Raw genomic sequence first — 54,231 nt, 5'->3', positions numbered from 1 at the left:
CGTTCTGGGAGGCGCACAGTGGGCCTGAGCGCTGCGAAAATGTTAGCCTAGAACTGTCACGCTGCCGCTTGGCGCTACTCCGCACCCCTCCCCGGCATCAACAACACGTGATGAAAGCATAAAAGCAAATACTTTTACACTGTACATTTAGTTTGCGTGTGTTGAGAAACGATATTTCGGTGTCCATACCCTTGCAGTGGGTATGATGGGACAAATGGATGTCGCAGGGAATTACAACAAGAATATTTGTTCCAGCTCTAGAAAGCAGGAAGAGTAGAATGAACCAAAACTATGGAGATTGCGAGAAAGACGGCGTTTGTAGCGCTTGTCTTCTTGTTTTTGTGCCATGCCCCCTGGAACATTGAAAATTTGTCACTCACTGTGAACCACTTGTTCTTGTTAGTCGTAAATATCAACGATCCTGGAATGAATTATAAGTTGTTTAATTAATTACGATCGATTAGAGAATATCAATCAGTCCGTACCTCCTTCATAGCATCACATATTTCCAATGTTTGCAGATAACAAAAGAATGAAGGTAAACTTTGACGTCATTATGTTGCTGTGCAGAGTAGTCGACTGCGACAGGGACAAATGTGGAGATCAACAGATCACTCACTCAAAACAAAAACCCAACGAAAATAAGAATGAAAGAAAAGGCAACACAAAACTGTTTCGAAGAGACATTTTCTTTAATACAAACATAAGTGCCTACCCTCTATGCGTGTGTGTGTGTGTGTGTGTTTGTATAATCATGTGATACCAAAATAAAGAAAAATGTGAAAATCAAATAACAGCGACAGCAGCGGCCAAGCCAAGGCACTAAACAGTCACACAAGAAAAAAAAGTGGAGCAATAAAGCAAACAAAGTCGACGAAAAAAAGTATATTTGTTGCCATGTACTCGCCAACCCATCCCCCAGTGCCGCTGCAACCCTGCCACTGCTGCACTACACCTCTCTGCAACACAAATATCTAACCATCCAACCATCCATATATCCGTCCTATGATGGCACTGTGGAGGGAAAACCAAAAATAAACAGCATGTAAATTCATCGTGACAATTAACGGACCATTGTCCGTATCTGAACATTATCCGATCAGAATTAAAATTGATCCCATATAAATCGACCTAACGCATCGATATTATTGCTTGATCGCGTCTGTTGTATTATATTTCAATGAACACACGCACAAATATCCCACTGATGCTGAGAGGAGAATAAATACAAATACGAAGAAGAAAAATTCTAAAAACATTAACAAAAACATTTTTAGCAGCTATCCGCATAGAACGTGAGAGGAGAGTGGGCTGTTTGGGATTGAGATGGAGAGACTGGCCCCAAAAAGTTGTTGACGTTGAGAGCACGAAATGGCACCGATAGTGCACAGTGGTAATAGGTGCTCAAACTTTGGGCCAACTAGCAATGACTTTCATTTGCAAATGCAAATTTTCGATTCCATCCCACTGTAAGGAGTGGACTGCATGGCGACGTCAGCATCATCCTCTGCTGCTGCTTTTGCCTTATTGTCTAGGTGAGGTCGTCGTCGCAGATGCCTGTGACGGTGGCAGTGGGGGGGAAGGTGTATCAGTGGCCGGTTGGGCAACGGGGATTGGGGCGACGACGTATTTAGCGGTTTGGCCATGTTTAATTTTGTTTGCATTGGTCGTGGAATGGCAAGCGATGTTGTGGGTTGTTGGGAGGGGAAATGTACGGCTTACTTTGCCTCCCTCTCTCTCTCTCTCTCTCATTATGTCTCTCTGTTTGTGCGAGAGTGTGTAAAAATAGGCGGAAAATTGCATAGATTTAAAAAGTTTTCGATTTCATGCACGCGTTCCCACTTTTTCTCTTCTTTCTCTCTGTCTTCCCTTCTCTTTTTCCTTTACGCTTCATTTCGTTTCTTATTTTGTGTTTGTTTGATTGTTTTTACTGGTGATAAATGTCAAACAAAGTGAATGTTGTATAAGGTGAGGCCGCAAAAAAGGCTGCTCGCAGATATGTAGCATACATACATATACACATACATATTTTGCCCTGAGCATTTAAATGAGTAACTTGAGTAGCGAATTCTCGCTCGCATGCCGGAATGCGACCTTACCTTAAATAAATACACCTTGACAGTCTCTCTTTCTCTTGCTTGCTTGCGCTCTCACTGCTTGGGGCCCCTCCCTCCACTATAGCGCCGTCAGCGTCGCAAAATGATCTCGTTTACATTGTCTTTTGATTTTGCGTCGTCTTCGTCTGCCTCTGTTACGGCTTTTGTCTCACCTTCTCCTTCTGCTTCTTATTTTCTAACCCCTTCCATTGAATGATTCGCTGCTGTTTTTATTGTTGTAATTTTTGGACGAAATGCGCAGTTAACGAAAAAAATGCTTGTAAGCACTTGCTCTTGTTCTGCTTGCTATTGCCATTTCACTCACTCAAACACACACCTCGTAAAGCACAAGGTAACGAAAAATTCGCTCACACACACTTAAGGTTAGTGGCATACCCTTGCAAGGGGACGGGGTATGATGGTATTGCTTAATGTACATACGTCAAGCGGGGCTTATACAAATTCCTGGAAAGTCCTGCTGAATCTGTTAGGACTCAATCGAAATCGGAGCTCGTTGCATTAGCCAGGGTGTTTACGGTTGCCCCTCCCACTACGTTGTCTCTCACTCATTTTCTTCTTATTTTAATATTGTTTAAGGCGAAGTCGTGCTGCACCAATTAGCGTAGGTATTTCTCATGCGTAATACAACAAAATCTCAACCACATATTAGCTGGAAATTTTTCTCATAAATATGTATTAGCAAATACGTCGTTATCCCCTGATAAAACGCTGCGTTTATGAATTTCAATGAGTTGAGGAAAACATGAGGGTACAAAAATGCGAATGTAAATAGCGGGGTATCACAATTGGGTGAGCACATGATGCTCATCCCAAGGCCAATTGATATGGCTTATGAACGCCTAAGACAAGACTAATGCAAGACTGGGCTTCCTTTTCTGCGATTAGTTGTTAATTTGTTTGAGCCACAAACTTCACATATTTCACATTTTCCGTTGATCAAATTTGAATTAACGCGCCGATGGCATGCCGATGACATGTGGTGGCAACGCTTAGGAAGTGCTAGCAAAAAGGTGGCAGCACTAGGCTTAACAATTGGCGCCACTGTGCAGTGTAACGGTCATTTTGTTAATTTTCCTAGCACAACAGATGGCGGCAGTGGTTTCAGTTTGGAGAACAAATTGTTAAGATATTTTCCCTGAATTCAATTTGCAGTCAGTTAGATTATTTATTAAACAGTTATTACTTGGAAAATGAACGCCGCTAATTCTTTGCTATAAAAGTTGGTTTTTTTTGGATAATTCGAATTATGGATTAGTATTTCCTATGAAATAAATTATTGGGAATATTATTTAGAACACATACGAAACTGTCAAATTATAAAATGTTTTCCGAATGCAATTTTAAAATCGAAATGCAAAATTTATTTTATAATTTTCCCCCGTTAGAGCACTCAAAACTCTTTTCCCTGGTCCCATTTCTGGGCTGTTATCTTCTTGGACAAACAAATCTATCAATTAAGAAAAAAGCTTTAAGCTGTCAACACGCCCAAGTACTTTGTCGGCGGAAAACCCAAACCCTCCTGGGGATAAGCTGCACTCATTGTTTGTCCAGCACTCAACCCAAACCCAACCCAACCGAACCCAACCCCCAGACATCAGCAGGGGTTTTCTTGTGCTGTGGGTTTTGCCTTTCCCTTGTTCTGCTACGTCTCTTGTCATTGGCAAAATGTTGTGCTTGCCACAAGTAGAGCTTATTGCCATTGTAATGCCATCTCGGCACCCAAACCAAAGCAAACCAAACCAAACACCCCACCATCCCAGGGGCAGGGATATCGTCTTGACGGGGAACCGCTGCCAATTGTCGACTGTTGCATGAATTATGAGCGTCTGCAAAGATTTATGAATTCGAGAGGATAACAAAAGTGCGCAAAGTATTCATGACAGCGCCTCCCTCCCCCCCAGCACCAGCCAGAGCAAAAAAAGGGAAAAATCTGTCAGCTGTTAAGTTGAGTTATAAATTTCCTGCAATTAGGTTGGATTTCAATTTGGCTCTCCTTCGCTCGTTCGTTCCTCTTTCTACTTACTTTGATTACACAACGATGATGATGATGATGATGATGATGATGATGATTCTTCTTCATCTCCGTTTTCTCCACCCCCCCACCCATCGGCGGTTCATGCAAATTTTTATCGACAAATGTTGTACAGACTGTACTTGTGTGTTTTCCTTCTCGCTTGGCACTCGGTTATTTTTTTCTGTCCCTGTGATTGGCTTCCATTGCAGTTTTTCTGCCTCAGTGCATTGATCGGGTGTGCAGAAATTTGCAAACTCATGGGAAATCCATACGTTTGATAACAATACAGCAGCAGCAACTGCAGCAGCCTACAACAACAACAACAACAACAAAAGAAGAGTGCAAAAAATGCAAAAAAAAACAAGAAATAAACGGAACACACACGCGAAACAGCAATGACAACGACGGAAACGGAAACGAGACCGACAAAAGCGCGCACAAGTCGGCACACGCCTCCACCCGAGGACTGAGACTGACTCCCGCCCGCACCCTCCCCTTGGAGAGCGCCAATTGCAAGCGTTCATTAAGCGGCGGGTAGCAAACAAAATCAATGAATGGTGTAAAAATTAATATCCTGTGGGAGCAAAAATCCAAAATTAAACAAAATAAAATAAAAAGACACACACACACACACACAGCGGGCAGGCAAAATGTGAGCAAAAGAAGTGCTGAAAAATGTATAAGAAGGCTTTCAGAGAGTGTATGCCGACTAGAGGGATACCCTATCTTCAGCAGATTTTGTACCTAGATATTTTATGTATAAATACATACGTACATGTATACATATTTACATATGTTATTAAATGGAAATACGCCAGCATTTTTTTAGTTTTAATTTAAAAATCATGTAAAAAATCAAATAATAATAATTTTATTTCAGTTTTGAGCATAATCATTATTGATAATAATTATTTAAAGTAATTATTATTAAAAATTATAAAAAATAAATCTGTATGAGTAAAAATATATATAACCAAAAAAATAATGATTACATTTTGAGCTATTTTTTCTTTCTTAAGAAGTTTGTTTTACATTATTTTAATATTTTTTTAGCTCAAATGATTAATATTAATTTAAAATAATCAAAAATGCATTCTTGTTTATATTTCTTTGTGTTCCAAATGCAAAAGTTGTAGCTACTCAGAGCCGAAACAAATGCCACACGCGCATACCCTCCTGCATCATCTAGGGTATAAATTGTATGCAAAAGAATTGTGAAGCAGCGAAGTGTAGGCGGGGGCGTACTGATGGATATTATGGTGGGCGTGGAGTCTTCTTGTTGTCGTCGTCAACCAGCCGCCGCGCCGCGACGCGCCGGCAGCAGTTTTAATTTACACAAAGCGTAGTCAGCCGTGTAATGCGCTGCGCTGCGGAGGATGATGCCGGATGGGATGGCATGGCATGGCATGGCATGGCAGGGAATGGGAGCAGGCAAATGACGATGGTGAAATAGACATGGAGGAGTGAGTGAGTGAGAGATGGAGAGCGCAGCAATTCGCGCGAGGACGACATTTAAAAAATGCCTTGAGGCAAGAGCGGGCGACGTTGACAATGGCGTGAAATGATTTATGAAATTACTTTTACCGTTGCATATTCTTCAGCGCAAAGAGAGAGACGAAAGAGAGAGAGAGAGAGAGAGAGAGAGACTGAAAGATGGCAGCGAGCTTGGCATAGCTTTGGGTCCCAAGTTCCCAGTTTTTGAACACACAATAATTACTTCTACTCGTATTAAATATATTTTTTATTCATTCACAACAGCTGTACGACCACACCCGACTCCATCCCTAATCGATCTGCGTGATGGATGCCTCATCGTTGCTGGAACAGCGACTGCTCTCACCGTCCGTGCGGTACTTGATCGAGTCGATGATCTCCACATCGATGTCACAGTTGCCCTGCATGTTGCCCGAGTCGAGGCCGGCGGTGGTGTCGCTCGAGCCACGTCCCAGCGAATCCTCGTCGCAGAGATCGGGCGCGGACACTGAGGCCGTGACCGAGGCCGACTCTGACCGCGTGTCCATGTCCTGGGCCTGCGCCTGATGCGCCGCAAACTGGCTGTAGAGACGGGGCAGGTGCTGCAGCATGTAGCTGGCACCGGACTTGGACAGATTCGCCGCAGCAGCAGCGGCGGCAGCGGCCGCTGACAGATTGGCCGCTGTGCTCGAGGCCGCCGGCTGGTTCTCCTTGCTCTCCCCCAGATCATAGTACTTGGCGTAGTGCTCGAACTTGCCCAGGCCTGCTCCAGTTCCGCCTGCTGCAGCTCCCGCGCCAGCGCCAGCGCCTGCCATGCCGCCGCCGCCGGAGCCGTTGGAGCACAGATTGATGGCATCGTTCTGGGCCGACTTGGGTATGGGCACGGTGAAGGCGGAGCCATGCCGCTGCTTGCTCAACAGATTGCTGGCCAGGCCGGAGCTGGAACCAGTCACCGTGCCTGTGCCCGAATTGGACCCTGGGGAGGAGTCCTCGCCGCTGGCTGTCAGCGCATTGTTGCTGCTGGACAAGGGGGAGACATTCTCCTTCTTGCGATCGTAGATGTGCCCGGAGACGCGCAGATCGATGAAGAAGTGCAGCGGATCAATGCCGTAGGGGGCATACAGCGGTGGATACCACACGGGCGGTGGCGGTGGCAGCACCAAGTCCTGTGGCGGCAACGACGCCGCCGGCGGTGTGTTGTCCTGCAACGAGCTGTCCACCGCTCCGCCGAGGCTGTTCTTGGCAGCACTGGGCGGTGCTGGTGGAGCGGAGGCTGAGGCCACCGTGGGCGACTTGCCCTCCAGCTTGGCATAGCCATAGGGCGTCATGGAGTTGGTCTTGTTGGTCAGCTCCAGCGGCTTCTCCGCCACCGTCTGGTGTGGCTGCTGCGACTGATGTTGCTGCTGCTGCTGCAACTGTTGCTGTTGTTGCTGTTGCTGCTGCTGTTGCTGCTGCTGTTGCTTCTCCTCTGCATCGCGGCGTTCCCTCAGCTGCTCGTAGTAGGGCCGATGCGACCAGGAACGCTTTCTGGGCCGCCGTACCAGTGCCGCCTGCTGTTGCTGCTGCTGCTGCTGCTGTTGCTGCTGCTGCTGCTGCTGTTGCTGCTGTTGTTGCAGCTGCAACACGCGTGCCGTCTCGTTGTTGCGTGCCTGCACCAGGGTGCGCAGCATATCGCTGAAGAAGAAATTGTTGGGCCCCACCGGCGCCGAGTACAGATACGGCGGCGTGGCGGCCATCAGGCGACTCACATAGTCCTGGTTCCGCAACTCGTGAATGTTGCTCTTGCCGCGCGGCTGTGGCGGCGTCTGCTGTGACGTGGCTGCTGCTTGGGCCGCTGCCTGTGCTGCTTGGGCTGCTGCTGCGGCCGCTGTCTCCGCCGCTGCATGTCCGGCTGTGGGTGTGCTGGGCGTACTGGGCGTGCCACCGCTGTTCGATGTTGCCGCTGCCGCTTGTGGCATGCCTGCTGTGCTGCTCGACGAGATGTTGCTGCCGCTGCTGCTGCTGTCCTTCATGGCTGCAAGCAGAGGGTGAGAGAGAGAGAGGGCGGAACACACAAAAGACGTTAGAGCTGTGTCTGTGGCAGAAGTTGCTTAAGATTTATAATACGAGAGAAACATGCACGATATTTGCATTGTCTTGGCACGCCCACGCCCCCAGGGAATCCCACAATTAAATCAGAATTTACAGTTTGCCTTTCTTGGCAGTTGGGAGTCTGAGGAATGACAGGAGGAGCGCCAGAAAACACACAAAAAATATGCCAGAAAGTGTAGAACATAATCCTAGGAAGTGTAGAAGATTTCTACATAGAAGATTTCCAACAAATTTTAAAACCACAAAGAAAAATCTATCGAAATAAAATCGAGTTAGTTCGATTAATCGATTAAACACTTAATCGAATTTGGGCAGCAAAACCCACCATAACCATAAAGATTTACCATAAATGTAGCCATAAACTAAAGTCAATTGTGGCCTAGAAACTGCACCAAAATTAAGGCATAAATATTCAAATAAAAATCCCATCAGCTAATCGAAAAGATTTCTCTAGTCTGACAAAACAAATCGATGGTTGGATGCACCCACAAAATTCCTTTGTGCCCATCCATGGTTGGTTGTGCCGGAACACCTTTTGTTATAACTTTATTAAGCCAGCAGCTGTGGCACACGGGGGAACATTTGAAAATTTGCATAGAAAAACAGCAGCGATAAAAGTGCCCTTGCCTCATGCTCGTCCTCAACCGGCAGCCCCAGCTCCAAGCTACCGAAACCCCATTGCAGCAGCGTTTTCAAGCTGTTAATAAGCTTACACACATTGCGCCAAATTCCAGTAAATTAAATGTTTCCACCCTCAGCCACACCCCACACCTGAAAGCCTCTCGACTAATTTCCCCTGCCCCGCTGAAAGCAGCGCTCTGGCTCTCTGTCTCTGCCCCCCCACGATGCCATGTCAGGGAAGGACAAACTGAATTGTTGTGTTGCCAAACTGTTGAGGCACTTGTGACGCTGCCATCGCCATCGCCATCGCCGTGTGGCTGGCGGCGGCTTGTATCCTGTGGCTGTCAATTCAGCAACCAGGAACAGGCACCGAACCCAACCCCCTGACACTCGCAACCATCCATGGCACTTGCCTTGTTGCTCTTTCATTTTCGCATTTAAAAAGTTTTTAACAAGCCACAGCCGACGCCTGTTACCCGCTCACTGGATGGATGGATACCCTGTAGCAACAAAAAAATACAGCGGGGCATGTGCAACTCAAGCTTCAGGAAAGAGAAAAGAATTCTTTGGTTGAGAAGAGTTGGGGCCATAATTTCCAATTAAATTTTGATATGAATTGTATTTATTTTGTTGGAATTCTTCAGCGGAATATTACTGGCTAAAAGTGTGTTTAATTTGTTGCTTTTCGGAGCTCATTTTGATACATTTTTGTGTATGAATTAAGCTAAAAGCAAAGCATTCGAAAATGTCTATCCATTATTACAGAAATTTCCCCTTGACACCTTCCTGATTCATTACGTATAAAAGTGCTTAAGGCAATGATTTGAAGAGTGTCATTAAAGCTAAAATAAATATGCAAAATATATCCTCAATTTATGCAGCATTTAAAGCTACCAATAGCTCTTTGAGTTCCGTAACTTTATTAATATTCAGTCCAGGGTATTGCCAGCCTAATATTTATACAAGAAAATTCCCACTTCATTTGTTGTGCTGCTACTTTCATTTCATTTCGTTTCGTCTCGCTTCCATCTTTTCATTTGCTGTTTTCCCTGCGTGTGGATTTGTGGGAGTTTCATTTTTATTGTTTTTTCATTTCGTTGTAAAAATATAGAAAGTTTTGAAAACTTTTGTCGCATCCAAAGGAATATATGAGTGGTGGAATTGGCAGGGGGGAAGGGATGGCTCCATGCAGATGGGACGGACGGGAGCCTTGATTTGCATTTTTTGGCAGCCGCGCGGGTGGAAATTTTTGCGACAAACTTGAAATTAGATTATGCTAATTAAGGCGTTCTGCTGGGGGGTTGGGGCGTGGCTGGGCAAAAATTTGTTGATTCGCCGGAGCCCTGATTGATGCCAGAGCAGAGCTTTAATTGCCATTTTTTATGGATAGCCCAAAGGGCGGGCAGGAGCTGCAGTTGTGGCAGCATTTTAATATTCAATCAGCAGCTGTCTCTTTTATGGCCAAGACCCAAGTTTGGAGCAACTTTTGCAGCTGGGAAAAGCCAAGGACCAAGACTGAGATTGAGGATGGAAGTGGCTACAGCGGAGGATTGGCAGTGGGACTGAAGCGGAGGATTATCGCTGGATCGGAGGGACTGAGACTGAGAACTGGGCTGTGCGCTTTCGAGGATTAATGCGCAAAGTGCATCCCGACTTTGCAGCCAGTTTTGTTTGTCTTTCTGCGCAAAACTTTCTTTGTGTACTTTTTCCATAATAATTCCTTGGAGCGAAGTTTTGTTGTATTTTGCTCTTCGCTCGGCAATTAAAAGCAAAGAGGAATCACAGGTCCTGGGACACACAGTCACCCACTCAAGGTTGCGCAACCGATTGATGTGGCATCAGTGGAATTGTCGCACCCACCCCCGAGGAGCGGGCAGTTGCAACCCTTGCACACACACGCACACGCACACGCACGCACACACTTAACTGGCACTTGGGCTGTGGGCAACCTTATAACATAATTACAGCATAGCCAACAACAGCCACAAGTCGCGTCAGAGTTTAGGGGCTGGAGTGGGAATGAGAGCCAGCAGCAACCCTCGCGACACACAGCCTGAGCCCTGAGTAAAAGCTCACCTGGCTCACCCAATGCAACCCCGATCGAAGGTTGAGGTTTGCCTGGGACGACGGCAGCAGGCGCCCAATTCGGGGCAATCTAATTGAAAGCTGGTTGAAAGTTTCCATAATCGAAAGGAGACAAACGCACAGGGATCGAGGAATTCATCAGCAGAGATCAAGCCAAATATTTTGTTTGTGTTTTTTAAGGATGGAAATTCCATCAAATATTTGTCATTCGCTGTTGAAAGTTTCCATAAACGAAATGACACAGATATGGGAATTATCTCTCCAAATCCAGACACTGAACAGCGGTAAGCTGTAGCTTTTGTAGCTCTATCAAAAAGTATCTTAAATCTTCTAAAAATACCCCAACTGAAAGCAGAAAAATCTATTCCGATCGATGCACCAAAATCGACTGCTAAAAGTTTGCCTTTTGGGTTGTATCCTTGCTCAATTAGTTAGCCATTTACAGTTCCCCCTTTTCATTGCTGTTCCTGTCCTGTGCTTGCCCCCTGTCACTGCCACACACACACACAAGTGGACACACACATGGACATGGACATCCAGACACCCATGAACTCGCAGTGACATGTCGTTGTGGTGTTAACGTTACATCGTTTGACTGCGAATTAAAATAATGTGCCACTTGTGGCTCCGTGCAGGATGTGTGTGCACGAAACTCCACTTCATATGCAGACAGACAGACAGACAGAGAGACAGAGAGAGAGAGAGAGGCTGGGGGGGGATTCCCCCAGGCCCTGGCCTGTGTGTCTGCTGCGTGTCCTGTGCGTTGGCTGAAAATTTGACAAAATTTCATTTGTGCAACTTTGGTCGTTGCCACACATCGTTGCCCAAATCGAATTTGATTTGAACCCTTTCGGGCAGGTTCCCTCTACTCTCTCTCCGAGAGTGATCCGTGTCCACCCCTCAGGGGCTGTCTGTGGCCTTGATGCGTGTTTGAGTTATGGCTAAATAATTTCAGCTTCATTTTGAAGTTCAACATTGGACACACGACCACCAGGGGATGTGCAAATCATAAGAGTTGTGTGTGTGTGTGTGTGTGTGTGTGGGGTTGCGATTCGACTGTTATGTGATGCGGTTTGGTTTGGTTCATTGAATTGATAATGGATATGGAAGTGGTGCTGTAAGTGGGACTGGAAGTGGCACTGGGAGTCGACAAGAACATGGGGATTACGTTCTTAAAAATGTTCCAATTCTTGCATTGATTAATTGAAACTTTTCTATGCCATATGGAATGGGATTAAAACCAAAACCAACTCATTTGGGGATCTATCCGTCTCGAAAACCCCAAAGATAACTCTACAAAATATATTCTTAGCTTTAGATACTTGGGAATATAGTGAATAAAGTCCATCCAAAGTTGATTTCTGCTCACATATAGAGCAAGGATTGGCAAGGATTTTGATTAGCAAACAATTTCAAGTAATTCTTGTTTAATTAGCTCGGACTTAAGCAAAAGAATCACTAACAACTCGTAACAAATCAGCGTAAATAAAGGATATACCTAGTGGCTTTCAAGGTGTTTAGGAACTGAATTCTGAAGCTATGAAATCGGTATTCAAACACACACAAATTTATGAGAAAACTTAGTAGGAAGTCTATGGATAAGAGAGAACCTTTAAAGAAGCTTCTAAACACATTAGAACAATTTTCTATAATTATAATCACTATTATTCAGTAAATAGTTAATTGGAGTTTCTTTTGGCATCGCAAAAGTTCTTGACAATTCCATGAAAATCTTCAGGAAGCGATTCTGCTTGGGTTTACGCTCGTTTGGAGTTGGTTTTTGAATCCCTGAGAAAGTCAAAACTTAGTGGAAATTCATAGAAAGTCGATGGTTGAGAATTGTACAAAAAGATGAATGGAATCACTTCTGGTATTATAAACTCCCCCAAAAAGAATAAACTTTGATTCGCAAAACATGAAAGATGATTCAGAAAAGAAAATTTTGGAAAATCTTATCCGTAGATTGCATAAAACAAATGGCAAACCAATGAGTTTTATTTTGTTAAAAAGATTCGCAAATTCCCCACTTCAGATCCGTTTTTGGGATTGTGTTGCACTCCTCACTCCAACTAAAGCACAAAACAAACAAAGAGCACACTCGTTGCACGCGATCTCACCTTGGATTTTGGATCTTTAATTATATATTTTTTTTGTCTCACATTCACTGGCAAAAAAAGGAGAAGACCACAAGCCGAAAGGACGCTGGTCGAGCTTCGGTCGAGAGAGATGCTGCTGAACTGCCGTCGATGACAGTTAAAAATCAAATGAAATGAATGCCACTGCCAGTGTGGCAGCAACAGCAGCAGCAGCAGCAGCCACAGCCACAGCCACAGCCAACGAGTCCTGAGACCGAGACAGCGACAGCGACAGAGGCTGAGGCAGTGGCAGCGACCGAGACCAGTGCGAGGACGAGCAGAAGGACGAGGATGAGGATGAGGCGTGTGCGTTTTGGTACGATTTTAAAATTATGAATTGTTGGAAATGAAACGGAGCAGAAGCAGCAGCAGCAGCAGCAGCGGGTAGCAGCAGCAGCAACAGCGAAGCGTTAGCTAGGTGGGAGTGCGCTTCAGTGCCTGTTGGCATTGGTGGTGCGCAGCCACAGCCACAGCCAGTGCCACTGCCACTGCCAGAGTCGCCACAGTATGAAAAGTGTGGTGTGGAAACCCACCCCGTTGTGGCAAGCCAGAAGAAAGACAACCCATGCAACAGTTTCCAACGAAAGGGTGTTGCCTGCAAGATCGTGTGGCAAATCAGCTGAAGTTGTTATTGTATACCCACCGAAATTCATGTTGATCTTTTATCGGAACCAAAGTTGAATTCTCGTTGCTAAATCTATGGCCAAACTTTAGTGATAGATTCATCTATGGCTTACTCGTAATATCCATCTGCTATTGTGGCAACTTTTTGCCTCTACTCACATGCAACGTTGCCCATTTTCCATTACTTTTACTATTCGCTTCCATTCGTGCCACTCTGCTTTCGTACCATTTGGCGAGTAGAACAAAAGACTGCAGGAACCTTGGATATGGGCAACGTGTTGCTAAAACGACAGCTCGGGGGCTGGGTGGAGCCAGCCATAAGCTTATAATTTCTATTACAATGAAGGCACGCGGAGGATGTGCAGCGGCGAGTGCGAGCATGTAGAGGCGTTGCGTGGGTTTCTTTGCTTGCATTTTTTTATGCTCTTGCCGCCAACTGTTTGCGACTTCATTAGCGACACCTCTGCACGCTCCTTCCCGTGCCGGAGATGGCCAAGCTGTTGCCAAGCAATTGCAATGTGTGTGGGTGTTGTATGCAACACGGACATTGCCACCGGCAATAAAAGCAGCAGCAGCAGCAGGAGCCGCATTGGGATGCGCATACCATGAATGTTTCCTTTCTTTTGCTCATGTTTGCTTCAGCATATTCCTTTTTGCTAAAGGGAATGTTTGATTTGTATAAAAGATTCCATTAGCGTACTATTTGTGCTCTATTTTATGACTATTTTTATTTGCAATAATTCATTTAAATATTATTTGCGCACCCTATGTCATTTAGTAGCCATTTAAACAAGGGTTATGGGTTGGAAGACATTTATTTTTGCACTTAGAATTTTATTAATTAAAGCTTGAAGAGATTTTACGATGCATTTTTGCAGAATTAATTCTATAATCAAAGATTAACTAAGAGAAACACTCTACACTTTAGTTTCCAACTCGATTTTAAGCAGATTTTGAGCACAGACTTTGATTCACTGCACGAACTTTCCCATAAGCGAATGGCCCCTCAGCTTGTTGTCTTAGTTGTATGAAAAATGAACATTCCAGTGGAATGTCCATCATTGTAGTGGGTAAAATTGTATCTGTAAAATATATTTCTGGCTCCGCAAGAGGGTATCCAAAGCGGCGAGACCCTCAACAGCCAGCAGGCCTTTCTTTTTCGTGGGGGGTTTTTTTTATACCCGGTACTCGAAGAGTAAATAGGGTATATTGTATTTGTGCACATAACGGTTGTATGTAACGCACAGAAGGAAACGTTTCCGACCCCATAAAGTATATATATTCTTGATCAGCATCAATAGCCGAGTCTCTGTCTGTCTGTCTGTCTGTCTGTCCGTCTGTCCGTCTGTCCGTCCTGATGAGCGCCTAGTACTCAGAGACTATAAGAGCTAGAGCCACAAAATTTTGCATCCAGACTTCTGTATGCTCACACTGTTACAAGTGTATTTCAAAAATGAGCCACGCCCCCTTCCGCCTCCGCAAAAGGGCGAAAACCTCCCAAATCTACAATTTTGAAGATAGCAGAAAACTAAAAACGCCATTCCGTAGGGAATGACCATATCTATCAGATCACCAAATTGGGATACGATTGGATCATTATTATAGCCACAATGAAGAAATTAATTTGCAGTAGCCAAACCCACCCCGTCCCGCAGCATTCACAATCTGCTTCGCGCTGTTTATGGCCTGGCCCCTGACACGTCACTGCCTCTGCCTCTGCCGCTGCCTCTGCCGCTTCCTCTGCCGCTGACTCTGCCGCGACTCTGCAGTGTGTGTCTATAGGGGAGGGTGGCGAGCTAAAGGAGCGTGTTGGCGTGAGTAGTGTTGTTGATGTAGATGACAGATGAAGAAAAAATGTAAAATTGGACAAATAACCGCTAAAGTGCAGATGTAGTACTGAGTGCCGGGTATAAAAGTTGTGACGCGTAAGAAGCGTCTCACACGTCCCTTCTCGTTTTGTTTGGTGTTGGGCTTGTTTGAAATAAATACCACATTTTTGGTTCGTTATTTTCTGGTTATTTTTTATGTGGGAAAGCAGAAGCAGAAGCTGGAGCTGGAGCATCTCCAATGACTGCACATCAAACGTCAGCCCGGAAGGAAGCTGTTGTTACCCATTGCCCAGACGGGAGAGGGTATGGCTGGCTGGGGTTGGGTTGGTTTGTGTGCAGCATTGTCTGTGTCTGTGTCTGTGTCCACCCACCACCCCCACAAACGGATGCGGCTGTGAATGTTTACACTTTGGATTTGGTTCTGGTCGTCGCATTTCCTTTTCTTTTTTAGCTGTTTTTTATTTGTGTGGACTCCTGCTCGTGCCACACGGCTCGAGGTTTTAAATGTAGCTCGGCGAACGGTTGTTATGGCAATCCCCTGGCCAGGGGCATGCAGCACAGCGTGTACCAGCGGCTGTTGCAATATTGGGATTCCCCTCAAGTTGCGTGTCCGCAAGCCACAATTTTCAGGAGGCACGGCACAGGGGCGAATCCTAAACGATTCCTTTTGCATTTGCTAAGCAACGTTTTTTAGGAATTAAATTCAAACAGTCGCCAGATATTTGGATAGCCCAGACAGCTTCTAATTTATACATAGATCTCTCTTTTTTTCTTTATTTTAATATTATTTTTAAATTCTTTTCTTTATATTTTCGTAGTTATTTTTTTTCTTGCTTTATTTTAACGCTCTCTCCCTCTAGGAGATATATCTCCTATATGATTATTTTTTGATCTATTCTATCTTTATTTTTCCCCAATTTTCGCTGCTTTTCTCTGCACTCGTTTGCAGATCTTTTATGAGGATCGCTTCACCATCTCTTTTCCGCTCTAGCTCTAATTCTCACTCCTCTTTCTGCCACTTTTGCATAGTTTTACGTTCGCTGACATCGCCATTGCCATCTCGTACTTCCACTCGTAGAACATGCAACAACCGCTGCTGCAACTCCCACACATGCCACACAATTTGTGCCACTTTTGTGTGCGCATCCATTTCCGCTTGGGCGGCGAGACACACCACCCACCAGCACCACAGCCCAGCACCCATCAGCCACACTCACTTCCCATATTATCCTTGCTTTTATTATTATTTTTTTCACATTTCACTCGAGCGTTGATTGAAATGTTCAACGAACGACAGAGAGAGAAAGAGAGAGACAGAAAGGCATAGACATAGAAGCAAAGGAACAGAAGTAAAAGGGAGAGAGAGAGGCAGAGGCAGAGGCAGCGGCAGCGGCAGGCAGACAGTGGAGCATCAGGCGCTGGTGGGTGGCAAGCGGGAGGATTCCACTCCGGTGGGTGGTTTTCAGCTCGGGCTTGGGCTTATTTTTGTTTGTTTGCATGTAAATTGCAATGTGCCGTAGCCGTACGGTACCGCACACCCCCACCCCAACCCTGCTCTAGATTTTGCACTTTTCACTTACATTTTTTTGCATACCCTTTCAGCGGGCTGTTGAATTATGAGCCAAAGCTTGCGACGCAGAAAGTGAAGTCCCAAAAAGGGCATGGGAATATCCAGAATTGATGAAAATATCTGTCAGTTTTTTGTACTCTGTAAAGTGATAAAAATATAAAATGCGTGCAAATATATTTAGCATTTCAAAATAAAAGTTTCAAATTTATTTTGTGTACCAAACCTTTGGAATTATTCTCTGACTGTAGACATTACAGGTTCGGTAGCCTTTTTCTAATGGTTTTATGAAAGACAAACCATTGATGAATCCATTAAAAATACATATAGAAATTATGTAAGCATAAAAAATAAAAAATAAAACATTTGGGAAAGAAAAGCAATCTTTGGGAGCAGCAGCTCCAGCTACACTTTCAGATCCAACGGATTTCAAATAAAATTTCAAAATATTTTGAGCAGAAAGCGCATCTGCACTTCGATTGAGTGCAAACATTTTTAGCTGAATTTTTAGATTTTAAACTTTGTGTCTTGTCTTTTTGTTAAATGTTTTCCGTTGTTCCCTGTCCGCCCCCGGTCCCGGGTACGTTGCTTACTCCATTGTGATTGTCATTTGCTTTTAGCCGCACCAACCTCCCCATTATGAGTGTTTGTGGTTGAACGTTTCAAGCCGCCTGCCTGCTCTGCCATCCATTCGTCCTTCCGTCCATCATCCATACATCCATCCATCCATCCATCAAGGACAATCAACGCAGACGTTCGCGGCTTTTTTTTCAGTGCTTGATTTTTTATTCCACTTCCTCGCTTCGTTCAATTTCCTAATTTTTCTCTTTTAGCTTTGGCTAATGAATTAGTTTTTTGCCAGAATGTGAAACTTTTTCTCAACGATGTTTTTTGATTAATTAAATTGGAATTGCTGCGCCGTTTCTTTGGCAGGGAAAGAGCGAGAATCGAATGCCTAAGAGGCCTCCCACGAATCTTTGAGAGATTTAGGACCAACTTTACCTTCAATAAATAATTGCAAAATATATTTAATTGATTTGAAAAGCAGCTGCCATATATTTAAAACAAATCCTGTGCCTCTGCCAGCTACACATTTGGACTTGCAGTGCATATTTTGCGAACACTTTGCTGTTGCTGGCAAGCCGCACAATGGGGACATATTTGAGCAGCTTAAGTGCCGCTGGCGTCGGCATCGGATTTGCCAAATATCCGTCAGGGACACACACAAACAACACACACACACACACACACAGAAGCAGCTGTGGAGGAGCTGGCTGTAAGCTGCAGGAGGACTCTCTCCGGACCGGCATCCATTTCCATTTCCATGCACTCACGCAGACTGTAATCGCTTTACGTGCGCTTTGTTGGCAATTGTCAAGTGGAATTGGATGGGGCCTGGGGAGAGGAGAGGAGAGCAGAGGAGAGGCAGGAACATCATTGACGCCACATGTTGCCAGCGACAGATGCGTTGGATTGCAAATTGTCCCAGGTATGGCGCGGGGAGTGTTGTCAGTTTTTCACTTTATTGAGACAGTGGTGGGTGGGTGTCCTTCTGCCAGTCAGTCAGTCAATTTGCGGCTTGCCTTGAGATTTGTTTGATTTTCGCGGGGAGGGAAGAGTTCTCGAACTCCGTAATAGATTTCTACTTGCAAATGTGCGGCGCAAGGCAAACAAACAAACAAATCACTTGCGACAAAATTCCATTCCATGCATGTCAATTACGCAAATGAGAAATTTTCTACAAAAGCAATTTTTTAGCGGCATCTGTAGCGGGCTGCCTTTCTTGCAGTTTGTTTGTGCTATTTGGATTTTGATTTGAAGTCATCTCTCATCCCCCCTTGGCCCATACCACGCCCCCAGCACTAAGGCACCGACCAATGGCAGCAAGGCGCTTAAGCGCCACTCTCGTGTTTTAGTTGCTCGTTTCCTTTCGTTAGTTTTACTCCACCCCCAGCTGAGCTATGCTAAAAAAAGGCTAAGAAAAGCAAAAGCAAAGAAAACATAAAGCAAAGAAAAGGCGTTCTTTGGCATCAGAAGTCGGTTGAGTACTTGGAAATACCCCCAGAAGGCACCAAAATTATTCCACCAAATGAGTGATTTGCAATAAATTGGTTCAAGTGCAGTTTTGTGCAATTTAAATAAATATATTCTGAGACTCTAATGAATTTAATTTTTGTCTTCTACCAGTTACAGCGAATTTGTTGGCTGGTGTTCTTGCAATAAAAATAAACTACTTTGGCCCGCGTTTCTCATTTGCGCACTTGCTGCTGTTTTTTTGTTGTAATTAATTAATTGTTCGTTATTTAAAACCGTTTCACGCTGTCAACTAATTTATTAAAAAAGCTGCATAAAATGTTTGATTTGTATATTTTTTTGTAATAAGTTGATAGAAACCCAAATAACATATTGGAACAAGCTTAGTTTTTGTTTTTAAACATAATTTTTCTATTTTATGTTCATTTTAAGATAATTTTGTTTTCCTTTTGGTAAAAAAATAACCGAAAAATCGTCAAATTGTCTTTAATAATTAGTTTCTGCATATAGGACTTTTACGCAAAGACAACGTGTTATTTTCTCTCTGTTTTAAACTGATAAAGCAAAAACAAAAGATTCAAGTTTGACGAATTATAGTACATTTGCGTGAAGCAATCAGAGAAGTCCCAAATGCATAAATTTGAATTTATATGGCGTAGTGCTGCCACCTACATTGTTGCATTTACAGCTGAATCGAACTCCATTGATGTGGACGATTAGTAAACCATTGCGATATGCCCCTGTTGATTTGGTGGCCATTTCCGATAGTACCATCCGCTTTCGGTATATTTGATTATTTTCGGTAGATTTGCGACATCGAAATTGAGGCAGAGTTACATTTGCGGTATATTTGACCGATAAATCCGCGGTCACACTAGTGAGGCCGGCTGTAAATGTTTAAAAAACTATTATTAGTTTTTATTAGTTGATTAGCCCGATTGCAGGGAGATCCAATCTGATAAAAGATACTCGCTGTCGGTAGCCAGGTCTTTGTGTTTCCATGAAGCTCCTAAAACCCGCATGGGTCCATCACGATGGTGAGTGTGGAGGCTGTGAAGAGGAGCCCCATCTGGCCGAGTCGACTCGGCTGCTGCAGCAAGTCCTTAACTCTCTTTTCTCTGTGTCTATGTGTGTGTGCGTGTTGCAGCAAAGCAAATCTTCTCGGTAGACATACATCAGGACTGTACAAAGTTCGCCACCGGCGGTCAGGGCAACGATTGCGGTCGTGTCGTTATCTGGAACCTTCAGCCGGTGCTCAGCGAGAAGGATGAGTTCGATGAGGCGATACCGAAGATGCTGTGCCAGATGGACCAGCACCTGGCGTGCGTCAACTGTGTGCGCTGGTCGCAGAACGGCGTCTACCTCGCCTCCGGCTCCGACGATAAGCTGATAATGATTTGGCGCAAAAGCACCGGATCCAGCGGTGTCTTCGGCACCGGCGGCATGCAGAAGAATCACGAATCGTGGCGCTGCTTCCACACGCTGCGCGGCCATGCGGGCGATGTGCTGGACCTCGCCTGGTCCCCCAATGACATCTATTTGGCCAGCTGCAGCATCGACAACACGGTCATCATTTGGGATGCCCAGGCGTTCCCCGCGATGGTGACCACGCTGAAGGGGCACACGGGCCTGGTGAAGGGTGTGTCCTGGGATCCGGTGGGCAGGTTTCTCGCCTCCCAGTCCGACGATCATAGCATCAAAACGTGGAACACCATCGACTGGACACTCTCCGAGACGATCACGGAGCCGTTCGAGGAGTGCGGCGGCACGACGCATATTCTGCGTCTCTCCTGGTCCCCGGACGGCCAGTATCTGGTCTCGGCGCATGCCATGAACGGCGGCGTACCCACCGCACAGATCATCGAGCGTGAGGGCTGGCGCTGTGACAAGGATTTCGTTGGTCATCGCAAGGCCGTCACCTGCGTCCGCTTCCACAACTCGGTGCTGTGCCGCCCAATGCCCGATGGCCAGAAGAAGCGGCAGTACTGCTGCCTGGCCGTTGGCTCCAGGGATCGCTCGCTGTCCGTCTGGATGACGGCGCTGCAGCGGCCGCTGGTACTCATCCACGAACTGTTCGAGGACAGCATCCTGGACCTGTCCTGGGGCCCCGACCAGTGTCTGCTGATGGCCTGCAGCGGCGACGGCACTGTGGCCTGCCTGCAGTTCACCGACGAAGAGCTCGGCGAGCGACTCTCCGCGGACAACATGGACGCGCTGTTCATGAAGCTTTACGGGGAGTTGTATGGCGCCGGCTTGGGTCTCGGCAACAAGACGTCGGTGGTGACAGCCGATCAGAGTTGTTCCTACCAGTCGGAGGCGTCGGCACTGCAAACGTCGGCTCTGCCTTTTCCGCTGCCCAATGCCGCGCTGGAGCGACGCACGGCCTCCACGGCACAGCGACCCATCAGCAAGCAGACCGAGACACGCACAAAGGATGGCAAACGAAGGATTACGCCCATGTTCATACCGCTGAATGAGGAGGAGCGTGCTCCAGCCTCCATTGCCTCCAGCAGTGGCACGCCCACAGTGCCAGCCGCGATAGAACGTTCGCATGCCACCACGCCCACGGAGTGCGCGGTGACGCCACGCATGCCCGAGCCGCTGGTGTCGTCGGCACGCAAGAATCAGCCAGCAGCGGCGCATCGGCGGCAGGATCGAACGCCCTTCGATACCAGCCAGCAGGCGGACTTTCCACGCTCGCCCAAGACCCCCGACGAGCATCAGGGCACAACAATGGGTCCCAAGCTCAATATTACGGCCACGGCGAAGAGTGAGTTCGTGAAGACGGCCCTCGACTACAGGCTGCTCGTGCAGAATGGACACCTGAAGACGAGTCATGGGATGCTGGCCAAGGTGACGGCCAGCATTGATGGTGAATTCCTGTGGGAGTTCTATGTGGGCTCGCCTGTGGTCAATGTGAATCTCTGCGCCAAATACTGCATGCTCTGCTCCCTCGATGGCAGCATGCGGCTGATATCAATGGAAACGGGCTGTCATGTCTTCCCAGCCATTGCTCTCTCCAGCTCGGCCGTGCACTGCGCCTTTGTGAGTATTCCAAAGGGTAGAAGTTGCCTTAAGATAAACCATTTTATGCCTTTCCCAACAGAGTCCCGACAACAGTTTGGTGGGCGTGCTGACTGAATGCGGTTTGCTGCGCATTTGGAATATTGCTGGTGCGACGATTAGCCTGGCCGCTGGCTGCAAGGAGCTGCTGATCAAGCACGGCGCTGTCGTGCAGTTCTCGGTGACGGATCAGGGCATGCCGCTGATTGGCTTCCCCAATGGCAACTCCTACTCGTACTCCACCAGCCTCGAGTCATGGCTGGTGCTGGCCACCAAGGATGCGATCATGTACCATGGCATCCGCGGCACTCTGCCCCGCGACGAGGATCTTGTGGCGCGTAAATTTCCGCTGCTCAGCATGCAGGCCAGTAGCCAGAATTACTTTGTGCTCGGCAGCGGCATGGAGCTGTAAGTTATCTCAACCCAACCATTGACATTCCTCCTCCTCATCTGCCTGCTCCTTTGCTCCCTCAGGCGTAAATTGGAGAGCTGGCAGCAGACGGCAAAAATTCTGTTCATCGACAATCAAATCAAGTTGTGCGAAGCGCTGCAATCGACGGATGAACTGAAGCATTGGCACACGATGCAGGCGCTTCAATTATCCGCCTATGGCTCGGAGAAACGTTTGCGCATGTTCCTCGATGAGTTGCTCTCGAACTCGGACACGGGCATATCAACGGTAAGAATGGGTTGGCTTACGCTTTGCCAGCACTTATCCACGCTCCTCCCTGTCTCGCTCTAGTTCGCGTCAAAGCACGAGCTGGCGCAGTGCGTGCTGGACACATTGAAGTCGCACGGACAGTGGCGTCGCCTGCACACGGAATACACGGAACTGCTTAAGTTCTGCCGCAATCAGCGTATTGAGGAGATCTTTGCCACGCCCGCACCGCCACAGCCGCGTTCGGCCTCACCCAGTCCGCCGCATCAGCAGCAAACGGTGTCGCCCAGTCCGCCGCGTGTGCCCCCCACTGTGTCGCCCAGTTCGCCGCGCACATCCCAAACGGTCTCGCCCAGTCCGCCACGTGTGCCGCCCAGTCCGCCGCGTACGGCCCCAGCGGTCTCTCCTAGTCCGCCCAATCCACAAGCCGGCATGCCGAGCGTGTCCCCCAATGCCTCACAGCTGCCCAGTCCTGGCACAGTGTCACCCGAAACGCCACAATCGGGCACAGAGTCATCCGGCACGCCGCCCGGTCAGTTGTTGCCGCAAACAGCCGCCACCAGTCCGCTGCAAACGCACTTTGTGTCCTCCAGTCCGTCACAGTCGGGCACACAATCGCCCCAAACGCCACAATCGGAAACGGAGTCGCCACAGCCGCCCAGTCCGGTGTATCCCTAAAGCGACTGCAACCAAACGGAAGGACTTCCAAGCTGCCACTTCCAACAACAGAGCAAAAGAATTGCCCAAGAGCCAGAGCAACCCATCTACAAATTTTTAAATTATGTAAAAACTATTGCGTCTCTTGTTGTTTTTTTTTAACCATTGTACAGTCGTCCAGCCTAGATAGGGTAGCATAAGGTATGCAAAGTATTAGTTATAAATTACATTAATGTTTATATTTACATTTTATTTTTTAATTAATTAAAAAAAGAATTCCCCCCGAATAAAAGTGCACACGATAATGGTGTTTAGATTTGTACTCTAATTTGTTGTATATATTTATTTCTATTATTTGCCTTTTGCTTAAATTAATAAATCAATCAATTTTACATAATAAAGTGGAAACAATTTGTTTTGGTCAAATGCCAAAAAACTACTCTAAATTTATACAATTATATAATTTGCCAATGGCAAAGATGGAAAAATATTAAAAACAAAGCCGGAATAAGCGTCTCTCAGAGGAGAGTTATTTTTTGTTTTTTGCTTAAATGAATTAATCAATTAATTAAGTCTCCTTTTGTTTTTGCGCAACAGTTTTACATGATAAAGTGGAAACAATTTGTTTGGTCGAATGCCAAAAAACTACTATAAATATGTATAATTAAATAATTTGCCAATTGCAAAGATTTGTATATAGAAGAATTTCATGCGATAAAAAATTATTAAAAACAAAGCCTAAATAAGCGTCTCTCAGAGGAGAGTTATTGGTTTTTTTTTCTTAAATGAATTAATCAATCAATTACGTTTCTTGTGCTTTTTGCGCAACAATTTTACATGATAAAGTGGAAACAATTTGTTATGGTCAAATGCCAAAAACTACTCTAAATATATAATAATTATATAATTTGCCAATTGCAAAGATTTGTATACAGCTAAAAAATTACTTCAAGCGCTAAAAACAAATAAAAACAAAGCCTGAATAAGCGTCTCTCAGAGGAGAGTAACGGCCCCGCACTGCAGCAGAATCCTCGTGCGGAAGCTCTAAATATATCTATGCACTACATTTATAAATTGTCATTGATTGGTTTCTATGTGTTTTTTAACTAAAATTTGTTTGATTGCTTTTCTAGTTTTTTGTTTGTTTTATGTTTCACGATTTAAGGCATCTGCTATTAGGGTTTGTGTGTGATATAATCCTGAGAAGTCTCCCCCACCAAACACGGACAGACATTGTATGACGGACATGAGCTATAAGTGTCTGTTGATTAATTGCAATGGCATAAAAAGAAGCCCAGGCTCAGTGGAAAATCAGTATAGAAAAAAATAAGAACATTCTACAGCTAATAATAAATTGCAATTCTACAAGGTGATCTCGTCGGCTGCTCGTCGGCAGCCTTGCGCCCTTGGAGTTCAGTGCATGTTTGCTTGTCAAATTATAAAACAAACATCAACTCGTTTGCCTTTCACGTTGCCTTCAAAGGGTTAATCAGTACACTCAATTGTCGTTTCACTCACACTTACTACGCAGAGCCCTTTCACTCGCACTTGTTGACAGCATTGTTAGGGGCGCCGTTCTGCCGACGAGACCTCCTTATATAGTTGCTTCATGTGTCTGGCAACCATCATCTGAACAGCTTTAGATCTATTACGTGCAAGATTGTCCATCATCCGACGACAGCCGCTGTTACCGCGACCACCGTTTCCTTTGGCTATTGGGCATTGTAGTGCGGTCCTGGCGTTGGCACCGACTTCAGTGGCGAATCAAAGTCCGCTGGCGGTGTCTCCACCACCGGGGTCTCTGGTGCACCCGCCGCAATGCGATCGGTTAGAGTTTCGTACAGCTTGTGCACATGCTCATTGTGGGCCGTTGTCGGTTGCATGGCCTTCATGAGTGTGCCCAAGCGGCAGGAGGGCAACTTGTTGTGCACATACCACAGCAGCTTCAGCATGTGCCGCGACGTTACATTCTCGCGCGTCAAGCCCGCAAAGATGAACTCATCGAAGAGGGTTGTGCAAAAGTCCTCCGTGGAGAATTCATCGCTCATCGGAATGAGCAGAGCGATCTGCAAGGAACAAAACATAATCAAACGATTGAATCATCAGGCTGATGCCTTCAGTCTGCTCACCAGGGAGTGCAGGAAGGGATCCTCGTACGCTCGATGATCCTTGCAGGCGGAGAGTATGGCCAGCACGCGCAGCACACCCACGCGATCCTTGAGGCGGGCCGTGTGCAGCGTGTAGTACATGGCCAGAATGCTGGATACCGCACTCTCCTGTATGTACGCCTCGACGGCATCGGGCGCCGGACCCGAGTGCTCAATGATGGTCAACGCAGACTCTCGCTCATCCGGCGGCAGCTTGCCGTGCAGGCTGCGACACTGATCATCCACCATGAGCGACATGAGGGCGGGCAGAAACTTGGTGACCACCTGGCAGTCCAGTTTCGGCTCCTTAAAGTCCTGCGAGTCGATCATCACCCAGGCACTGAGCCCGAGGGCCAGCATTCGCAGCAGAAGGATCAGAATTTGATTGTCTCGCGGCATGCCCTCGTTGTTGATCAAATGGTGGAGTATCTTGATGGCCGAGGTGGCCAGAAAGTTGATGGCATACGGATCGCAGAGGGTCATCGAGAGATCGCCCAGCACCTGCTCCTGGCCGCGCTTGATGTTGTCGAGAAAGCCCTGCAGCTCGCGCGATCGCTTGATGTCCACATTCTTCTCACGGATGCAGGCGTCCAGGCACCACGTGAACTTGTGACAGGGATCTATCGAGATGATCTCCTGCACCTCCAGGTCGTGCAGCGCCATCAGCAGCTCCGCTCGCAGCGTGCAATAGTGCACGTTGCGGGTGCGCAGGAAGAGCGTCCTCAGGAACTGCAGCACCATGTCGTACAGCTTCACGCTGGTGCCGATCATGTTGGCCAGCTTCTGCACCACCTCGCCTTGCCGCCGCACCTTGGGCGTCGGATGGAAGAACAAGTTGTTGAGGTTTGTGTGATCGAACAGGATGTGCTCCTTCTCCCTGATGTACTGCGAAAGCAGGGGCGACACCTCGTCGCCGAAAAGCGACTGATTGTCCCGCCAGATCTGGCGCTTCACCTCCGTGTCCGTGTCGGCGTACAGCTCCCGGTCGCGCACCAGAATCTTGAGGTACTTGTCATCGATGTGCTGTGTGTTCCTCAGGATGGCCATCACCACCGGCCTCAGTGACTTGACCCGCACGACGGGGAAGCTCTTCACCAGCAGCTCCTTCAGCTTCTTGTCACGCTCGCGGGGCTCCTTCTGGCCCAGCTCGTTGATGTGGGCAATCAGCTTGTCGCGCAGCTCCTCCATGAGTGACGTGTGGAAATCCAGACGCCGCACTCCGTGGAGGTCCAGCAGCGGCAGCATGGGCCGTAACGACGGCAACAGCACCCCATTCTCCAGCTGCAATTGAGTGGGACAGGTGCATTAGCGATTTTTCGCGCCCATTTTGCAACGTAAACAAACCTGAAAACTCTCAATGGCTTTGAGGGGGTCCGTGCAGGAGGTGAGAGCCTCGCGCAAGTACGCCTGCCCCGGTATATTAACATCCTCGAGTCCCGTGCCATTATTTTTAGCGGGTGTGCTCATTCTTTTTCAATTTAACACGTTCTATGCGGCAATTTAATATTTAATTGTTTTTTTTTCATCGGAGACAAACAATGTGGGGGTGGATTATCGGTAGCCGGCCATTACAACTGCTATCGAATAGTATCGGCTGATAAGAAAATTGATTTGAATCAGCAGTTTCATGACTAATTATATGCTGCTGGATAATAAAAATCAAAATATTTGATGAATCTTTAAAAACTGTTTAATAATAATTTACAATATTTGTACCTTCGTTGTGGCATTCGATTGGCAACAACTATCGTGAAGAGCGTGTATTGGCTCTGCGCAAGGTTCCATCCCTAACGTACTGTCGTTGTCCTAAAGTTCAATTGCCAATTAAATACGGAAGGAAATTAGAAAAGTGATTGTAAATGAGAATAATGCTGTTTGGCTTGGCATGTCTTCAAAGAATCGAATCCATTGTCATGGAGCAGCAAGACCACTGTGCTTATCTCTAGGCGATGACTGTGGAGGTAAAAATATTAGCGATAAGTAACAGGTACGCCAATGCCAGTAAAGTCCATCCCTAGGCTGCAATAGCCAGAAGAGAGGTAAAAAAGCATCAAGTACAATCAATTTGGAGTTTAGGTAATCCGCATATATTATGTGCCCCAGCATCGGCTTCCGCAGCTGGAGACATAGCTAGACGACAGGTTCATTTACTTCCGGCTACCACTACGATTACGTCGTAGCCGTGTTCCGTGTGGCAAGCGCGCACCTACGCGCCATTTGTGTGTGCATTGGTGTTGGTGTTGGTGTGTGTGTGTGTGGTGTGGTGTGTGCGACCTCGCCAATAAGCAGACGAACCAAAAACGTCTGGAGCCGCATTCCGTTTGCAAAACAATAACATTGCCTTCCAAGCCCAGAACCGATTTGCTCCAAATTGCGTGAGGAAAATTAAATGTGACCACTGGGAGCGGGAGTCCAGCACAAGCAGACAAAAACAACATGTCGTCCACATCGGAGCGGAAGCGCTATCACAAGGATAATGCGCCCACCGACGACATTCTGACGCTCATCAATCTGGTGCGCCAGAATCCAGCGCTCTACAACTACAAATTGCAGCCGAATCAAAGGCGTCGCTCGGACATCCTCACCGGATGGCAGGAGGTGGCCCAAAAGATTGGTCGTAAGTCAAAATGCACTTTTTTGATTGTTCCTGCTACAATTTCTTTTTCGTTCGTGCAGATAAGTACACTGTGCAGGAGGTGAGACGAAAGTGGAAGAACCTTCGGGATACGTACCATCAGTATCGCCTGCGCACACCCAAGTGCATAGAGGGGCGTCTGTCCAAGTGGCGGTATGCCAAGGAGTTGGATTTCCTGTCGACCGTGTACCAGCCGAAACTGAAGTCGCATCGCACACAAAATCACTATGAGGCGAGCAGTGCCACAAGCACAACGCTGCCCATCGGCTCCATGCTGCACCTGAAGGACCATGGCGACGACGATGATGATGGGGACGACGATGGTCAGTCGGATACGGCAATGTCATCGCATCATGATGCGCAGATCACGCTGGTCGGCGATGAGGCCGAAACATTCATACTGACAGCCTACGAGGAGGGTGTTTCGGACGACACAGTGTCCCAGCATCATGAGCACCATCATCACCAGCATCATCATCACCAGCAGCAGCACCATCATCATCATCACCATCACCAGTCGCAGCACGACGGCAGCATCTCGAGCATTGAGCTGTCCCAGATCGCCCACGATGACGATGTTGTCGACGATGTGGACGAGGACGATGATGTGGTCGATCACGACGGCCATGTGGTGGACATTGTCAAGCACGAGATGGACGAGGACGGTGCCACCGGCACCGAGGTGGACTACGAGGAGGTCTGCCTGTACGAGGAGGCCAGCGGGGCCCATGTCGACTGCGAGATGGGCGTCAGCAACGGCGTGGACGGCAGCAGCGACGTGACGCACAGCAAGAGCTTCCACTACATCGATGCCCATGAGTTTTGCATATCGGACATTGAGCCGCAGCCGCACCAGCAGTCCGTCTCGGTCGCTGTACGCTCCCACCATCATCATCAGTATACGGGCAGCTGTGTGAACGGCTCGACCACCAATAGCGTCCTCGGCGGCGGCACCGTTGTCTCCGACGGCAAGCTCAAGAATCTCACGCTGGTCACCACCTCAGCGGCAGCAGCAGCGGCGGCGGCGGCAGCCCAAGCTGTTGCCAGTCGGCACGAACAGAGCATTTCCGCACAGCATATCTCCTTGGTGGATGTCACAGAGGCGACGAGCACGAGCGTAACCATTTCCAGCACACCGGCTGTGTCCCTAAATGCCGCAGCAGTCACCACCTCGCCAGCAGCGTCATCGGCGCTGTGCAACACCACATCGTATACGACGCCCACGGCCACCATACTCCAACTGCCGCCGCTAACATGCGGCGGACCGGCCCTCAACAGTGGCGTCAATCCAAACGGACCCTGCCCGCCGCTGGCCATCAGTGCGGCCAGCAGCAGCACCCTGATCAAGGAGGAGGAACAGCATAGCAATGCCTATCATGTGGCCCGGGCGCTGGCCAAGCGGGACGAGCTGGATCTATTCTTTGATTTCCTTAAAAAGAAAATGCAATGCTTCACCAAGACCCAGCTGACGCACATACAAATGGAGTTCTTGAATTGTGTGGGACGCCAGGAGGCGGCCGAGCATGAATGCAAAGACTAAGCAACCTAAATAGATGACCAACCCCAAACCCTGATATGCATCCCCCCATCGAGCCCCTGCTTCCCTCTTGCTTATAGTAGTACTCTCTATCTACAGTAGTAGTTGCTTAGTTTTAATTATTGTGTATAGGCTTAGGATCGTACAGTTTACCAGTTTGCCGCGAAACTCTCACATTTTCGAGTTTTCTCTTCATTTTAGCTTTATAAATTGCCCCAAAACACACACACAAACACACATACATGTACATGATCTATGTACACCTGCCCCACATACCTTATATATGTAGATATAAGCATAACAAGAAGAGTTATATATGGAGAGAGAGAGAGTTGTAACTCCTCTACCACCAACCCCCCCAAAAAGTGTAATTTGAATGTATTTGTAAAGAATAAAAACAACCGATTTGATTCTCGATTTTGTGTTGCGCGCGCGAGAGAGAGGATTTTACTGTCCGAAGAAACAAAACTTAAACGCAAAGAACACTTAGCCTAGCAGTATTGCAGCTTGAGAAGGCTTCTGGAGAGTGTGGGCAGCAGCCAATAAGTATTTTACAAGCAGAGCGGCAAAAGTTAAAATCCAAAAAGAGTCAGATAGTCCAGTGGGGGGGAAACATCATCACGCTGCCGGCGGTGCGGGCTGTGCATCTCTTAGGCCGGCTATGTGCTCCGTGTTGAAGTAAATGACGGTAATGGTTATATCATCGCGATACAGACGCACCACATCCTTGGGCAGCGACAGGTAGTACGAGATCTTTGAGTGCTCGATCCCATAATCGGTGGCACCCAGCGCATTGCGAATCAAATGTGTGGCAGCATTCTGATCAATTGGTTTACGTGTGAGACCAGCTCTGCGGGGGGAAAATGAATGAAAAGTTTTAGCTTGAGCAGCAGCCTCCGGAATGGATGTGGGAAACTCACTTGCGTTCGGCCAGCTGATCAGAGATTTGCTGTAGCGTGGGATTACCCTCTGGCAGTCGCATCGGCTCTAGTATCTTCTTCGAGTTGATGTGCTCCCCCACGAGGCTGACGACCTCGCTGGGCGAGAGGAAATCCCACAGGCCATCGCTGGCTATGACTAGAAACTTATCGTTGATGCTCAGCTCGTGCTGTTGCACATCGGGCCGGGCGGTCAGGTACGGCGGCGTATAATAGTTGGGTGCCATCGCCTGCTCCCCGATCAGGGGCACCACCTTCTTCTGCATTATGTCCAGGGACCATTTGTAGCGATAGTCGCCAAAGGCGCGCAGCGGTGCCAATTGGCTGAGCAGTCGGCCATTGCGTATGGCCGTCTCGTGCTCCTCCTTGGGATGCTCGTCGAGTATGCGCTTCACCTCGGCCATGTTGTCCACATTGTGCTCGACGTTGAGCTTCTTTGGATGCCATTGATTCGTTTGCGGATCGAGAACACCCAGAACGGCGCCACAGTCCCCAGTGCTGGCCACATGCAGTTGCAGACCCTCCAAATGCACCAGACACGCCACGGCACCTACAAAACATCCATAGATAAAAGTGAAGCAACATTTGTAGGAGCAAGCCTCTTACCCGACAGCGCCACACCCATGGTGCGCACATCGATGGTGGCCAGCGCCTCGTGTGACAGTGCCTCGTCCAGCTGGAGAAAGGCGTGCACCAGTTCGCTGCTCACGTCCCGCTGCGGTGTCTGGGCCAGCTGCTTGATGTACTTCTGGAAGCTGTGCTCGTAGATCGGCTTGATCTCGTTGACGAAGTCAACGTTGTCGTTGTGGCACTTGAGGAAGGACTGGCTGTTGCAGTTCTGCTTCATTTGCTCCCGCAGCACCTGGCGCGGCAGTGTGGCCGCCGAGACATAGCGCAGGAGACGCTTGGACACCACCTGGCCACAGGCGGCACCGCCATGCCCATCGAATATGCCACAAATGAAGCCATTTCTGTGCAGCAAGCTGGCCTCGGTGCGTGAATCCTCGCAGGGGGAGTTGGAGCCAAGCTGATTCGTCTCGTAACTCCGCACAATCCCATCCACCGGGAAGTTGTACACAAATTCGTTCTCCCGCAGCTGAAGATTCACCTGCGAAAAATGAAAACAAAAACAAAACATACACATACAGATACAGAGTACAGTTAGATGCGGGAGAGCGACTTACATCGTACGGACTCAGCTGTGGCAGGTGCGGCAGGAGACGTAGAGCGTTGAGGCTGAACTCTCGCACATTGCTGCGCACACAGGTAGCGGCGTCGTTTAGCACAAACTTTAACATCTATGTAGGTGAGTGTAGGCACATATATATATGTATATGTACTCTGTAGGTGCGTGTGTATATATGCTTAAATATACATAAACTCTGCTCCGCTGCAGCTATAATTAACGGTAATAATATTGTTCGGTAACCTTGCGCAGCGCACACAACATACACGTTGCATGTGTGTGTGTTTAATGTGGAGACGGAGACTGAGAAGGAGACGGATACGGAGTACGTACCCCTGCCCGTAACCGGCAGCACGCTTTTTCCTTAATCGCTGGCTACCTTCTTGGCGCGCCTCCCGTATACTCTTTGCAGGCGCTTGAGTTGTTTCGTTACTACTGCTGCCGCTCCCCTGTTACTCGAATTGTACATTTGTTTTGCCGCAACTGAGAAATTTGACAGAAAAACAAACGTAAAATTAATATAAATCGAACAACTGTCAGTAAGTTCAGTGGGACCGCGGATTAATCGATCAAATATACCACACAACCCTCAAAAATATACCAAAAAACTACCGCACATCTTAAATTATATTTCTAGACTTTGCTGTTCTATTTAAAATATCTAGCTATTTAGGATTCTCAGCGCTAAAACTACAACCCATCAGTGGCGCTTAACAGCACGTGTTTCAATCAATAATTTAAGCTAGATGAATTCATTCAAAAAAACATGCAAGATATTGGGCATATGAGATAATACATTTATTGGGTTATTTGTTTGCGCTTAACAGCACATTCGTAACTGCTGTCCACGCACTGGCAACGCTTGCTTTTATCACTCACTCACGCACACAATCACAGTGTTTGTTAGAAAAAACAAAACAAAGTCACGGCAGCTGAATATTTTGTAGTATATTTATAATTGGCGTTTAACCCGAGCAGCAAACGAAACGTTAATAAGCTATAAATAAAACAAGTGTGCAGCAGCAGTCGTGCAGTAATCCAGTTCCGGTGCGAGGCATGGGCTGGCCCCACCACTGACCAAAACGAACAACAAAAGGACAAGGACGACAACATAATCTGCGTCTTAGCCGAAGATTTGAACTAGAAATCAACAAAGGGCCGCCGTTGCACACACAGTCAATATGGTCGAGCCCATTTTCGAGTATCAATTCCGCCTGATACTCATCGGCGACAGCACAGTGGGCAAGAGTTCGCTGCTCAAATTCTTTACAGATGGAAAATTTGCCGAAGTTTGTATTCCCCACCCCAACGAGTGATAGCAGAGTGAGCGTGTGTGTTTGTGTGTGCGTGCGTGCGTATGTGTGTCAAGTGCGATCGCCTAACAGATGCATTTAATGCGTTTTCTTACATAATTCAATGATTAATGCACAAAGAAAATAAAACAAAGGCCTGATTCTCAGGCTCAGATGCTGTCTCATGTGTGCGTGTGGGTGTGTGTGTCCTCGCCTGATAATGAAAGGAACAACAACAAGGCTGCACCAGAGACCAGAGCTGCCATATCATTCGCAGCAGTTTGCCCGCGCAATTTAAATGGAATGTCTCAACCTTTTACCATTTCAGCTCTCGGATCCGACGGTGGGCGTGGACTTCTTTGCCCGCCTCATTGAGATGAAGGATGGGACACAAATCAAACTACAGCTGTGGGACACGGCCGGCCAGGAGCGTTTCCGCTCCATCACAAAATCCTATTATCGCAATTCAGTCGGCGTTCTGCTCGTCTATGATATCTCAAATCATGCCAGCTTCGAGCATATACCACTGTGGATGATGGAGGCGCAGCGCCACATCGAGCCGCACCGACCCGTCTTCGCGCTGGTTGGCTGCAAGCTGGACCTCATCAATGCGGGCGGCCACCGCGAAGTGTCCACGGAGGAGGCGCAGACGTTTGCCAAACAGCATGGCCTGCATTTCGTAGAGACTTCCGCGCGCACCGGTGCCAATGTGGAGGAGGCCTTCCGCATGGTCACCCAGGAGGTGTACGCACGCATTCGATCCGGCGAGTACAAGGCGGAGGATGGCTGGGATGGCATCAAGGCCGGCTTTGCGACGCCCAACAGTCTCGACTTCAATCTCGTTGTGGCCGAGCCGGAGAAGTCCTCCTGTTGTTGATTCGTTCGTTCGCCTTGGGTTTGGGTCCCCTCCCCCCTTTTCATTGTTTTTGTTTGTCCAAACAGCGATAGAGGTTTATTTTTTGTTTGTTTCTTCCATAGTTTATTGTAAATTTTGTTTTTTGCTCTTTTTTTTTTTTTGTCGAAATCTTCTGTGTGTGGTCCACCCTAGGCACATCTTAAAGTCGTACCTAATTTAGCTGAGAAACCAAATCATTAATGCAAAAACTATTTTTAGTTTCGTTTGTAAGCAAACCACGCCCCCTGCACCGGCCCAGGGACTGGTAGAGCCCAGTAACATACATTAATATTGGATCCAAGTCATTCGGGAAAGGGTCTGTTAACCGAAAGACAAGACATGGGCTCCATATACACGAAATACGAAAAAGAAAATCTATACATAATTCTTGAACTTGAAATATAAACGTTTTTATTAATACAAATAAAGGAAAGTAATGTTTTATAACATAAGGACGAAGAAGCAAAGGACAGAAATGATTTTAAATAAAGGCGCGTATTTCTGTGCTCATATTTGACACCCAGAAATGAGTATGTATAGTGTTCAATATATCGATATTTAGTAAGGTCATAGGGTATACAACCCAATAAAATGGAGTATTTATAATAAGCCAAATTGATGCGCCAATCGGATTAAATTATTGTTTCAGTGTTAAAAGTTTTAGCAAGATAGTAATATCAAATAGAACATCAAAATTGAGGAATATGATTTAGCATTACGGTATATTTACGGTATATTTCGAAAATGTAAAGCTATATTTTGGTATATTTTCGAGGGACTGACGGTATATTTCATTGATAAGTTCGCGGTCACACTGCTCATTGACATATCGCGCGTGCTGCTTAAAAAAATTGTTAACAATTTTTGTGCACTAAGACATAAGAACAAAAAATGGGAAACGTGCTAGCGGCATCCTCTGGCAACAGCAGCAGTGTGGCTGCCGGTCTGAGTCTTCCCGAGCCGGTGGTTGCACCCACAAACACATCGCCATCGGGCGCCGCCAGTGACACTGCCGGGAATGATATTTTACTGGAGAATCCTGGCACCGTTGATGAATTGCACAAAAAATGCAAAGGTAAGTGAATCCCATTGAAGCGACCACATTATGTGCGCATTTTCATAGACCAAAGTCGAGGCGGTTGGAAAAAAAACCTCAGCTGTCTGATGACATAACCTACAACATGTGAGCGGGGGGCCGCAGTGCGTGCGAGTGTGTGTGTGCGTGTGTGTATGTGTGTGCTGTTGTCTTTGATTATGCATTATCAGGCCATTGTTCATTCAACTATCCTATTCTCTTCCCTCTCTCCTGCCCCACCGACAGATATACAGGCCGTCACCTTCGAGGGAGCCAAAATTATGCTGAACAAGGGCCTCAGCAATCACTTCCAGGTCTCGCACACCATCAACATGAGCAGCACCGTGCCGAGCGGCTACCGCTTTGGGGCCACGTACGTTGGCACCAAGCAGTTCAGCCCCACCGAGGCATTCCCAGTCCTCTTGGGCGACATTGATCCATCCGGCAATCTGAATGCCAATGTCATTCATCAGTTCTCGCCGCGCGTACGCTGCAAGTTCGCCTCGCAGGTAAGTCTTCAGCAGAGTTCAATGCGCTAGCAGCAGTGTCTAATGCTTTTGGAATCCTACAGGTCCAGGACTCGAAGATGGTGGCCTCACAGCTGACAACTGATTATCGTGGCGACGACTTCACGGGCTCGCTCACCATGGCCAATCCGAATATTTTCACCAACTCTGGCGTAATCGTTGGCCAGTACTTGCAGTCAGTTACTCCGGCCATTGCCCTGGGCGCCGAGATAGCCTATCAGTATGGGCCGAATGTGCCCGGGCGCCAGATTGCCCTTGTCTCAGGCATGGGCCGCTACACGAGCGGCAACACGACGTGGTCCGGCACTCTGGGCCTGAGTGGATTGCATCTGTGCTTCTACCAGAAGGCCAGCGAGCAGCTGCAGATTGGAGCCGAGGTCGAGACCAGCCTGCGCATGCAAGAGTCAGTCGCCACTGTGGCCTACCAAATCGATTTGCCCAAGGCTGATTTGGTCTTCCGAGGTGAGTCTTGAATCTCACAGAAGCTATTCTGGAGGCTTGAGAGTGTGAAATAATTCATTTGCTTGATGCATTTCCTTGCAGGCTCTATTGACACGAACTGGCACGTTTCGGGAGTGCTGGAGAAGCGTTTGCAGCCATTGCCATTCACGCTTTTACTCAGCGGTCGCATGAATCATGTGAAGAACAACTTCAGACTGGGCTGTGGGCTGATGATCGGTTAACCGGTAGCTGCATAACCCACAATTTTAGCCACAGACCCCGCCCCCAGACAACATTCACATTCACACATCCAATCAATTTGAGCACATCATTTGCCCACAGCACCACCGCCACCAACAGCACCACAAAACAGACAATTCTTTTGGTCCATTCGAAAATGTAAATTGCGGCAACTTGCCGTTTGCTTCGTTTTGTTGAAAAGAGTTGGTTATTAGTTTCAGTTAGCTATCTAGGAATAGTCCACATTTCCAAACAACATTTTAAAGCACGCATCCAACAAAGAATTGTCGCTGTACATTTTAAGTTGCTTCCTAGAAGATGAAGGGAAAAAAAGGAGAAGAACGTACGCATTTATTTTGATAAAAAGCAAACCAAGAACAACAACTAAACCACAAAAACAACACACAGAACACACACAACACATAAACACAGAACATCAGGAGTTTATTTTCTTCAAAAGTTAATAATAAATGCGTATTAAATGTATGTTACATTGTAAAATTGGTAACGAAACTGCTTTAAGTTTATAATTTATAAATTAACAATTAGTTATAAATAACAAAAACAAAAACTTTGTTAAACCAACATTTACCTTTGTGGCGCGCCTAAGCAGAGACAGAGACGGAGGCGCAGAGAAAGAGAAAGGGACAGAAAGAGGGACAGAGAGCAGGAAGTAGAGTGTTCGGATAGAAAGAGACGAAACGTTAGCGCCAAAGCGTTGTGAGGGAAAAGAGAAAAAACCAAACCAGAAAACCAGAAATAAAAAAAAACTCTACAAAAGAAATTGCCCATTGCTAGACTTGTTAAAGATGGGGAATGCTTCCCAGGCAAAAAAGTAAAGAGAGATGATGCCCAACAAAACAACAACAAGAGAATGAACTATCAACAACAAACCAGATGATACAAAACAAAATAGGTTTTAGTGAAAACAAAAAATAAAAAATTTAAATAAACTTTTGGTGTTTGGCTTTTAGTTGGTGTAAGAGTAAGCGCTGCCCAAAGCTCACATTAAAGTAAATCAAAGTTTGGCAATGATGGTCGGAGGTTGAAGAATATTAGTAGCAATTGACGGGAGCCTTATTTTCACAGAAACTCGCATCCTTACATCATCAACGTGCACCACGCGTAGGACAGACGCATTGGCCAGCAAGCAGTAAAGGAAGGTGCATAACTGATGCAGTGTCCGAGCAGCGGATACTCTCTTTGACTCGACTGCTGCAGCTTTTCCACGTGATGCTGCACTAAGATTGGATTGCCTTTAGATTAAAATATAAATTATATTTTTAAAAATATTTGGCTTAAGACTATTTCAAGAGGATTCACTCAATGAAGAGGTTCTTCAACCATGCGATGGATATTTTTATTTGCAGGTAAGTTGGATTTAGTTTCATTTAAAATCGGGAAGTTAAGTAACTAAATGTTTGTTTATTATTATAGTATTATTGTTTGCATGCAAAGCTAACAAAAGCTTCCCAAATAAGCAATGCATCACTCTATCTCTTGTATTTAACATCGATTTTCATCAAGGTTGATGTTGGCGTAGGCCTCATTTGGGCCCCGAAGTTGACAAACTGCATTTATGAATGCTCCTAAAACTGTAAAACTGTTCATAGTGCTTGTACAACTGCGAGTGCGTGTTGCCTCAAACTGTAGTATTTTTGTGTGTTTGTTTCAAAGATCTCAAAGTGCATCAGTAATCAAAAACTATAAAATGCTAGCAGCTGCTGCTCCAACTGTACAGTTTAAGCACAACTATTATTCCTGAATAAACCTTAATTTGGGCCATTTTGGCGTAGCCTTTAAGACTTTTCCCCACAAACTTGACCAACATTTTGGCTACATTTTGCATCCATGGAGTCATTGGCAGCACATGTTGTGCACAAAAACAGCAGCAACAACCGCAAAAAGTAAATTGTGTTGCCATATTCTCATTTGCAGGGCAAAAGTCAACTAAAGAGGAGTCAGGTGCAAGTCGGAGCGACCAGTTCATACCCAGCATAGCAGCCAACCCATTGGACCTTTTCTCTGCATGCCCTGCTGCTGCCGCTGCGTTGATCTACCCTTGGATACCCTGTAAGTAGATATGACAAAAAACTCCAACGACAAAATGTATGCAAGCAAACTTTGTTCAATCAGCCAGAGGAGCGGAGCGTGGATGTTGTTGCAGTCGCTTTGCAAGTGCAGCAGTCGCAATATTGTTTAGATAAGAAAATGTTGCCTGCCCCACACATTGAGGCTGTATGTGTGTGTGTGTGTGTGAGTGTGTGTGAGTGTGAGTGTGTGCTCTTCCTGTCTGCCCCGCTCTGTCTATCAAATGCTTTTTGCTTTTCCACATTTTCTTTTCGGTCTTTGCTTTTTTCCTCGCTCTCTCCCACTCCCCTGGCGGTGCGCTCCACCAAATGCAATTTGAACTTTGGCAAAAAGCGGCCGCTTTGCCATACACTTTGCCCTCGTCCAAGCCCTGCCCTGCCCTGCCAAACCATTTCAGCGATAAGCAGGACAGCGACTTTCATACTCGTATTTTGTGAAATTTTCAGCATTTCCTCTGCTTCTTGTTTCCCGGACTCTTACGAGTCTCTCTCTCTCTCTGTGTGTGTGTGTGTGTGTGCATTATGTAACCCGCGAAAGCTGTTTTCCAATTCAATTGGTCCAGGCAGAAGGAGCAGCTGCAGAAGGAGGCACTTCACTCATGGCCAAGACAAAGGAAATCTGTGTCAGAAGCGCAAGTATACGACGCAGCGGCAGAAAAACTCATTAACATATAAAGTAGCCGCCACAATCTCGGCGAAGTGTGCTGAAAAATCGGGTAACTAATTAAAGAAAATACAAAAAATTCTAAAACAAATGTGAACCTTTCTTCAGATACTCTTGCATAACAGTCACTGATTTGTTGTACAGCTGTACTTGGCACTCGATAGACTTTTATACCATAGACTAGATCAAAAGTGCCGCAAAACTGAATTTTAATGTAATTTCCCTCGTCATGCGGCAGCGCCCATCGGTCGGTTTGCGTTTCTACCGCGAGACTGGCTTCTGCAAACCCATTAAATGTGCCACTTGATGCTGCAAAAATATATTTATCCGCTTTTGGCGGCTATATCACGTGTGAAATCAATTAGAATAATACAGCAATAGGTTTTAGCTGCAAGAAACTCGACTGTTGATGATGATAATAACTTTAAACTAGCATCTTCCTTGCATTAACCTCCAGTTTGTGGCTAAAAGCAATGTACCCTTGTGTAAGTGCATCAACAGCAATGTGAAGTTCTGTGCTGCGTGGCCCATAAAGCAGGGCGCGTCAAGTGCTTCCAGTAGCGGGCAGCTTAAGTGCTTGCCAAACTGTACAAAGTGCAATAAGCATTCCAAATATGTTTCGCCCCACCCCACCCTCTCGCGCTGCTGAGAAAGGGCTTAGAAAGTAATTAGCAACTCATCCCTCGCCCTGGCACTAATCTTGCGAATTCGCTGCGACACTTAAGCTACAAAATTATTTCATTTTATGGTTAAAGAGGAGCTGCTTGCTGTATCCCTGTGTCCTCGATCATACATTGCAGCTTGAGGGCAAGTAATTAACTGCTAAAAGCTTTAATTTGAGCCTTAGCTACCAAAAGGAGAGACTCCACAAGGCATTTGCATATTGAAAGTGAAGCTCCAATAACTCTGAAGGTCTAAATATAAAGAAAATTAGTCAAATTAATGAGCTTAAAGTCGGTGCAGGAAACAACAAGCAAGTGCATAAGCAATTGTGTTTTGCCAGTAACTCAACGTAACTCCAATGCTGCAGCCGCTGGACGGTGGAGGGGTGCGGAGCGGTGTGTCTCTGCTGTTGTATGCTCGGCATATTTACGCCAACTTTAGTTATTTGAATTACGTGACTTCGGCAACAGTTCTACGACTGAGACAGGCACACACCAACCGTACTCGTACTCGTCCACCCACTTATGCACGGTGGCGGCACACACAGAACAGCTCGAACTTTGTGCAATTTTTTAAGCACACACAGAGCAGCAGCATGCGTATTACTTACTTTACTTCACCGACTATCCGCCAGAGTACGTTGATTACAAATGCAAGAGAAGAGAACATTTTTGGGGGGAAACTGCAGCGAGCGTTGGGCACAGGTTGGCACACACACAAAAAAAGATGCTCCATGCGAGAATGTGTGGCAAGCGGCAGGACCAAACCTCTAAATGGAGAGTGCTTCTTGCTGCAGGTAGGAATTAGAAGAAATGAACAGAAACAAGAAACAAGAAAGAAGAAAGAAGCATTGAAATCTAAACCAAAACTTGGACCTCCAGTAGGTTAATTATTTCGCACATTTTATGGCTGCATTAGGAGCAGATTTGTTTAGATATTTGCAGCACACAAAAGCAAATGCTCTAAGAAGAGTAACAAAATAATAAAAAATTTATAAATTTCATGGCTTTGAATCCTGTTTTTCGTACCTTTGCATCTGTTTAAACTTTAAAGGGTAGCTGTAGCTTCGACACTGTAATATGTGTGGCTCGCTCTCCTTTTTGTTTATGCTCTCTCTCTTGGGCTGCTGCTGTTGCTGTTGCTATTGCTATTTCTGGCTTTGAGTTTTTAGCCTTAAGCCAAATAAGTGTTTTAGCCGTCATGCAAGAGATAGAAGAAGGACACAAGCAGTGGCAGGGTCTGTGTGGGGGCGTTTTGCCGGGTAAGACATGGACTTTGGCGTCGACGTAAACGTTGTTGCAGCAGCGGCAGCGGCAGCGGGAGCAGCAGCCGGAAGTTGCCACGACAGCTGCAGGAAACTCTAACTCACTTACACAAACAGCCAAAGCGCACACCTTCACCTTGTGGGTGTGTGTGTGTGTGTGGGTGAGTGTGTGGGTCTGGCCACGTTTGTGTCTGTGAATTGTTGAAAGTTAGCAATAGATTTTTAACGGAAGTTGCACATGTGCGCACGTGTTCTTACCCCAAAAATGTACCCCACACACACACACCACACACACACACACACAATTCATTCGTCTTCTTCTGTTTCTTCTGGCCCTGCCCCCGGCCCACTCTCTTCTAGAGCAAGCTGAAATTTTCGGCTTAACTCTTGGCACGTTGTAATTAAGGCTTTCGTGTGTATGTGTGCGTGTGTGTGTGTGTGTGTGTGGGAGAGGGGGGCGTGGCACATCATCATCATTCAAGCGCAGCTAGATTAGACCAACCGATTATTGCCGGCCCTGCCCTGCCCTGCCCTGCCCTGCCCCATCATCATCTGTAGCACCTCGACTCTGGCCGCCTGCCTCTCCGTGCACCGTTTTGGCCGTTGGCACATCTTCATCTTCATGCTGGAACCCCTAATTTTGCCTCAGATCCTGCTTGGGTACGTTCTTCTTGCAGGCATTGCGTGTGCGCGTCTACTTAACGAGAATTTATGTCTCGACTGCCGCTGACATATTTACCACTTTAACACTCTCCCACACAGCCAACAGCTACCGAAATCGTAAGCCACAACACCCCTCCACCAGGCCAATTATGAGCCACGAATGAGAACATTTTTCGTGGCGTAACACTGGTTTTCTTTTCCATTACCATTCCATGGGCATGCCCAGGCTCGAGGTCTGCCACTGTCAGTGCTCGGTGTAATTTAATGGAAAAATCGCTGAAGATCCTCCAAGCAAGTCGGCGTGTAATGCATAATGAATGGTGGGGCTAGATGCCATCTCTGCATTGCTCATACGCCTATTTGTCATTCGGTAAACGGAAGGCAGAAGGCAGAAGGAAGAAGACTTCCTCGCCCCGTTCCTAGAAAGGCGTGGCTGTCAGTTCTTGCCTGTGGGGCTGTGGGCTGTGGGGCTGTCTGTTGCCTGTGTCACGCATGGCTTGGCCAGGACGATGCTCCGCTGGCGTTAACAGCAGCAGCGGCAGCAGCAGCAGCGGCTCCGATTACCATTTGTGCCTCAATTACTTCATAAACCTGACAGCGACAGGTGCCACCTGGCAGCAGTCAAGGGCATCAGACGAGGCAGCAAACAGCCTTTGGAATCTCTAGTTCCTCTTCGGTTTGTGCTACCCTGTTTTCCGTAAGAGTTTTGCCGCTTCAAGCATTATTACAAGCCGATCTTTGCTGCTATATAAAATATACAAATAAATACAAACGAGTGCAGAAATTATTATTTAATTATTTAATTATCTTCTCTGTATTGGGTATCCTTAAGGTTGGATCTTGGCCTGCTGTTTGCCCCGAGCATTGTTTGCCGCAAGAATTTATTATTATTTTGCATGTTTCTCCACTCTGGGGGGGACTCGGAGCTTGCAACTGCAGCAGTCAGGCAATAAACCAACGCAAGGGGCAGCTATATACCACTAAGTATGTACCTAAATATTCGCACAATGAATGCGTTTTGCATTGTCAAATTGCTGTAGTGGCAGCGGGCATGAAGTGCCATAGGTATGTATCAGTGGACAGCCAGTTCATAAATAAATGCTTATTGTGCACATTTGATTCATGGATTATGTCCTCTCAGGTGGCGGCATCTTTGCCAAGTGATGTCCAACCAAGAACCAGTGCTATTTGCGTATTCAAGTGGGGTTTTGGCACATTGCAAATGAATAATGTAACATTTTTCTATACATATTCTTTCGCCTTAAGAAAATATAATATTATTATCAAAACAAAATGGGAGACCCACACAGTGGGTACTGAGAAATCGCATACAAATATCTGTCTATCTGCTGCATCATAAATAAATGTTTATTGTGCTCAAATATTGCTGCATGGAGTAAACGGTAATCGATGCGGGGTTTGGGGTTTGGGGTTTGGGATTCCCTCTCGAATTGCGAATGCTGTTCTGTCCGGGTGTGATGGAAAATTAAGATTCAATTGTCTGCCGTTGAAAGTTGTCAGTGTTCATTATCAATGGAACAAACGTTTGAAGCATTAACGATATCGTTTGCGACCTCCCTGTCTGGCTGCCTACCGTTGTGTGAGTGGATACAGGCAGGATTGGCTATGCAGGAAGCAGCTGCAATCATGGATGCTCCTGTAACTACATTGATGTCAGAAATATTGAGGGATCTAACAGAAGGGATTCAGAGGCAGCAATCATTTCATTCCCGTTTAAATTTGTTGGAAGTAAATATTGGAACTACAAATATAACCAAAAATATGTTGGATTGATGCTTAAACGTATTTGTTTTCTTTTTTATTTGAAAGACTTTTCTGCGAAGAAAAAATGCAATTAAATTGTAGTTATTAAAAACGAAATAAGAAGACCTCGAGACCTCCAGTTACAAAGCCAAATAAAAGTCAGCACTTGTTGTCCTTTTTATTGGTTGACCACTGTACTCGGTTTATTGATGAACATGATTTGGCAGTCCGGCAACTTGGACTCCGATACCGACTCAGACCCCCTCGTACCCCGTACCCCGTACCACTACGACTCTGGCACGATGTAACGAGCAGGCGTTTGCTCATCAGGCGGAGATTAAAAGGGGTGGGGCCGTTGGCAGGACTTTGTCGGGGACAGGCCAAACCCAGTACAGAGCACAGAGCCGGCAGAGAGACGAGCATGTAACTGAGTACAGTACGGTACGGTATGATAGAGTTCCATGGAATTGTTGATGTTGTTGCGCTCGCTGCACATTTGTGCGCTTAATGGACTTCGTATGTCATTTTCAAATTGCAATAGACTTTGGGCTGGGGGTCGAAGAAGGGCCAGAAAAAATGTCACATACAGACAGGATAGACAGGCGGTCGGGTCGGGTTGGGTTGGGTTGGGTTGGGTCGGTGTCGGATCGGGTTGTGCAGGGCACCCAACATTTATCTATCCATCCATCTCTTTTGCCCACACTCTTTCAGTCTTCCTCCCTCACTCTCTTTAACACTTGCACACACACACACAGAGTCAGGGATAACTGTCAACAGCATGCGTGTAGGAGTATGGGTGGCTGGGAGTGTGGGAGAGCGAGCTTCAAATAGCGCTAAATGACCGCAAAGTGTTTTCATTATTTGTGGCTGCCAACAATTTATATCGTTCATTTAGGAATTTCTCTTTTTACACTCTCCATTTCTCCATTCCCCCACCTCACTCCCCTCAGTCTGTGTGTGAGAAAAAAAAAAGGGATGACAGCCAGCAGCAGCAGCAGCAAAAACCAGAGAGAAGTTCTAGCTGGAGGCGTTACAACTTTTGGATACCCTTTGCCTAAGCAGATAGACATATCATTGCTCAAGTTAATCGTGGATTAAAAATGTGTTATTAATCGTGACATAATGGAATTTACTTCCTTCTAAGAGCATGCAAAATGTAGCCTAAAAAAAAAAAGGAGTACCTAAAGGGTGGAGACACAGCTAGGTCCAGCGACTGCCGGGCATTGGTATTGCTGTGGCCATGACTGTGGCCGTGGCTCTGTCACTCTCCCTCCCCGTCTCTCTCTGTGACGCTCTGTGTGTGGCTGTGTCCTGCTTGGACCGCATGTGCATGGCTTCATTATCGTTCACGTTGTCGTCGTCATCAGCATTATCGTCTTCACTTACAGTAGCATTGAAACGGTCGTTAGTTGTGCAAAAAATGCCATCAGAACTTTTATTAGATTTTGCTCGAATCGCCCCGAGCTGAAATTTATATATGACAAAGAGCTAATGCCGGGATTGGAGAGGGATTATGCTGGTATTGGCTGTTGACACTACTGGATTGACTAATTATATAGGTATATGCATTGATTCGGCTTTGAATTGAGTGCAAAAGGTGATAATAATGGTGCGTATTTTTTGTTCATAATTTCTATTGGTTTTGCAACGGAAACATCAAACGATTTCACCTGATTTTTGTCTGAGGCGGTTATATTTGGTTGTTTAAACTACATGGAAGTACTTCTATATTCTGCAAATGATTTGTTAATGACTTGATGAACGAAAAGCCTCACATTTGTTCCATAGTTAAGCAACAATAGCAACAATAATGGCTATGCCTGTTTATTTCTTTCAGTTCCCCTAACCAGCAATTGAATCGCCATGTCAGACTGAACCAAACACCCAAACCTACACACACACACACACACACTCTCCCCCACTCCAAATCGAAGCAACAGTCCAGCAACAGAAAGTTCTGGCTCTGCAGTTGGACGCTTGGACGGTTGGACGGTTGGACAGTGTTTTGTGTGCAGTTTATAAATGCCGATGACGATGCGGTAAAGACAGGAAGGGGAACGGGAATGGGAATGGGAATGGGAGTTCGATGGCAGTTGCAAGTGGGAGCTAAAAGGAAGGGCTTCGTGCTGGGAGATGATGTTGATGGGACGTTTTGGTAGGGGGCTAGGGACAGCAGTCGAAGTTGGTCGGTAAATGGTGACGGAGGCTGAGGCTGAGGCTGAGGTTCCTGATAATGGTCATGGCGTTGACTGTGGCAGTGTTGGCACTGGCTTTGTGCGCTCCATTCCACTCTCCTACTCACTGTCCCCCACCTCTTTATCTTCTCCACTCTCTGCACTGAACGTGCTCTCGCTCTGTGTCTCTCTGTCTCTGTCTCTGTCTAGCTCTCTGGCTCCTTTGGCTGTGTGGGTGCCTGTGCGCTGTGCGTCGATGCAAGGAATTTTAGTTGATAACGACAACATCAACCATAGTTGCTGCTGCACAGCTCTGTTTTGCCACCCTTGCACAGGGTATGATGAGCATTTCCAACACTTGTTTGAATGGGTAAGAGATGCCTCTAGCAGTGGCTGCGTTTTCTTGTTTTGATTTAATTTTTCAATAAAAAACAATTATGAATACATTTCTAGGACACTTTTCCTACTCAGGAATGATGTTGCTAAGACAGTTTCCCCGACATTATGCAGCTTTTATGAGCAGAATGAACCGAAAACATCTCAGAGTATTCCAACAGCAAAGCCAAAAGCCAAAAATTGCATAAAAACTTGGTAAATCTGCTCATGGGTAGCAACATTTGGTTTATACCTTAAAAAATATGCAACCTTAAGGGTATCAACACTATCGCTTCTCGATATCCTTCCTCTCTTGTTGTTGTTGTTGTTGTTGTTGTTGTTGTAGTTGATGATGGTGTAGTCGTCGTCGTCGTCGTTGTTGTCGCTGGCATTGCTGCAATTGAGTGTTTGGTTTTGAATCGCAAGTGTCAATTTGGAAAATGTTTATTTTATGCGACACTTGGGCGTGGTTGCCACGCCCGTTGATAGCCTCGAATATCGCCCGCATCCCACTCCAAAGGCACTACCGTGCTTTACCAACCTGTGGGGCCATTATCGGATGTCATTCCGCTTAAGTTTCCATAGTTCTTCTGTGTGTGTATCCAGTATCCATTCCCCTTTTATTTGTTTGTTTCGCTGCGTTTAATGTGAGCCACTGATAAGCCGCGCGCGGCAATCGAAATCGCAATTGAAATGCAATTGCAATTGTCAGCAATTCAATTGGGACTTTATTGAGTCGTCTATCCACCAGCCAACCATCCAGCCACTCCCCAAGCCACTGATCAAGGGCTTGGCGCCGTCTCCGACTTCAGCCAGTCATAAATTTTGCAAAACTGCAGAAAGCCATAGACAGTCGCTAGATAAAGTCAATGCGTCGCGGCTATAAGTTTATTCCACTCGATTGAATTGCAATTTCAGTTATATTCCAGCAGTGATGGTGTCTTTTGTCGCCAGATCGCTGGGTAGTGCAGCAGAAGCAGCAGGATACACTTCAAATCTTGACAAGTGGCCAGGTTTTTGTAGGGATTTCTGAGAATTATTACTAATATTTGGAACTAGAGCTTTGGTTAGCTTTTCGGTTGAACTTTGGGCTTTTTCTGCATTTTACTACTAGTTATTTTTTTCCGATTTTTGTCTCGTTTTATGGAACCTTCCACTCTTCCCCAGCGCTCTTCCTTCTGCTCGTAATTCCCCTCCTCTGAGGGCCCCGTCTAATCAGATAATTACATTAGCGACTCTCAAAATGTTGGCTCAGGCTCATTAAGGCGCCTCGAAGGAGGAGCAGCACTCGGTCTATCCTTCAGCCCAAGCGCAACGATACACAAATCTCAGGCCAAGAAGCGCAAAAAGAAAAGGACAGACACACAAAAAAGACGGCGGCATAAAACATTTATGCGAGCGCGAGTTTTAAGCCGTGTCTCTGTGTGTCGAGGAGCTGTGTCTGCCCGCCCGTTTCCCTTATTGATGAAGCCATTTAAGCGCACGAGGGCCAATTTATTATGCCACAAAACGGATGCAGGAGGCAGCAGCAGCAGCAGCAGCAGGCGGTGCTTTATCTGCTGCAGTCACAATAATTGCTGGCAGCAAGTAAATCCAAAAGCTTCATTAGTATCGATTATGTGTTTAACGACCTGAGCCCCCCCTGCTCAGGATTTGGGGTACATAATGATTGTCGCCATAAATGTCAAAATGCCCAAACCATTATTGAATAAGTTTATTGATTTATAGAAAGAAAATGTCCTCCTCTCTGCCAACAAATCGAATTAACAGCCAGTCAAAATATACAGACAGAGAGACAGACATTTATCTACCATGGACTTGAGTGTCTGGCGTCTGCATGCAATTTGGCAAAACTTTTAGCAATGCCAGCAATAAAACAAATGATATTTTACAAAAGAAACTTTTGCGCCAGGTTGTGTTGCTCTCTCCAACCATTTTGCCATATCCAAGCATATTTATCTGCATATATATCTATGTATATCTGTTTCTTTATCCGTGCTCGAAGTCAAGCTAAAGCGAAAGCTGAAGCTCATTCCTATTCCGTTTGAGTCTCTCTCGGAGTGGCTTTTTTTATTTGAGCCATCATCAAACTTTACACATTTACAGCAAGTGCAAATGGCAGCGAGATCCATTGAGCGAGGAGCTGACTGCAATGTAGTTGGACTTTAGAGTTGAGTGAAGCCAAAGGCTTAGCATGGCAGCACGGTAAAAAAGGGCCAGGGCAGAGACTTAAGCCTTGCAGTCATACATTTTTCTACGGCAGTAATTGGCACATGCCCACTCCCGCCTTAGAAATAAGTTTCATAAATTGCGCATTAGATTTTCGAAGCTATCATTTGTATTTTAATTAGAATTAATTAGGCAAAGTAAACAATGGAAACGATCACATAATAAAGCGAAGTTTGATATTGAAAGCTCTTCCTGATTCGGCTTAAATTGGGGTCCACGAAATGCAGTTAATAACAACTAAAAGCTAAAGCTGCCAGAAAGAGCCCAAAAACTTGATAGGGAAGCCTTCTGTGGAGTGGAGCATTAGGCAATTTGTCGGCCTCTTGGCTTCTGGTCAGAATGGGTTTTCATGAATTTTTAAGTGAAATTTCATTTGTGAGCAAGTTGTTGGGCCCAAGGCCCCTCCCCCCACTCGGCCCAAGGAATGGGGCTCCAGGTCAAACCAGCATGCACACACACACACACACACACATAGGGGGCAACGTGTATCTGTGTGCAAAGTTTTTGGCTTCTAAACTTTGCGTAGAGTAGGTATCAGAACTAGTGGCAGCAACTTGCAATTTGAAGTGGCTCAAAGCGACTCGACTCGACTCGACTCGACTCAACCAGAGCCGGAGCCAGAGCTAGAGTCGAGAGCCGTTTACGAAATTTGTTCACAAGTCGTCGTCCTGGTGCTCGTCTTGGCTTTGGCTCCTCTCCCAGGACTCCTTACAACTAGTTGCAATTTGTTTGCAAAAGTTTTAACACCATTTAGTCGGTTTCATATGAAGACAATTAAGCGAACGATTAAATTTATATTATCAAGGGATAAAGTTGCCTTTCTATGACTCTCTGCATCTGTGTATCTGTATCTGTGACTGTGACTGTGTCGGTGTCGGTGTCCTTCACTATCTTTACATTACATCTTTGGTCGGTTCAACTTTTTGGCCTTGTAAACATTCAGAGATGCTGGTTCACATACGGCATACGGCATGCGACTTATTTCATATTCATATTCGCATTTAAATTTTGCGTTACTTTTTCAAGGCCCCCACCACCACGACACACACAGCGTTCTGTCGCTCTGCCAACGCCAGAAAGCTCATTAAATACACATTAAAGTTTAATTATAAACATTTTGCTCTTGCACTTGGCAACAAAATGGCCAAAAAGGGACGAGAACGAGAACGAGGACGAGGCAGTGGGCGGAAAGCACCAAATAGTGGCAAAAAGCGCAAGCGAAAGTCAAAGCAATTTGCCCTCTTGGCACACTCCGCGGCATCACGAATGGCATATGGACTGCAGCTCACAGGTAATCAGGAACGCAGAAGAATGAAGGCTGAAGTTAGGATTGTATAAAGATACTTATGATTGGTGGACTGTGGATTGGGCTTCAAATTTGGGATGCGTTCAAACAGAATCAACAGAAAAATACGCAACGGAATAGAATATGCTATGGCGGGTTGGTGAGGCAAATAACCTGACTATTCCATAGTAAACTTAGAGTTCAGCATCAGCATGGTGATGCCCCGACACAGATCGTAGCGCACAATATTTGTAATGGCCGTGCCGCACTTTGCATGCGCCCTTTCAACGCTCGGGTCCACTCCAAATGACTTTTATAAATGCCATGAATATATATATTCAAATGTATATGTATGTTTGTGCGAGGAGCATACTTTTTTGTTGCTGGTTTTTCTGCTCTTTGTTTGTTGTTTTCGCAGGCGGGAAGAGCGGTTGGGTGGGGGGGCCAAACATAATTTTTAACGCAGCATTTCCTCCAACCAAGCAGAGGAGTTGGAATTGGAATTGCCTGAAACATGGAGCATGGAGCCTGGTGGCACGGAGCAGAGTCATTTTCACTGGCCCTTGCAGCGGCCATTTAACATTTCACATTTTCACATTTCGCACTTTGCACTCGTGCAGCTAATTTCGCCTTAGCCCTACACACTGCTCCCCTTCGCGACCCACAAAAATCTTGGAAGGAAATGCCCCTGAAAGAGCCCTTAAAGTTTTCTGGCATGGGACACCCCAGGCAAGTGCAAATAAGTGGCTTTAAACAAAAGACAGAGAGCCACGAAAAGGGGAAGCCAATGAATGGAGGAGGATTGAAATCGAATAGAACTTATTTGGCAGGAGGAAGGACAATGCCTTCGATGCTTATCGTCATTTAATGCGGTGGCTTCCACTTCCACTCTTCCACCATTCACGTTCCCACTCTTTCGGGTAGCGCCAGACAGTGGGACACACAAATACGGAGAACCAGAAAAGGATACACATTCAATATCGTTTTACTTATCGTTTGGCCATAAAAATTGCCAGCCCAGAAAATTGTTTAGTCCTCTTGGCATGTCTGGCACTTTGAGAGATTGGCCAGCAGCACACAACGAGGGGGGGAGGCGGTGCTGAGGGCTCTATCTATGTATACGTAGTACAGGGGCTAGTGGATTGGTTTGTAGTTGAAGCTGGCCGCCTTATCGCGACCATGCTGTGGGGAGGGGCTCTTCCATTTTGGGGCTTGTCTAGTTTTATGGCGGCCAGGCGAAATGTTTCGATTTATTTGCGGCCAAATCTGCACATCGTCGTCGCTTTTCCATGATGATGATGATGTTCAGTTAAAGTTGCAGCAAAAGGCAGAGCACAGTCTGTTGGTTGAGGATGGAGGGATGATGAAGACGGATACGGGTGCTGTTTTGGGGCCATTTTGTAATTTTAGTTTATTGCCGGACATTTGCAGCCATTGAAAGGCTCGACATTGAACTTGATCAACACTTAAAGGAGCAAACCTTAAAGCAAAAGGGGTTGCTATGGCTTTAAAGGGGCTCACAGAGAACTAACCACGACAACTGGCATTAGCTTGAGCCGCTCACAAAGCCAAAACCAAAGCCAAAACGTATCAAGACTGATGCTTGAATAGAACGCACAACAGCTACCCTTTCAGGCCATGAGCTGATGGTTAATTTTAAGAGGGGAATTCTCTCACAATAATTAAAATGAAGTAATAAGAAATCGTTTAAATTTGGAACTAGAAAAATAACAAAATAAGCAAAAGTAATGACTATTTAATGACTTAGCTGCACATTTGGTTTACGAGTCAGGAAGGGTTTAGAATCTGCTTGAATTTGATTTTAAACTGTGCCATTTGTGTCGAAGTCAAGTGAATGCACTCGAGACTAGAAAAAATATGACGATTTAGTCTTAATAATTTACTAAAAAATGACAAACTAATTCTCAGCTAAGGATTCCTCTTTGGCATTAGATTAATAGCATCTACTTTCGTTTGGAGCTTCAATTGTGCCTGTTGTGAGGCAAAAATTCCACAAATAAAGCCACGATTCGACATTGTTTTACAGGTTGTGAGCCGAAATTCTTAGCAAGTCATGGATCATTAATCGTTCAGATGTCATATGGATCGCATTCCGATATGCCTCATTTGGCACCTTGAGGGGTATGCAACAAACTGCCGCTGTCCGTTGCCATTCAAATTCCATTTTCACTTCCGTTTCTGTTCCTGCTGCGGTTGTCACTGACAGCGGTTGGCTGGCAATTAAAAACTTTGCAAATTTGGTTGCCTTCAGCTGTTTGTTTTTTCTGTGGCGTTTTTTGCCTTTTGCATTTTTGTTTCAGTCGCATTTTCACATGAAAAGGCTGCTACGTGTATTTTAATGGGGCCATGTACGGGGGGCATTTTCGGGGGTCATTTCAATCAGCGTCGCTGTAATTCGCAGGCAAATTGCAAAACTTAAATTAAATGTCACCAAAAAAAACAAATACAACAAAAAAAACACCAGACCTAAAAGCAGCAAGGAATACCAACCGTTGCTTTAGAATCTAAAGTTTAGACTCAAATAATTTGTTGTTTTAGTTATTTATTTGTTTAAAAATTTGTATTTAACTCTTTTGCAAACCACCACAGAGGTAGAGTTGAAGGCGCGTTCTTTTATTGTGGTATTCCCAGTAGGCCCCAGACATCTCAAATCATAATCAGTGTCAATAAATTGTCCAAATACATTTCCGAGTTGGTTTCGTTTTGATTCTGAAAATGACAATAATGTTGCTCAATCATGGTTAAATTTATAGTCGAAAATGGGACAGAATATCTTAGATAGCTGTGGAAAATTATGCACTTACCCATTATCGTGAATGTCTTTCGGCGTCCTTCGGTGTTCACTCTGCAATGCCATTGTCCATTGTCCATTGTCCATTGTCCAGTGTTCAGTTTGTGGTGATCAGTGTTCAGTCTGCCAACTGCGATGACCAATGTTTGGTGTACACGTTGCATTTCAATCCCGTGTTGAGTCTTATTTATCAATATGATGTCGTTAATGTTGGCCCTCATGCACCATCATAGAGCCTTGGGTATCAGATTATGGTCTCTAAATCATCGCTACCTTTTGGAAAGGTTTATATAAAATCCAAAACAATTAAATACTTCAAAAAAGAGCTACTTACAATCATGTGCGAGATACAGAAGCTGCTCGACGGACTGTTCAAGATCATATCCAGTGCTAGGGCCAACCGTCGCAGCACACCGATAGAATTAGTCAACGAGTTACGATGCTGTAACTGCTGCCACGGAAAGCGAATAAACATCGCGGCAGAGGCTACAAAGAAGCCGCCGGTGCCTCAGGAGTTCCTTAAAAGGAAAGTCCTCCTGTTTGGCAATTCTTGTGAAGATACCCATCGCCACGGTGTTTCTGGCCAGACACTACATCCACTCCCAATCCCATGGTAGCGGCGCCTGTGTCTCAACGCTTTTCTACACCTTTACGGATTGCGGTGTGATCTTTTGAGGGGACCTGCGCTCCTGCATTCAAGTTGCTGTTTCATATTTTATGCCTTCCATATTTAATGTATTCATTCTGCAAATCAGTTGGATTGAAAGTTTGAACGTTTTGTTAAGTTTGTGAATGCTTACCATCGTATTAATTGGAGATATAATTGGTGTTGTTTTTCTTCCCTTTCAAAGTCTGCAGCTCGGTTCTTTGATTGCCGCGCACTTCCTTCCTTCATTTAGGCGGGTATCCAGCACCACAAAAACAATAAATTCCTGCCAAAATTTATATAAAAAGCACTGGGCCACAAATTTTTGAATATATTAGATAACAGTGAAAGTTTATGCACTTACCCATTATTATTATTTTCTTTTACTCGCTACAGCGAAACTGGATGGTTGCATGACGATGACTCCGCATTGACCTGGCACGTACATATTTCAGTTTATGTTAAATATTAGAAAAAACAATGTTACTGAACATTTTGAACTCAAAAAAGAGTTTGCCGAACGAACACCAAAAATAGAATGCACTTACCCATCATCGTGAATGTCTCTCGGCGTCTAGTGCGAAGTGTTCAGTCTGCAATTTCCACTGTCCAGTGTTCGGTCACTTCGCAATCCGTCAAGGTGTATAAAAACGATGAGACACAGGCGCCTCTGCCATGGGATTGCGAGTGGTTATAATGTCTGGCCCGAAACACCGTGACGATGGGTATTATCACAAGTATTGCCCCACAGGAGGACTTTCCTTTTAATGAACTCCTGAGGCACCGGCGGCTTCTTCATAGCCTCTGCAGCGATGTTTATTCGTTTTCCATGGCAGCAGTAACAGCATCGTAGCTCGCTGACTAATTCTATCGATGTGCTGCGACGGTTGGCCCTAGCACGGGATATGGTCTGGAGCAGTCCGTCGAACAGCTTTTGCATCTCGCTCATGATTGTATGTAGCTCTTTGTTTTAGCCCTCATACACTATCATAGAGCGTTGGGTATCAGCGTATTATTTTAAACCAAGACTTTAGTTACTTACTGTGCTGGTCTTCAGCGTGCATCACGTGTATCGAGTAAATTCCGTATCCATTTGCTGTTTGATGATTCTGTAGTGTCTGCGATCTGCGGTCTGGATCGTTGGTGGCAGCCTTAAGTATTTAAGTATCCATTTGTTAGTGTCTTGCGAGCAGCGGTGTCGAGTGTGGATGGCAAATTCAACGAATACTCGTATAGTGACGAGCATCTGCTGTCTTGAGTTTTGTCATGCGTTATGTGAGTGGCAAAGTATGTATCGATTTGCTGGAGCGCGTTGGAGATTATCGTGTGGTACGTCGAATATGCTTAAGTGTATCTCTATGCTGTCTGAGGATTAGGTGGTATATAGAGAAAAAAATCCCTGTTGCTTCAATGTAAACAAAAAGAACACGGCTATCACTCACTTTCCGCTTAATTCTATTTAAAAAATGATTTGATCCGTTCATTTAGAAATGGGGCAAGTGTCGCGAATATTTAAGACACTGAAAGAAAACGCGCAGGTAACTATTTAAATTTTAGTTCCGTTCAGTTCCGATTTCACTTCAAGTTTCAATTTGATTTACAATTTTTTTTTACACAAACAAATTCCGAAATATTTTTACTTGTTCTCCCGGAGAGCTGCTCGACTATACTGAAAAATATCCGTCCAGTTCCGATTTCACTTCAATTTTTAATATGATTTA

The 54,231-nt window shown here is 46.0% G+C and overlaps 7 protein-coding genes and 1 long non-coding RNA gene across 10 annotated transcripts; 4 read left to right on the top strand and 4 right to left on the bottom strand.

The window, feature by feature from the left end:
* Window positions 1–5,897: 5,897 nt before the first annotated feature.
* Window positions 5,898–7,616, bottom strand: LOC117890403 (AF4/FMR2 family member lilli). Its single transcript, XM_034795216.1, has one exon. The coding sequence runs from the start codon at window positions 7,614–7,616 to the stop codon at window positions 5,916–5,918; it is 1,701 nt and encodes a 566-aa protein (XP_034651107.1). The 3' UTR covers window positions 5,898–5,915.
* Window positions 7,617–19,455: 11,839 nt separating this feature from the next.
* On the top strand, window positions 19,456–22,989 carry LOC117903238 (protein HIRA homolog). Its single transcript, XM_034815141.1, has 5 exons — window positions 19,456–19,627; window positions 19,738–21,635; window positions 21,697–22,061; window positions 22,128–22,332; window positions 22,396–22,989. Exons 1-5 carry the CDS (start codon window positions 19,591–19,593, stop codon window positions 22,987–22,989), a joined length of 3,099 nt encoding a protein of 1,032 aa, XP_034671032.1. The 5' UTR covers window positions 19,456–19,590.
* A 454-nt stretch (window positions 22,990–23,443) lies between these two features.
* Window positions 23,444–26,668, bottom strand: LOC117903607 (negative elongation factor B). Of its 3 annotated transcripts, XM_034815863.1 has the most exons (4): window positions 26,551–26,586; window positions 26,460–26,518; window positions 25,098–26,396; window positions 23,444–25,034 (listed from the first exon to the last, which is right to left on the bottom strand). In XM_034815863.1, the coding sequence occupies exons 1-4, from the start codon at window positions 26,558–26,560 to the stop codon at window positions 24,681–24,683; spliced, it is 1,722 nt and encodes a 573-aa protein (XP_034671754.1). In that variant the 5' UTR covers window positions 26,561–26,586; the 3' UTR covers window positions 23,444–24,680. The 3 variants fall into 3 exon arrangements, with proteins under 3 accessions (XP_034671754.1, XP_034671753.1, XP_034671755.1); XM_034815862.1 differs by having other exon boundaries at window positions 23,445–25,034; window positions 26,460–26,667; XM_034815864.1 differs by having other exon boundaries at window positions 24,876–24,923; window positions 25,636–26,396; window positions 26,460–26,668.
* Window positions 26,669–26,890: 222 nt separating this feature from the next.
* Window positions 26,891–29,609, top strand: LOC117903608. Its single transcript, XM_034815865.1, has 2 exons — window positions 26,891–27,732; window positions 27,792–29,609. Exons 1-2 carry the CDS (start codon window positions 27,552–27,554, stop codon window positions 29,288–29,290), a joined length of 1,680 nt encoding a protein of 559 aa, XP_034671756.1. The 5' UTR covers window positions 26,891–27,551; the 3' UTR covers window positions 29,291–29,609.
* An 88-nt stretch (window positions 29,610–29,697) lies between these two features.
* On the bottom strand, window positions 29,698–31,963 carry LOC117903609 (pyruvate dehydrogenase [acetyl-transferring]-phosphatase 1, mitochondrial). The gene is made up of 4 exons (XM_034815866.1): window positions 31,410–31,963; window positions 30,832–31,333; window positions 30,208–30,775; window positions 29,698–30,137 (listed from the first exon to the last, which is right to left on the bottom strand). Exons 1-4 carry the CDS (start codon window positions 31,521–31,523, stop codon window positions 29,906–29,908), a joined length of 1,416 nt encoding a protein of 471 aa, XP_034671757.1. The 5' UTR covers window positions 31,524–31,963; the 3' UTR covers window positions 29,698–29,905.
* Window positions 31,964–32,294: 331 nt separating this feature from the next.
* Window positions 32,295–33,983, top strand: LOC117903612 (ras-related protein Rab-39B). The gene is made up of 2 exons (XM_034815868.1): window positions 32,295–32,700; window positions 33,032–33,983. The coding sequence occupies exons 1-2, from the start codon at window positions 32,593–32,595 to the stop codon at window positions 33,578–33,580; spliced, it is 657 nt and encodes a 218-aa protein (XP_034671759.1). The 5' UTR covers window positions 32,295–32,592; the 3' UTR covers window positions 33,581–33,983.
* A 430-nt stretch (window positions 33,984–34,413) lies between these two features.
* Window positions 34,414–36,627, top strand: LOC117903610 (mitochondrial import receptor subunit TOM40 homolog 1). Its single transcript, XM_034815867.1, has 4 exons — window positions 34,414–34,673; window positions 34,920–35,182; window positions 35,245–35,662; window positions 35,744–36,627. Exons 1-4 carry the CDS (start codon window positions 34,490–34,492, stop codon window positions 35,881–35,883), a joined length of 1,005 nt encoding a protein of 334 aa, XP_034671758.1. The 5' UTR covers window positions 34,414–34,489; the 3' UTR covers window positions 35,884–36,627.
* A 15,094-nt stretch (window positions 36,628–51,721) lies between these two features.
* LOC117903614 lies at window positions 51,722–52,230 on the bottom strand. Its single transcript, XR_004649517.1, has 3 exons — window positions 52,199–52,230; window positions 51,878–52,137; window positions 51,722–51,782 (listed from the first exon to the last, which is right to left on the bottom strand). It is a non-coding gene; the product is annotated as an uncharacterized LOC117903614 (long non-coding RNA).
* Window positions 52,231–54,231: the final 2,001 nt, after the last annotated feature.

The sequence above is a fragment of the Drosophila subobscura genome, chromosome A (genome assembly GCF_008121235.1).
Source record: "Drosophila subobscura isolate 14011-0131.10 chromosome A, UCBerk_Dsub_1.0, whole genome shotgun sequence".
NCBI classification, from domain to species: Eukaryota; Metazoa; Arthropoda; class Insecta; order Diptera; family Drosophilidae; genus Drosophila; species Drosophila subobscura.
The sequence above is the reverse complement of the archived record's forward strand: the minus strand, read 5'-3'. Positions and strand labels throughout refer to the sequence as shown.

Bases quoted from the DNA above. Each gene is read 5' to 3' on its own strand.
- LOC117903238 (XM_034815141.1), top strand. From the start codon at position 19,591: ATGAAGCTCCTAAAACCCGCATGGGTCCATCACGATG. The intron at 19,628-19,737 runs GTGAGTGTGGAG...TGCGTGTTGCAG, and splicing joins CGCATGGGTCCATCACGATG to CAAAGCAAATCTTCTCGGTA. The intron at 22,333-22,395 runs GTAAGAATGGGT...GTCTCGCTCTAG, and splicing joins CGGACACGGGCATATCAACG to TTCGCGTCAAAGCACGAGCT.
- LOC117903607 (XM_034815862.1), bottom strand. From the start codon at position 26,582: ATGAGCACACCCGCTAAAAATAATGGCACGGGACTCGAGGATGTTAAT. The intron at 26,397-26,459 runs GTTTGTTTACGT...ACTCAATTGCAG, and splicing joins AAGCCATTGAGAGTTTTCAG to CTGGAGAATGGGGTGCTGTT. The intron at 25,035-25,097 runs GTGAGCAGACTG...TGTTCCTTGCAG, and splicing joins ATCCCTTCCTGCACTCCCTG to ATCGCTCTGCTCATTCCGAT.
- LOC117903608 (XM_034815865.1), top strand. From the start codon at position 27,552: ATGTCGTCCACATCGGAGCGGAAGCGCTATCACAAGGATAATGCGCCC. The intron at 27,733-27,791 runs GTAAGTCAAAAT...TCGTTCGTGCAG, and splicing joins GGTGGCCCAAAAGATTGGTC to ATAAGTACACTGTGCAGGAG.
- LOC117903610 (XM_034815867.1), top strand. From the start codon at position 34,490: ATGGGAAACGTGCTAGCGGCATCCTCTGGCAACAGCAGCAGTGTGGCT. The intron at 34,674-34,919 runs GTAAGTGAATCC...CCCCACCGACAG, and splicing joins ATTGCACAAAAAATGCAAAG to ATATACAGGCCGTCACCTTC. The intron at 35,183-35,244 runs GTAAGTCTTCAG...GGAATCCTACAG, and splicing joins GCTGCAAGTTCGCCTCGCAG to GTCCAGGACTCGAAGATGGT.
- LOC117903612 (XM_034815868.1), top strand. From the start codon at position 32,593: ATGGTCGAGCCCATTTTCGAGTATCAATTCCGCCTGATACTCATCGGC. The intron at 32,701-33,031 runs GTTTGTATTCCC...TTACCATTTCAG, and splicing joins CAGATGGAAAATTTGCCGAA to CTCTCGGATCCGACGGTGGG.
- LOC117890403 (XM_034795216.1), bottom strand. From the start codon at position 7,616: ATGAAGGACAGCAGCAGCAGCGGCAGCAACATCTCGTCGAGCAGCACA.
- LOC117903609 (XM_034815866.1), bottom strand. From the start codon at position 31,523: ATGTTAAAGTTTGTGCTAAACGACGCCGCTACCTGTGTGCGCAGCAAT. The intron at 31,334-31,409 runs GTAAGTCGCTCT...CATTTTTCGCAG, and splicing joins CACAGCTGAGTCCGTACGAT to GTGAATCTTCAGCTGCGGGA. The intron at 30,776-30,831 runs GTAAGAGGCTTG...GATGTTTTGTAG, and splicing joins CATGGGTGTGGCGCTGTCGG to GTGCCGTGGCGTGTCTGGTG.